The 65,787-nt window shown below is 62.9% G+C and overlaps 7 protein-coding genes across 17 annotated transcripts in view; 5 read left to right on the top strand and 2 right to left on the bottom strand.

Annotated features, from left to right (window-relative positions):
- Window positions 1–5,282, top strand: part of SFPQ (splicing factor proline and glutamine rich) — a 15,075-nt gene extending 9,793 nt beyond the window's left edge. Inside the window, exons 10-12 of one of the 4 annotated variants that reach the window (XR_008573978.1) lie at window positions 3,887–3,931; window positions 4,223–4,297; window positions 5,212–5,282. Coding sequence is in view for 1 of the 4 variants with exons in the window: in XM_054802433.1 (XP_054658408.1) it covers window positions 3,887–3,907 (21 nt within the window). In the remaining 3 variants the exon portion in view is untranslated. Of the gene's footprint in view, window positions 6–3,886; window positions 3,932–4,222 lie in introns of those variants that run through there. The other 3 variants (XR_008573979.1, XM_054802433.1, XM_054802432.1) reach the window with 3 other exon arrangements.
- A 3,002-nt stretch (window positions 5,283–8,284) lies between these two features.
- On the top strand, window positions 8,285–9,472 carry TMEM35B (transmembrane protein 35B). The gene is made up of 3 exons (XM_054802436.1): window positions 8,285–8,505; window positions 8,736–8,916; window positions 9,008–9,472. Exons 1-3 carry the CDS (start codon window positions 8,398–8,400, stop codon window positions 9,136–9,138), a joined length of 420 nt encoding a protein of 139 aa, XP_054658411.1. The 5' UTR covers window positions 8,285–8,397; the 3' UTR covers window positions 9,139–9,472.
- Window positions 9,473–11,605: 2,133 nt separating this feature from the next.
- LOC129195987 (platelet-activating factor receptor-like) lies at window positions 11,606–12,610 on the top strand. The gene has a single exon (XM_054802749.1). It carries the CDS (start codon window positions 11,606–11,608, stop codon window positions 12,608–12,610), a length of 1,005 nt encoding a protein of 334 aa, XP_054658724.1.
- Window positions 12,611–15,245: 2,635 nt separating this feature from the next.
- Window positions 15,246–43,074, top strand: DLGAP3 (DLG associated protein 3). 4 transcript variants are annotated; one of them, XM_054802731.1, is made up of 12 exons: window positions 15,246–15,563; window positions 31,789–31,871; window positions 34,371–35,445; window positions 36,439–36,644; window positions 37,132–37,198; window positions 37,336–37,570; window positions 38,136–38,476; window positions 38,603–38,688; window positions 39,363–39,787; window positions 40,115–40,206; window positions 40,411–40,554; window positions 40,999–43,074. In XM_054802731.1, the coding sequence occupies exons 3-12, from the start codon at window positions 34,429–34,431 to the stop codon at window positions 41,215–41,217; spliced, it is 2,832 nt and encodes a 943-aa protein (XP_054658706.1). In that variant the 5' UTR covers window positions 15,246–15,563; window positions 31,789–31,871; window positions 34,371–34,428; the 3' UTR covers window positions 41,218–43,074. The 4 variants fall into 4 exon arrangements, with proteins under 4 accessions (XP_054658706.1, XP_054658704.1, XP_054658707.1 ...); XM_054802729.1 differs by having other exon boundaries at window positions 37,084–37,198; XM_054802732.1 differs by lacking the exon at window positions 15,246–15,563 and adding an exon at window positions 20,544–20,831.
- Window positions 43,075–43,867: 793 nt separating this feature from the next.
- Window positions 43,868–45,193, top strand: SMIM12 (small integral membrane protein 12). Its single transcript, XM_054802740.1, has 2 exons — window positions 43,868–43,896; window positions 44,148–45,193. Exon 2 carries the CDS (start codon window positions 44,165–44,167, stop codon window positions 44,441–44,443), a length of 279 nt encoding a protein of 92 aa, XP_054658715.1. The 5' UTR covers window positions 43,868–43,896; window positions 44,148–44,164; the 3' UTR covers window positions 44,444–45,193.
- A 5,897-nt stretch (window positions 45,194–51,090) lies between these two features.
- Window positions 51,091–54,526, bottom strand: GJA4 (gap junction protein alpha 4). The gene is made up of 2 exons (XM_054802381.1): window positions 54,359–54,526; window positions 51,091–53,357 (listed from the first exon to the last, which is right to left on the bottom strand). The coding sequence occupies exon 2, from the start codon at window positions 53,334–53,336 to the stop codon at window positions 52,305–52,307; it is 1,032 nt and encodes a 343-aa protein (XP_054658356.1). The 5' UTR covers window positions 53,337–53,357; window positions 54,359–54,526; the 3' UTR covers window positions 51,091–52,304.
- Window positions 54,527–56,356: 1,830 nt separating this feature from the next.
- On the bottom strand, window positions 56,357–62,586 carry GJB3 (gap junction protein beta 3). 5 transcript variants are annotated; one of them, XM_054802448.1, is made up of 4 exons: window positions 61,849–62,586; window positions 60,516–60,666; window positions 57,680–58,464; window positions 56,357–57,374 (listed from the first exon to the last, which is right to left on the bottom strand). In XM_054802448.1, exons 3-4 carry the CDS (start codon window positions 58,432–58,434, stop codon window positions 57,359–57,361), a joined length of 771 nt encoding a protein of 256 aa, XP_054658423.1. In that variant the 5' UTR covers window positions 58,435–58,464; window positions 60,516–60,666; window positions 61,849–62,586; the 3' UTR covers window positions 56,357–57,358. The 5 variants fall into 5 exon arrangements, with proteins under 5 accessions (XP_054658423.1, XP_054658419.1, XP_054658420.1 ...); XM_054802444.1 differs by having other exon boundaries at window positions 56,357–58,464; XM_054802445.1 differs by lacking the exon at window positions 61,849–62,586 and adding an exon at window positions 61,174–61,830 and having other exon boundaries at window positions 56,357–58,464.
- Window positions 62,587–65,787: the final 3,201 nt, after the last annotated feature.

Here is a 65,787-nt window from a genome sequence, read left to right as displayed (position 1 = left end):
TAGAATTAACTAGCCAACTTCTTTTCAAGACCTTTTAAAGGTGGTGTCTTAAAGGCTGGCAAACATGTCAACTTTAAAATCTGATAAAGTTGCTAAATGTGGGAGGCGAGAAAGTTATGTTCCTTTGATCTGTTCCTATGAGGTTTTGGACTTTTTTTCATAAAATCAGATTTACATAATTGAATCTTTTAAAACCTTTTAGAAAAGTGCTTTGTTGGTCAGACCTGTTTTTGGATGGTCTGGATCACATAACACATTTTTGTACTGGACTTGGAGGACATTGGCTGTTGCAATTTAGCTTGCTTTATCAAAATTGAGCCCATTTTGACACTTAGATCTCTAAAAACCTGCAGCATGTAGAAACTGGTATCGTTATACATGAATCTTCACGCTTTCTCAGAAATGGATGCAGAATAATCTTATCTTCTGGTGTAGACACATTACACTAATCATTTATACAGCTGATGAGAAACTGAAACTGCTTCTGAGATTTTGTGGTATTTTTGTGGTAGAAAAATTCTTGGCTTCTCCTTGGCAACCATTTACTGTGGCAGCAAGTTTTTGCTGGAGTTTGAGACTGCAATTTACACTTAAAACTAGTGGCCTGCTACATAACTGCACTTAGCCAGCATTTCTGCAGTTCATAACTGTGAGGAACGTAGTACCACAAATGGCAATGGACATTAGGACCCGGATGTAGTATTCCTGCTTGCTCCAAGATTCTCATTGCCGACTGCATACAGGTAGGTAACAAGCAATATAATATAACTTGGTGACTTTCTATGTAATCTTATACTGTGGGTATTCTGACATCACACTTCTGACTGTGGAATTACAGTGCAGCACTCTTCATACCTGTATGTTAAGCTTGCATCAAAGCTGCGCGGTTTTCGGTTTTAAGCTTGGTCTTGTTCAGAGTCAATAAGCAACTTACTGTGATTCTTAGATAAGTATTTTCAGACCCGATTCCTTTGTACATATGACTCGGCTCGTGTGGATTTTTCTTAGTTCCGATGTAATGAAGATACTCTTAGATGAGCTCTGTGGGGAAGAGGGAATGTGATCTTAAACTCACTTAACTAGTCGGCTAGGTGCTATCAGTGCCTAGAAAAGGACTGTTTAAACTTTCTGTAGTGACAAAATGGCCCATCTGCAGCACATCCCTTTATAGAGTCTTGGCTCACTAGGAAATGCGTTAATAATCGCTGCTCTAGCCTTGTGTTTACTATGTGATAGCCTCTTTAAAGCTTGCTAATACAGTCAGCTTTGAGACTGATTTGGAATATTTTTAAGGACATACAAATGACTGCTTGAATGAATATCCCTGTGAGTAGTTTCATAGAGCTTATTGGACATTTCAGTTGTCTTTATTTTAATCTTTGATTGACAAGCATAATACATTCCTCTGCCTTTAATTGACAGTGATGAGATTCTGTATTTCTGCCTCGTAGAGTCATCTTGGTAGTGTAATGCTCAATTTCATTTTTCATCAGTCTTGCGGATGTAATTCTAAACTCTTCATGACCGGAAATACCAAATATAGTGTTTCAGGATTAATGTGCTTGCATTTCCAGACATGCTGATCTCCAGCTCTTTTGCATTAGCTCTTGAACCTGAATTTCAAGGTCCCTTGTTTCAGCACATGACCTAGCTCTTGTCTGATGTTCACTTTATTTCAGAGGTGTTGTAATGTCTTTTCCCGCTTGTTCTGCAAAGTTCTGCTTTGCATACTTGTTTCTGGTATTACTGTCACATTTGGACCCTTCTGTGTTATCTTCCAGGCAAGACTTGCTGGTGAACGGGGGATCTGCTGGACAGCCTTGCCCTTTGCTGTAGCTATATCTCTTCATGTTCCAGTGAAAGCTTGAAGGAGCAGCTGCACCTTAAGATCATAACAACAGGTCTTTGGTTACACCACAGTGAGTGTAGCCGAACTCTAGTTAGTCAAGCAGTGACACAACTTGTCATGAAGTCAGTTTGGCTTTTTGTGATTATTCTTACCTGTGACTAGAATTCAGCAGCAAAACTGATGGCAGTATGTGGGCTGTCATGTAGCAAAACTGAATTATTAATCTTTAAACCAGTGCTCAGATCTGACTAGTTTTTCCAATGTGCTCTGGATACTTGACCTGAACTGCAGGAATGTCATGGAGGGGTTATTGGCACATCTGCCTTGTTCTACGTACTTGAACTAGCAGGTTTTTGACACTCTTGGAGCAAGCAATTTGTGACAACCATGGGTCTCATACCAGCTCTGACTGTCTGCAGTAATGAAACTTGGTGTAGTAGCTAACTTAAAAGCAAATAGTCATGTCTGCTCTAAGTCAGTCTGTAACAAGTGGGTACAAGAAATGACTAAAGTGCTTGCATTGTGTTTCATCTTGGTTTTATCTATGTGTGAAATACAGTTTTTCTCAAAAGCTTATCGGAAGCTCAGAAGTGTGGTGTCAGAATACATATGCGTACCTGCTAGGCCCTCAGATCCAGATACTGGTGCTGTCAGGAGAGAGCACAGCATTGTGTGTATGGGGGCTTTACTGTAACATTAAGCATACAAAGTGTTGATTTGCTTGCAGTTTTCCCCATAGCTAAACACTGAGGCCTGTGAGTAGTTTTAGGACTCGAGCAGTAATGGGGTTGCATGTCTCTGTTAATCATTGCCAGCTGCAGTGACATGATCAGGAAGGCCAGTGTTTTGTTCCATTATGTTAAATGAGGCTAAGCATGTTGGAAAGGATGCATAAAAAGTATGCTGTTCTGGGTAATTACTTGGCTTCTTCCACTACTAGCAAGTTTGGAATCAGCTAATTAGCTTCAGATTTTTTTCTCTCCATACCAGCTAGTGGGGCTGTTAAATAGCTGCTTACTGGAAAAGGAAAAAAGGGAGGATTGGCCTTCTCCCACCTCTGTCATTGCTGCTAGATAATGATTGACACGTTAGGACTTGGCTGTGCAATCCCGCAGTGGTCTGTGAATACCCCATCTCTATAAATGTTGCTTCTGAACACCAGTACTGAAGAGCTAACTGGGGAGGGTTGGGAAGAGTGTGGCTATAAGCGAATCTGGAGTGTTAAAAGGATGCACAAAGATATAGTATCCCTTATGCATGGTGTTTGTTGCTATGGCATAGAAAACAAAACGTGCATACTATACTTCTGTTCCTGAGGGCCATGATAAAACCCAGGTGGTGGGTTTGAGACTAAACTTGAACTTTGCCCTGCCTGGTCAGATCACATTGTGACCATGGTGTGATTTGCCTCCCAACTAGAGGTGTGCACAGAACCTTGTACTACATCCCTAGCTGCTGACCATTGCAGTTTGCCCTCAACTTAGCTATACAGTAAAAGGGTGGGTCTTCAGAAGGGTCTGTTGCCGAGAATAAAAGCAGTAGACTGACAATGCTAACCTCTAGTGTCTTCCTCTTGGCTTTTGAAGCACTCGTAGGACTATTGAACCTGAGGGCTGCTAGGAGTCAGAGACATTACACTCCTTCATGAAGGGGGAAGAAAGAGGGCATGACTACAGGAGACAAACTAGGGTAAAATAGTTGAAGTAGCTTGACAAAATTGTTAATGCCTTCACATAAGGGATAGTATACCTCTGGCTGCAATCAAACTTCATTGTACTCAGACTGGTGATTTACGGTTTGTGCTCAGACAAGGTGCAGTTCTTCAGTCAACTACCTGCATATTCCTTCATCTCTTTACAAGTGTTTAGGCTAGCCTATTTCTGCCCCTTATTCTTCCACTTAATATTTTGGAATAATTTGTAAATTCCCCCTCATAACTAATCAGTCCATGTATCTTAAAACCTTATTTTTAAGTTAGTTTTGAAATGTCAGCCTTTTCTGTGTATTACTCTAGTAACTTCAGTTGTTATCCTTTAGGTGAAGATGAAAGCTGAGTGAAACCGGAGTGCTCATCCATGGGAAGTAAGCATAACTTCTAGTCTTGTTCTGAATGGGTGAAATAATAAAGGCTTCTGGACACTTGGTGTTCAGGCTCTGAGTAACTTCGGTGAATATTGAGAAATCGGTACGAGTGAATACATGAAATGTGTAGGGTAGAACATACTACCAGCTGTCAAGCTGTGGGGTTAAGCGCTCAGACTCCATCTGGGCTTGGTGTCTTGACAGCAGTGGTTAAAAATACCTTTCTAGGCCTGGGTTTGTACAAAAGATTTTAAAAATTACCATGAGTATAACTTCTGAATATTTTTGCAGTTCAGGAGCTGAGCATGAGCACATCCAGCACGATGGCCAGTGATATGTGGAGGGACCAAGATAACAAGTGAGCAAGTAAGTAGCTGGTGCTTTTACACTGCTGCAGGAGCTCAGTAGCCCATCACCTGGTGGTGTATTAGGTAGTTCCTGCCCGAAACTTGCCCTTGGTTAATCTCCACTTTATATAAAATTTCTGAATCTTTCCTTTGTAGGGCCAAGATATAACCATTGTTTGAGGCTTTTCAGCCCTGCGGCACCAAATAAACTCTGTCCTGTGAATGCTATACGTGATGAAACAAGAAATAACCATTTCTACGTTCAGACTGCAGTGAATGGGGTGGTGATCTCAGCAGGGAAAAAGGGGAACAATAGAGCAGCTGCTTCTCGAATGTTAATCCAACTAAGAGTTGTTAAAAAGCTACTTTTCTGAAATATTTTAATGATCATTGAACTTGCAAAATAACCTGGAATATAAATTAGCACATGCAAGAGCAGGAGCAGATGGTGATTTAGGAAAATAAACTAACTTGCAGAGCTGGAACTAATGACATTTTCCCTCTTAATTTACCACAAAAACTACAAGGGGGAACTTCAGATATTTAAAATCTTGTGCAAGGAGCAACATGCAAAGTACCTTAACTCGCAAGTCATGGGTAAGTGACAGCTTAGATGTGCCACGCCTGAACCTGTAAGACGTGAAGCTGGTGAGATTCAATTGGTGATCTCCTATTGAATCATGTGTGATTTGTCACTGCTGCTCTTGTTTCTAGGGTAGTAAAACACAAAGCCGTTTCAGGTGAAGTTTATAAAGTAGATGAAAATGTGAATGCTGCTCATTTAATATCAAGTATGACATGAGAACTTAGGATCCTGGAGAACATCTGACAGGTGCATGGCCTGTTGTGGTGCACTGGTTCCCTTTCCATGTCGTGTGTGATTTCTGATGGCTTTTTGGATGCTCTTGCTGATGGTGTGCTTTGCACTTGCAGAAGAAGTCACCTGAATGCAGTGAAGAGGAGCCAGGAACGTACAAATTTTTAAAATAAAATATTGAATTTTTTTTACGATCGACTTCTGTTTTATTCCAGAGTGTATTCAGCGAGTAAGCAATCTGTTCCGCTTGATGTGGTGTGGGTAAATTTGAGAAACACTGCCACAAACGAGGCTGTGGAAGGGGATGCGATGTGCTTGGGAGCACTGGAGTGAGAAGGGTTTGGGTGGTTGGATCCTGCTCCGTACTGTGACAGGCACATCTCATCACTCACAAACTGACAAATACCTGATGCAGTGGATTTTCCTGCTGGGATTGTGCCTCGGGCTTCCTCTTGCAGTTCAAATGCTCCAGTTTTCAGGCTAGCTGTATCCTTGACCAGTGTTACGGCCACAGGGGCTTTTCCTAAAGGACTAGCTCAATTTTTTTGTATAAATTACACTTGCACCTGAGGCACTTCAAGTATTTCTGGAAGTTTCACCCATTCCTTCCCCCATCTCAACTGCTGTGTACAGCTGTATTTTTAGATCATGGAATTCTAAATGTTTACATTGCCTGGCTGGTTTTTAATAGTGGTTTTTTTGGTGATGACTGTAGTAATTAAGCCTGAAATGGCAAAGTTCTTTGGAAACCAGAAAAGTGCTGGGTTTAGTTCTTGCAGCACAAATTACTGTGGTTCATATTATTTCATTTGATTCTTTGGACAGCTGTACTGTGCGCATACGTAGTTCATGCTGTCATTTATTAAATATCATTCTTTGTTTAAATACCAAGTAGTTTAATGTGTTAAAATACACCAGCTCTGTTTATACAGCTGTATTGTAACAAGGTTTTCCCCCTGTGAACAGTTTGGCTGGGGACTGCCTTGGATTTAATGTGGTGAAGCCAGTATCAAATACTTGATGTGTCTGGTGGTACAGGATTAGCGCCTGGGTGGGGTTGCTCACCTGTGTATTAATACTACCCAGGAGAAGGTTTTGCATTGCCTTAAATGCTGTTTAGTTTCCTCTAGGAAAGTTTCATCAGCTATGCTCAGAACTGCTGTGGCTGTGTTTCTGATGTTGACTCAAGGTTATTTTCTAGCAGTAAGTGTAGATGAGCAGCCTGGGTGCCCACCCGCTCCCCCCCCCCCCGGGGCTTGGGCAGAGCAGAAGGAGCCCAACAGCAGCAGGGGTGCTTCACCCGCTGAGCACGTTCATGGTAGAGAAAGGTTGGTGCTGCATTAAAAGCTTCTGACAGCTGCTTTTTGCTTTTTCATGCAATCAAGGGCAATCTGAGGTATTTCACTCTTTGATTTGACTTCTTTATGGTATTGTGCAGATTCTGAAAAGGTTTCAGTGAGGAGAGGTTCTGTGGTTCCTCAATAGCTGCACTGCAAGGGGCTGGGTTTCAGTGTTTGTCTCCACAGCTACTGCAGGCTTACGCAGCCTTTTTTTCCTCAAATTCTGTTATTTTCCAGTAACTTGTCCTAATTTCCACTATTGCAGCATCGGCTGCTTCCTCTGTGAAACTGTTCCAGCCTGAACGCGATTCCAGCGTTGAGCGTGCTGAACTTCACCTCCTACACCTCCCTCGATAACAAACCATGTTTGTTTTCTGTATTGAAACAGGATTTGTTTTGGAGTATGGCAAAAAGCCCCCATTTCTGTGTTGAGTTCTGTCACAGCCAGGCAGTAGCACTTACCTGCCATCATGTCCTCCTGCCACAGGGCCTTGCTGAGCCCGTGGTGCTGTGCTGGGGTGCGGGCGGCGTGTCCCCCTGAGGCAGGAGAGTAACCAGGTGCCCCTTAGCGGTGCTGGGGCCCACTGGGAAAGGCAAACATGGTGAAATGCTTTTGCAATGTTTGCACAAAAAACCACCTCTGTCCTGGCCCTGAGCTGGCTTGGCTCTGCGGTGAGGGCAAAACCCTGCTGTGAGAAAGGAGCCACAAGGAAGCTGCAGGAAGACAATGCCTGTGGGTGGGTGTCTTTCCCCCCCCCTCGCTTGAGCAACAAGCCTGGGCGCGGTGACAAGGTTTCTCTGTAACACCCGTGCTCTGAAGTGATGCTGAGCTGCTGCAATCTGACATTCAGGGTGGGTTTGGTCTTTTTTTTTTTTTTTTTTTACCCTTTTTTTTTTTCCCCAAAGGAGCTTCCCAAGACAAGGGCTGGTGCCTGCCCTGGCATCTCACTGTTTATCATCCCTCAACCTGTGAGCTGGAGCAGGGAGAAGCTCCAGACCACCACGAGCAGCTCCCTGCCTGTGCTGGCTGCAGCTCTCCCAGCAGAGCTGGGGCAGGGTGTGCTGCCAGGAGTAAAAGCAGTGATGCTGCACCCCTGTGAAGCCCAGCAGCTGCAGCAGCCCCTGCCAGGCGGTAACGTGGGGCTGTGGCTGTGCTGGGGTCGGTGCTGGCCCAGGCTGACGGTGCTTCCTGCTGTCCATGAACCAGTTCCTAATCTTCCATTATTTATTGGCATAAAAAAATATTTCCACTCAAATTGTGCTGGTGTCAGTGCCCCTGCGGCTCCCCTGGGCCCTGGCTCTCTCCAGTTCAGGGCTGCCTTTCCTGGGAGCCTCGGTGCGTGCTGGCGGCTGAGACGCGCTGTGAGCAGCGCTGGCGCAGGCGGTGACGCAGGCCAGGGCAGCGTGCGGAGGGCGGCAGCTGCTTCCTGCACCCCAACCGGGCCTCCCTGGTGCCAGAAGAAAACCCTTGCTGCAGCTGCCTCGTTAACCAGCTCACTGCCTGACCCCGCAGGGCTGCTGGTGTCCCTGCCTGTGCTGCTGCCTGTACCCCTGCCTGCCCTGGGGCCTCCGCAGCCCCTCGCACTGCGGCCCTGGCCCCCCTAGAGCCAGCAGCCCTTCGCAGGTGCTAGCATGGATCCTGTGGTGCCCACAAAGCCCCAGCTGTGGGGGTTTGGGTTTTTTTCCACTTTTTCACATTTTATTTACCCTGCCCTGGTTTGGTGGGAGAATGGTGCTGGGTGGGGGGGAGGATCACAGCTCCGGGGGGTCAAGCTGCAGGTGGAAGCACCCCCTGCCCCTGCAACACCCCACGGCTGGGGGGGGGGGGTGTCCCCCTGCCCCCGCCAGGATGGGGCTGCGGGGGCCGGGCCAGGGGCCGCAGCAGACCGGAGCCGTTCCGGGCCGTGCCGCGCTGATCCGCCGCTGGCCCCGCCCGTCCGTCCCCGCCCGCCCGTCCCCGCCATGGCGGCGGCGTTCACCGCCCTCCGCGTCCTGCTCGGGCTCTTCTTCCTGCTGACGGGCGCCGTGAAGCTCTCGGACCAGCTCTCGGCCGACCTGCACCGGCACATGGTGAGCGCGGCCACGGCTGCGGGGGTGGCTGGCGAGCCGGGGAGGGTGGGCTGGGGCCGGGCTGGTTCGGGGGGTGCAGGGCTGAGCCCTTGGGGGGGAATGAGCAGGTTGGGGTGCTGGGATGCAGGGCTGAGCCTTTCCGGGGAAGGGGCTGAGCAGAGCCCGCCGGAGGGGCTGTGCCCCCCAGCCCCGGGCTCAGGGCTGCTCCGCTCCCCTCCCGCCCTCCCCAGAAGTCGGAGTTCGTGCGGTTCGCCGAGGTCTTTCCCCTGAAGGAGTTTGGGTTCGCGCCTGAGCCGGGCCGGTACCTGGAGGTGGTGGGCTGGGTGGAGGTGGTGGCCGGGCTGCTGCTGGCGTTCGGGCCCCAGCTCCTGCAGGAGATCAGCAACTTCATCCTCAGCGTCATCATGATCGGTGAGAGCGAGCGGGCGCACGCCGCCTCGCATGGGGTCTCGGGGGACCCTCGGGCAGGGACCCCAGTTCCCATGCTCTGCTCCTCGCCCAGGTGCCATCTACACGCTGCTGGTGCTGCGGGAGCCCCTGGCCATGTGCGCCCCTGCCACCCTTTGCCTCGGCCTCCTCCTGCTGCTCAACATCCGCGGGCACGCGGCCCCCACCAAGCCCAAGTTCGAGTGATCGGAGGCCGGAAGGACGGATGGCTCAGCTGGCGGGAAGCATTGCCTTTATGGTATTTTCAGGAACGGCATCGCTTCCCACGGGGTAACTTGCCACTGAGGCACGGCGTGTCCTCTCCTGCCGCTGCCGGGGACCCTGGCGCCGGTTGTCCCCATGGTGCGGGTCCCAGACTGGTGCTTTGGGATGGTGGCCGTGGCACTGCCGCCACTCCGGCAGCTCTGTTGCTAAACTCGCACAAGGTGTCTGGCTCTTCCCAGTGTTCGACACGCTGGCTGGGGCTGGCTCTGTTCTCCTGGGGGCTTTTGTATTTTGGAATAAAGCCTCTTGTTTTTCATGTTTTGCCTCCCCTGTTTATTTCTGCCTCCCCCCACGCTGAGCTGCAGGGGCTGTGGGGACGTCCTGGGGCTGGAGGCCCCAGTTCCCTGGAGCAGCGTCTGGGGACAAGGACTGGGGACAGGCGGGAGCCGGTGGCAGCTGGAGCGGACGCAGCCAGCCAGCGGGGAGCAGCCACGTGGTGGCGGGAGGTCCCCGGCCACCCGGAGCCACCCAGCAATGTGCCAGGCCACTTGCTGCATGTCCAGGGGGGCGACAGCGGCAGCGTGACCCTGCAAACCCTGTGCCCGGGCAGGCACGTACTTTTTGGGGATCTTGCTGCAGTGGGGCCCCGTACCCACAGGGACCCCTCCGCCACCCCGGATGGGCATGGCCAACGCAGTCCACTCGGGATGAACCCTGAGATCATGTTTGAACCCGGTGCATCTCCCAGCAAAGCAGCTGGGATAGCTGTGGGGGGAGACTGGCCATCTTGGGATGAGCAGGGGGGGTACAACACCCCTGTACCCCCAGCGGGACCTGAACCACCTTGGGGAGGCACCTTTGATGTCCGAAAGGAGCATCCACAAATTGCAGGGCCATGCAAAGCAGCGAGTCGGATGCTCATAGAGCTTGGGGGAGACTGGGGTGCTGCTCCCCCTAAATCCAGCTTTGAAGCCAACAGACAAGCTAAGAGCTGGGAGGCGGCAGATTCCTGCTTTGATCCCTTTCGGGACATCCCCCTTTTCCCCCAGCTGCCGGGTGTGGAAACTTGACCCTCTGCTGCTTTCATCCCAGCGTGGGTGGGAAAAGGGCCCTGGGAAATGGTCCTAGCTGGGGCTGGGGGTGCACGGGGGGGGGCTGGCCATGCCGCTACTGGTGTGGCTCCCCCCGCCCCCCCTGCTTATCCCCAGCCCTGTCAGCTGGCGCAGGGGGTCTTAGCATGGCTCCGGCGGGGAATCCCCCATTATATACACACGCAGGTGCTTTCCCTGCTCCAGCTGCCGTCCTGCAGGCGCTAACCCCCATGGGGGCTTGGGACGGGGAGGGGGGGATCAGGCAGCCCCTGCCTCCCCCCAGCACTTAAAGCCTCTCCCATCCCCACTGGACCAGACCTGAGGAGCAGCCAGAGGGGACGTGGCTGGACCAGCCCAACCCGGTGGGGTAAGTAACCGGCTCAGCATGGGTGAGGTGGAGCATCCCCTGTGCAAGTGGCTGGGGAAAGGAAAGGGGGATTGTTAAAGGAGCTGGGGGCTCCCCGGGGGTCTGCGCTGGCTCCGCAGACCAACTGAAGCCCACCAGGATGAGTCCTGAATCCCCCCCAGTGCAGCAGCTTGTGCCCTCCATGCCTCAGCCTGGTGTTGGGTGCTGCATGTGCCAAATTGGGCCCTGCCGTGCTGGAAAACACCCGCTGGGTGACTCAGTGCCGTCGGCGAGGTGTGGGCAGGCGGTGATGGGAGGTGAAATAGCTGCAGCCCTGCGATACAGCCATTGCGGCACAATGTGGTTTTCCATGGCCAGGACCGGAAAACGGTGGGGTGACAAACTGCCTCAGGCAGGGCTGGGGGGCGCGGGGGGCTGCCAGCACCATGCTCATGCCCCCTCCCCACACTGGGGTCTCTCCACTCCGGTGCATGCTGAGCCAGTGGGTGACTACCCCATGGGTGGGTTCCATGGGGGGATTTGGGGTGCTGGGAGTGGGACGTGGCCGGGTGGCCCCAGCGAGCACAGGGCTCTGTGGGAAGTGTTAAGCCCCGCAGCTGCCAGCTGGAGCCAGCACAGCACCTCCGGGTGCTGCCGGTCACAGCTCTGCCGCTCGGCCACGGCGCAGCTGCGCCTGCCGCTCCCCAGGGAGCCCTGGCTGGGCGGCTGGCGGTGGCCTCCGGGCTCCCTGGCTGTGTGGGGGGACGTGGCTGGGGTTGGGCTGAGAGGGGGTCCTGGAGCCCCTTGGCTCCTGTGAGGAGCCGTTGGAGGCTGAGCCCCTCTGGCAGACGATGGCATCCCTGTGGTGGGGCTCTGCCTCCGGTGTCCAGCCAGTACCGCAGGCGCCAACCAGAGACGTCATCCTGTCCGGGTCAATGTCCCTTCCTGTCCCCTGAGGGCTGCGTTCAGGGCCGTGCCACTGACTGTCCACCCATCTTTGCAGGACCCCGGGATGAACGGCTCGGTGCCGGGGCTGCTGCCGGTGGGGCACCCTGATGAGTGTGTGCCCAGCGACCCGGTGCAGTTCGTGCTGGTACCCGCTGTCTACTGCCTGGTGCTGTGCGTGGGGCTGCCGGGCAACCTGGTGGCCTTGCTGGTCTTCCTGCAGAGCGGCAAGGTGAGGAAGGCCATCCGCATCTACCTCATCAACCTCACGCTGGCCGACATCCTCTTCAACCTCACCCTGCCCCTCTGGATCCCCTACTACCTGGCCGGGGGGGACTGGCTGCTCTCGGAGGCCGCCTGCCGCCTGGCCGGGGCCGCCTACTACCTGGCGACCTACAGCGCCGTCACCTTCATGGCGCTCATCAGCTTCAACCGGTACTGCGCGGTGCGGGTGGCGCGGCGGGAGCTGCCGCTGACGGGGTGCCGGGGGGCCGTGCTGGCCTGCGCCCTGGCCTGGCTGCTGGGGCTGGGCTGTGCCGTGCCCACCCTGGCTGCCCGGCAGACCTTCCCCGCTCGTGCCGGGGCCACCGCCTGCTTCGAGCAGCATGGCCGGCAGCGAGCTTACGCCTACGCCATGGTGGGCTTCTTCGCCGCCGCCTTCCTGGTGGTGCTGGGCACCTACGCATCCATCGTCCGGGTGCTCTCGGCGCCTGCCACCACCTCGCCGGGCTCCCACCGGCAGCAGGCACGTGCCATGGTGCTGGGGATGCTGCTGGTCTTTGTGGTCTGCGTGGCCCCCTACCACCTCACGCTGGCCCCCTGGGTGGGCAGCCAGCCCCCTGTGCCACTCTGCAAGCCCCCCGCCACCCTGGACGTGCTGCACGCGCTGAGCGTGGCCTTGCTCAGCCTCAACAGCTGCCTCGACCCCCTCGTCTACTGCTTCTCCATCCGGCGCTTCCGCGCCGACCTGGGACGGACCCTGCGCAAGATCGGCCGGTGCCTCCCGCTCTCCCCGCCAGCCCCCGCCAGGCCGGTACCCGGCGTCCACGCATCCTCCTTTGCTTCCTCATAGCTGGGCAGGTGCCAGGGTCCTGCCCCCCGGCTGTCCCGGTGCCACGGTCCCGGTGGGATGAGGTCCCTGGTGCCACGCTAGGGATGGGGAGCAGCGTGGCGGGGAGATCTGGCTTCGTGCATCCCCCTCCTCCTCCCACCCTCGCTCCACTCTGCGCGTTCCCACGTGTTCATGGGCCCACGGTTTCCATCCACGCACGGATCCTGCCCTCCGCATTCGCAAACACCGGGAGGGCGGCTCGCCTGGCGACGGCGGGGAGCTGAGCCGCTGCAGGGGAGGCTGAGCTGCGGTGGGATGTGGTGAGACAGGATGGGGGGATGCCCCAGGGCAGCTGCCCCTCCCGGGGGTCTCCATCCCATGGGGACATGCATGATCAAAGACACCTGTGGCGTGAGCCAAACTGCCCGGGGGGGCCATTTGGGGCCCCGCAGCTGGTCCTGTCCTGCAGCGTCCCCAAGCCTCACACCCACATCCCGCTCGCTCTCGGCCGGGATTAAAAATGAATGAGCCGAAGGCTTCCCCAGTCTCTTTGCTGGCAGGCGCCTGTGCCGCACACCGAGCAGCGCCAGCCGCTCCTGCACCCCGGGGCAGGGCTGGGTGTGCAGGGCAGCCCCCGGCCCCCCCAGCCCCGGCCCCCCCAGCCCCAGCCCTGGCTCAGCCCTGCTCCTGCAGCAGGACCCTGCGCTGGGGCGGCTCCTGCACCGGGGGCTGCTGGGCGCTGCTCCCCCCTGCCCCGTTCCCTGCCCTGCCCACGGGTGGGTGGCCGTGGTGGGTGCAGCGCAGCCCCCAGCCCCGCGCCTGCCTCCCACGTTCCCGGCAAGCCCTGGCGCGCGGCGGGGGCGGCAGAGCCGGTGCAGGGCCGTGGGCGGCTGCGTGGGCGGAAGATGGTGTTTTCCCAGCCCTGGCTCATTCCTGCTGCCACCGCAGCCCCGCTCCCCGGCACTGCGCGGATGGGAGCAGCGGGTGCTGTGCAGCCACGCGGGTTCTGGGGTGCGCAGGGGCAGGGGGCCGGTGGTGGGGACTGGGTGCCTCCGCTGCCCCCGAGCAGGGGTCTCACCCCCTGGCACAGGGCTGTTCTCTGGCACACTCCAACCCAGCGGTGCCAGGGAGGGAAGCGGGAGGCAGGGGGAGACGGGCTGCCCCGGGGACAGCCAGCATGGCAAGGGCAGGGTGGCAGCTGGGCGCCGGGACGGCTGGGTGATGCCGGCGGTGGTTACTACAGGCTGCTCGGCTGCCAGCAGGGAGGCAAAGCTGAGGAGCAAGCCCAGGTCCGGGGGGATGGGGTCTCCATGTGCCATGGGAATCCTGCACCGTTGTGACTCTGGGACGCCATGGCACGGTTAACCCGGCGCAGGCTCACAGGATGCCGGGTTGCCCGTGGTGCCCAGGCGCTTTGCTCTGGCTCCATGCAGTCGTGCCCATGGGCCGGGCAGGATGGAGCTGGTCTCTGTGTGCTGCATCTCGGCAGAGTCGGGACGTGGCCAAGGGTGCCTCTGCTCAGCACCTGGCCCTGGCCCAGCCATCCTCGACCACTCAGTTGTTCCCCTTTTGAAGTTCATATTAAATTTTAATCCTTTTATATAACTGCTCAAGGAGGTGGGCAGAGCTCCGACGCTGCAGGGCCTGGTGAGGGCGGGGGCTCCCCTCCCTTGGGGGCAGCAGGACTTTTGCGGGGCGCTCTGCACACCAGGGCAGGGGGCAGCCCCAGCTCCAGCTCTGCCTCTGGCGGGGTGTCCCGGGAAAGGGACTGTTCAGTGGGGGGGCACAGCGACAGGGGCCACGGGGGTGCTGAGCAGAGCGCTCTGAGATGAGGGTCGCTCTGCAGAGCCGCAGCGCTGGGAGCAGGGCCTGGATCCGGCCTCGCCCTCCCCACAGCACGCTGCTCCCCTGCTGCCCCATGCCACCCCGGGGAAACACTCGTATCCTCCAGCCCCGGCTGTCCGCTGGGTGACCGATGGTGTGACCGCTGGTGACAGCCCTGCCTGGTGACACAGCCATCCTGGCTAGGGACCACAGCGCTGGGACGTGGACACAAATTGCCAGGACAAGGCTACTTAAAAACCCACTCCAGGTGCTTGCCTGGCCCGTGTTCCCCCACGCGGTGGGCGGCTTCGGGGCCGGCACAGCGCCAGGGCCGGGCACGTGCTGCGGCATGGCTCCCGCCACCACGCACAGCGAGGCGTTAGCCAGGTTATTGTTCTGCTGCACTTGTAACCCATGCGTGCCGTAATTATTATTATTAGCAAATTACACGGTGCGGTGCGAGGGGCTCGGCAGGTGGGCGGCAGCTGGTGGCCCCCGGTCTGCCGGGGGGACCCTGGGCCCCCCGCGGGCTGCACCCATCCTGGGTGCCCTGGCAGGCAGCGTGGCCACGGGCTGGGGTGGGTGACGGGTCCCAGGGTGCCCCCGCCGCCCCGGGGAGCCCCAGGGGGATGCCCGCGCGTGGGTACCACCAGTCCCGGTGCCAGCCCGGCACCGCGGGGCAGAGCTCCCCGGCCCGGTCCCCGCGGCGCCCCCCCGCTCCCCCCCTCCCCTTCCCGGCTGCGCCCCGCTGCGCTCGGGGCCGGGGGTCCCGGAGCGCCGGGAGGCGGCGGCAGAGCCGCACCGGAGCCATTTTGCGCCGCCGCCGCCCGCTCTGACTCCCGGGGAAAATCCACCGCCGTGTCTTGGCTGCGCCGCGGCGGCGGCCCCGCTCCGCTCCGCACCGATCCGCACCGATCCGCGCCGCTCCGCGCCCATCCGCGCTGCACTGCGGGGCCGCCGCCACTCGCATGCTGCCGCCCGCCGCGCTCCCACGCGCGGGGCGCCGGCCCGGGCCGCGCCGGGACCAGCCGAGCCGGGACCAGCCGAGCCCAACCGAGCCGCTCCGGTACCAACCGGGCCGGGAGCAGCCGGGCCGGGCCGTCGGGGAGCCGCCCGACAGCGGCCGGAGGATGTAGGCGGCGGGAGCGGGGTAAGAGCGGCGGGGGCGGCGAGCTGGGGGCGCGGGGGCCGGTGTCCGGTGTCCCGGCGCTGCCCGGGCCGGCCGGTGCCGCGGTGCTGCCGCCCGGGACTGGTGCCGCCGCGGGGCATCGCCGGGCGGGCGGGCGGGGGTCCCCGGGGGTCCCCGGTCCCGGGGGATCCGCGGTGCCCAGGCCGGGGGGGGGGGGGGGGGACTTTCCCCGACGGGGCATCGCCGGGGCCGTGCGGGACAGGCCCCAGGGGACGGGATGTGTCCGGGGACCCATCCATCGCCGCCGAGCGGGTGCTGGGGGGGAGCCGGGGGGGAGATGGCAAGATGGCTGGGGGGTACCTCACCGGCACCGCGGTGCTCAGCTCAGCCAGCGCGGCTGGGTCGGGATCCCCGGCGGGTGCGGGAGAAGGGGTGCGGGCATCCCCCATCTCCTGGTGCGTGAGGCGTTGGGGAGGGGGCTGAAGCTCTCAGCCCCTCCAGCTTCCCCCCAGAAGGTGATGCCGGCCATCCTGGTCCTCTCTCGCTGCAGAGGGCTCGGGCCAGGGTTGGGCAGGCCCAGGACCCCTCCCCAGCCCAGCGGTGTCCCCTCTCGCCGGGCTGTGAGGCAGGGAGGGTTGGCATTGGGTGCAGGAGCCATGTCCCCGCCGGGCCGGGGGACTGGGGCTGCCAGTGGGTGCTGGGAGCTGGCACAGAGCACAAGCTGAGCGGTGACTCTCACCACGCATTCAGGCTCCGTGGTACAACCCAGCCTGGCAGGCAAGGAGAGCTTCTTGGGGGCCCAGGTCTGGGTGTCTCTCTCCTCTCGTTGCCTTCCTTCCCCCGGACGGTTGGATTTTGTTGGAGGAGCCAGCCTGGTCCCTCCAGCCTGTGCCAAACCTGCAGAGCAAGTTGGCGCTGGGACCGCTCGTCTCTCTCCATCCTGTGACATCCAGCCCTGCACATCGTCTCCCTCGCGGGGCACAGGGCCGTGCTGCCCGCTGCGGGTCCCTGCCTGCTCCCTGGGCCAGGCACGAAGCCCTGAGCAGGCAGGAGGGGACAGAGCCAGGCTGCTGGGTGCCGGCTGCCCCCGCGGGAGTCCAGGCTGGGAACAGAAGACCTCCCTTGGTGTAAATCAGGACAGGATCTGGACAGCAGTGCAGGTTCTCCCTTAGGAAATGGATGTAATTTCCCGTCTATCTCAGTTCCTCGCCTCCTTGCTCTCAGTGTTCTCCTGCACACATCCGTGGCTCCCAGCCCCCGAGGACCCCGTGTGCTGGGGGATGGAGCAGGAGGATGGCCACCGGGAGATGGGCATGGCCACGCTCCAGAGGCTGGAAGGAGGCGCGTCAGCCCTTTCAAAGCGTTTATTCAAATACCCGCAGGGCCGAATGGGAAAAAATAGCCATCAAAGTGAGCGTGATCTGAGCTGGAGGGGCTCGTCCTGGCTGTGGGGGTGGCGAGAGCACCGGCGTGGGGCGGCGCAGGCAGGAGCCGTGTTTGGGGCTGCCTTGAGTGTTGTTACCCCCCAAGCCTGGGCACCAGGACGGACTCCGGGCATCCCTGCTGCAGGGAGCAGGGTGACACAACCATGGCGTCCCCAGCCAGTCTGGGCGAGTTGGTGCCGAGCCCTCGGTGCCCAAATCTCCCTCCCAGGTGTCAGGGCTTGTGCCGTGTGTGCTGCAGACGGCAGCGCAGGCTGGAGGAGCAGCACCCAGCCCTCTTGCCGAGCCTGGCCCCTGGCAGCCTGGGCAGGGTGTGGGAAGGGGATGGAGGGTGGTGGGGAGCCCGGGCTGGGGCTCCCTGGGGGGGCCCTTCCTTCACCCTCCCCATCAGGAGCCTAGGGCAGAGCTGTGCTGCGACCTGCGGGACATGGTGCCCGTGCAGGAGGCACAAGGCTGGTGGCTGCACTGGTGCGTAGGTCTCCATGGGCCTGCCCACCCGCGAGGGCAGGATCCGACCCGCGCTGGGGTCTCCTGCCCAGGTGGTGCTGCTGGGGCCGGGGCTCCAGATCCAGGTTTTGCAGATGCTCGTGTCTCTCCAACAAGCTGATCCGAAACCCTGGATCCCACCCAGTCAGAAATTTGGATCTGGAGCCAAAGGTGACTCTTGGCCCTTATTGCCATCACGGACGAAGCTAAAATCTGGATCTGAGCGGCGACGCGAGGAGCCTGGATTCGTCTCAGGAGCTGAACGTGTGGCTTGTGCTCCTTCTGCCCATCAAATTGGATTTCCCGAAATAGCCTGTTGAAGACCAGAGCCCGGCAGGGACCGAATGACAGGTCACCAGGAGTGTGGAAGCCCCACCACGATCCTGGCTGCCTGCTTCAAGACGTTGGCAGCCAGCAATAACAGTAATATACGGTGCCATTGCCGGGAGAGCGCAGTGGCAGAGAGCTAAGAATAGCAGGCGAGACGTGCCGGCGGCCGGGGGACTCGCGGGGAGGGCCGGGGGCCGGAGGCGCGTGGCTGGATGTGTCCCACGGTACGTCCCGGTGATGGGGTGGATGGAGGTGGCCTTCCTCACAGGGGGGAGGACATCCCCGCGGTGCGGGTGGCACGGGGCACGGCGAGTGCCAGCAGAAGGCCAAGGGACAGGGATGTGCAGAGCAGTGCCCGGTGCTGCCGGCCCTGCATAGTGCCCTTCAGCGTGGCCTTGGGGCTCTGCCGTCCCCAAGAGCTGGGGGTGAAGCCTGCCCTGCCAAAGTGCTCCATGGCCTCAGGATCGTGGCCGTCTTGATGGCCCCGTGACACCCCGTCCCCAGTGAGCAGCAGCGCAGGGGGGGCCACCCTGGGATGAAGGAGGGAGCCAGACTCCGAGGACAGCACCCCATGCTCGTCTCCCCTCCACCTGGCAGGATCAAGCCCCTTCTGCTCCCACTGCCCTGCCCAGCGCCCTGGGGCCATACGATGTCGGCCACGGGGGGACAGAGGGGCATGGCCACCGTGGGCACACGAGCCAAGCCACGGAGAGGCTGGGCTGCTCTCTGCCAGCCGCGGGCAGCGGCACGTGGCAGCAAAGCAAGTGCCCATCAGATTAAGGAGAATTAATTTGTACTTTCCCTGTTTCCGCAGGGCTGTGGGTGCTGTGGGTGCCCGGTGTCCCCCTCCCGTGAGCAGCTGTGCTCCTGCAGCTCCTGTGTCAGCGCCTCTACAACCTGCCCTCAATCCTAATTAGATTTTCTGCGTCCCCCCCCCAGCTAACTCCTGCCCAAATGCTGGAGCGGGAAGGAGCCATGACATGGTTTCTAATCAGCTTCTGAATTCATTTTTCTCTTGGCTGTCGTTGGAGGAGGCTTTTCACAGCCTTTGTCTGGTGCTGCCGCAGCAGGGCGCTGCTCCGTGGTTCCCCTTGACGCCATGGCGGCCGGCGATGCCGGTGCCCCGGGGAGCGAGCGGCTCAGCGCCGTGTGTGGAGGCAGCCGGGAGACCCTACAGAAACACAGCGCTGTTGGGAGCCGGGACCTTGCAAGAGCATCACCAGCACCCACAGACCCTGCCACGTGCGGCCAGGTGGGAGCCAAAGCAGGCGGCCTCCCCACCACAACCCGGGGACGGCGGGCGCTGGGGCTGCCGCGCAGTGCAGCGGTGCTGTGCCGGTGGCGCCGGCTGCTCCTGGCAAACACGGAGTGCCGCTGCTGCTGTTTTCACAGGGCTTGTTCCGCGTTGCTCCCGTGGGGCCGGGCGGCTGGTGCGGGAGCTGGGCACCGTGCCCCACGTGCCTGTCCTGGCACAGCTCCGCTGTGGTCGGTGCATTGCTGGGTTTGGCTCCTTCCCCGGCACCCGGACCTTGTCGGCAGCGAGTTGTGGCTCTGAGCGAAGCCAGGGGATGCAAACCCTTCGCAGCGCTGCCAAGCCCCAATTAATAGCCTGTGAATCACGATGCCGTTGGAAGAGCAGCTGTTTGTGGCCTCGTTGCCAGCGCTCGGCATTTCACCGAGGGTCTGTTTGGCCTTAAACCCGCAGCTTCGGACGGCAGGCGGTGGTAGGAGCCTCGCTGCCTGCCTGGCCCTCTCCCCTGGCGGGCCCAGGAGCTGTTTGGGCTGGGAATTAGCTGAAGTTTTTGGTGGGCAGAGCAGAGCGGGAGAACAGCCTGTCTGTGGGCGTGTGGGGGTGCCGCTTCAGAGCGAGAAGACTGTGAAAGCTGAAGGTGCCGTATCCCGGTGTGACGCCTGGCGGGGGATCTGCTGGTGTCCCATCCCCGGCGCTGCAGCCTTGGCCCGGGGCACCCCCTGTCTCCCCAAGGGGCTGGAGGGACTGTGGTGGGAGTGGGGGCCCTGAACTCTTCCGTTTAGGGGTGGTGAACTGGTTGTTACTGGGGAAACGCTGCACGTCTTGGATGTGGCTGTCCCTTCCGTGGTGGTGCAGCTTGGCTGGGTCGGTGTCCCCAGCCAGCGAGTCGGGGCAAGACCCTGTGGTGGGGGCGATGCACCCCGGGTCGGTGCTGTCGGTGCCATCGGTGCAGCCGAGCTGAGGGATGGTCTCGGTGTTCCGTGTGATGACATGCGTCTGCTCCGGGCTCCCCCGGGCCCTCTCTTGGTGGGGGGGAGTTGGGGACAGACCCGTGCCGGGGCACCCGCAGTGGGTGCCAGTGGGTGTTGGGGGTGTGAGTGTGTGGGGCGGCTGGCGGGGGCGAGGGCTGCGTGCAGGTGCCTGCGGGGTGCAGAGGAATGCGTGGGCGGGGGGGTGTGGGGACGCTGCAGGTGGGAGCAGTGGGGGTGCGGGGTGCACAGCGCTGCAGCGGTGCGGGAGCAGCCGGGTGCGCGTGGCCGCGCGGCCGTCCAGGTGCACAGGGATGCAGCGGTGCGGAGCGGCCGTGTGTCCGTCCGGGCGTGCGTGGCTGCGTGTCCGTCTGTCCGCGCGTGCGGCGAGGCAGAGGGGCGGTGCGTGCGGGGAGGTGCGTGGGCGTGCGGGTGCTGCTGGCGTGGGCAGCCCCTTTCCCGGGGGTGCGTGGCTGTGCGCGGGGGTGGCTGGAGCGCGCCGGGGAGCGTGCGTGGGTGTGTCCCAAGCGCACGGAGGCGCCGGCTCCGCCACCGCCTCTCGCCGGCTGGAAGGTGCCGGTGTTGGCCCAGGCACCAGGAGCGTGGCCGCCACTGCGCTGCCGTGGGTGGCCGTGACCCTGGGGACACCTCCAGCCGGGCCGGTGGCCACTGGCTGCGTGGCTTGGTGGCAGCATGGGCAGCCTGCAGGGATTTTGCAGGAAGAGAGTGAATTGAGCCGCCGCGCCGCTTCCGTCCTCCAGCTCCTGCTGAGCCCGGACGGGCAACTTCATGGCTTAGCGGCAGCAGCAGGGTGAGTGGCGTGGCGGAGGCAGGGGAAGGGGCTGCCGGGTGCGAGAGGAGCGGGCCTGGGGGAAGGGGGGGGTGTCTGTGCCTCGCAGCACCCCTCTCCCAGGAGAGCCCTGCTTTGTGCCCCGCGGTGCTGGTGCAGAGGATGTGCTGGGGGAGAGCCAAATCCTCCCAGCCCCAGCAGAGCGGGAGCCCCCCAGGCAGCCTGCACCCCCACGGAGCAGCTCCTAACCCTTTCCTGGCCGAGTCCTCCTCCCTGGCAGCCACCTCCTTGTCTCGGTGTGCAGCGTATGGCTACTGGCCAGCCCTCGCCCAGACAAGCCTCGGGGCAGCCTTGAAGCTCTCCTGGCCGGGATGGGGAGCTCCCAGCCCAGAGGTCTCTCCTCCCTTTCCCTGCAGCCCTGCGCTGGACTGGAGGTTCTGTCTGCTGGAGCCAGGGGCTGTGCACGTTGCGGGGGCGTGCTGGGGCTGGGGGCCAGGGGCTGCATGTGCTGGGGCTGTGCACGCTGTGGGTCGCAGCCTGGGTTGTGCCTGAGCTGAGCTCACCCTTGGAGACATGGTGTCCTCAGCCCTGGGGACGTGGTGGTCTCAGCGTGGGTGTTTGCTGAGGATGAGGGAGATGAGACCCCATTGTTCCAGGCCCAGCTCTGCACGGGGCCACTCTGCGCTGGCTGTCCCCGAGCCGTGCAGCACTGGAGTCCATGGCTGGCTGCGGGGGCAAGGAAGGAGTGGGCTGTGTGTGTGGGAGGCTTTGCTGCGTGCTCAGAGCTGGGGGGATGTGCTGGCCTTGCCTGAGCGCCCCCCGTGGGGTGGGTGTTTGTTTCCCTGCCTGTTGTGTTCCAGAGATCAGAGCAGGGAGCAGAGTCTCAGGGCAGCCGGGCCGAGCGTGTCCCAGCAGCATGGGGAGCAGGGCCGGGCTGCACCTCTGTGTGCATGAGGGACAGGGTCCCCTCTGTGGTGTCTGTGTGCTGGTCCATGGATGGAGCCGGGGAGCCCCGGGTCTGCCTGCCTGCCAGACGGCCCCGCTGCCGGGGAGCGGCACAGCCGGTGCTGACATCTGTGCTTCAAGCCCTGCCTGTCTTCAGTTTGCTCCTTGGCACAGTCACGGTGGCAGTCGGGTCCCTCTGTGCCTCTCCGTGGTTTACCCCCACCACCTTGCCTCTCCATGAGACTAACCTGTATTCTCCGGTGTGTTTCCTTGGAGGGGAAACTGAGGCAGAAGAGAGGGAAGTAGCAGAGCCCTCTCCTGATCCCCGTCATCCTCAGGCTCGATCCCACGCCTCACCCTGGAAGGTTTTTTCCTGCCAAGTGGTGCCCAGAGCCCGGGGGAAGCAAGGGCGTCCCGGGACACAGCTCCCAGCCGTGTCTGCCCCGGGCCCTGGAGCCGCCCGGCTCCTCCTGCCGCCGCCTGGCGCATCCCTGGGCTGCAAGAGGGGCTGGTGGCGGGGCCGCGGGGCGGCTGTCTGCTGTGTGTGCTGCCGGGCAGCGCGGTGGCCCTGGTGGCCCTGGTGGCCCTGGTGGCCCTGGTGGCCCTGGTGGCCGTGGCGGCCGTGGCAGTGGCCGCGTACTGGCCGTGGCGGCGGGCGCTGTCCGCGGTGCTGACCACCCCGGCGCTGCCCGCCAGGCCCCGTGGCCGGACGGGAGAACCCGCCCCGCGTCCCGACCCCCCGGTCCCCCCGAGGCGTGTGGGGGGGGGTTCTGTGGGTGCTCTGGGACTCGGGGTCCCCCCGCTCCCCTGGGGACGTCCCGGCCTGCCCCGGCCTTTGATGTGCGGCAGCTTCAGCCAGGGCTGGCGGGACGGGCAGGGCCCCCCCCCTCCCCGGCCATGCCCGCCACCCCCACGCCCTGCCCGCCGCCGGGCGCTGCTAATGGCCCCGCTGCGCAGGTCGGACGGGGACGGGGAGGTGCGAGTCGGGCTGGAGAGCTGGGCAGGGCAGAGCAGGGCACCTGGGGACATGGGCCACCCAGGCTCCATCACGCCCTGCCGGGTTTGGGGCAGGCTGGAGAGGCGCTGCCGGCTCTGCTCGGTGCACCCGGGTGGGCGCGGGGTGGCCGGTGTGGCGTGCCCGGGGCAGCGCTGCTGGCTGGGGACACTGCGCCCACCTCCTCCCCCTGGAGCCGTGTCCCCAACCACGGTGCTGGTGTCGGTGCTCTCAGAACAAAATGTCAAACCATGCAAATAAGGCTGCGGGAGCGGCTGATTGAAGGGCCCTGCCCCGCCTCGGAGTTGCAATCAAATATGCAAATGGCTTCCGAGGAGGCTAGTGAAGGCTATTAATAACGGGGGATGAGGCTGTGAGAAAGCATGGCGTTCCTTGAGAGGGTGAGTCTGGGGGCTGAGCTGGCTCTGCTTGTCCCTCTGTCCTGTGTGTGACACCCGGGCAGGCACCCACCTCCCTGCTGATGCCCGGGATGGGGTGGTGGGTGGTCCCTGTGGGGAGCCCACGGACACTGGGTATTGCTTTGGCTGCCACGACCCTTTGCAGGGCAGGTGCTGCCCGTGTGCCTGCGCTCCTGCCCGACGTCCTGTGTGAACGGTGTGTGTCTCCATGCCAAACAGCCGGGAAACCCCACAGGGAAATCATGTTTGTTGAAAACACTGGGCTGAGATTTTCCCCTTGGGGAGTCTGTCCTCAAACAAGGAGGAATTAAGTGCCTGGGGGGGACCTGGGCACTGCTGGGTGGGGGTTTACTGTGGCTGGGTCTGGCGGAGGAGTTTGGCCTCAAGCAGGTGTCATCATTTTGGTGTAGGGAGGGAGGAGGGGGCTGGGGAGGGCTCCTTCTGACCCCCATCCTTCACCCTCCACTTTCATCTCCTCTTCTCTCTCCTGGTTTCCTCCTGTTGCTGTCGAGGCAGAGGACGTCCCTTTCCTGCCAGCTCCAGTGTGAGCATGAGGTGGGTTCCCACCGTGGTGCTGGTGGGGACCGTGCTGTCCCCAGTGTCCCCAGTCAGCGGGGGGCGCGGGGGGGCTCAGTGTGCTTGGGCCCCCACCGCAGCCCCTCTGCCCCATCTCATGAGTTTCAGGAGCCAGGAACCACCTGACCTTTTGAGAAAATTGTGGAAGGCTGGAGACAACAGTAACTAATTATTTAAAATCTGAAACTGGAATAATTAGCCCAATTAACAGTCTCAGGTGACGTCTTATTCCATCTGATAACGGCCTGAGGAAGAGGGAAATTAATTAACCTGTCAGCCTGATGTTTGTAGGTCACCACTGGCTCCTCACGCCCATCCGGGCCCGAGCAGGGGTGCCTGGGGGTTCCCGTCCTGCTTGGCGCAAGGGGTCTGTGTCTGTTGGGGGTCTCGGTGCAGGGAGGGGGCTGCAGGTGAGCCCAGGTGCCAGCCGGTGGAGATGGACTGGGGGCTGGTGGGTGGGGGGAGAGGGTGCCGTGGACAGAGGCCCGGGTGATGGGCAGGGGGACGGGGCTCGTCGTCCCCCGGGAACGCTGCCAGCGCAGGTTCGTTAGCGAGGCGGCAGCTGTAGGCCTTTAAGGTTGCTGTGGAAACGGTGGTGCTCGTTACAGGGAGGAGCCTCCTGCTTTCCAGGCAGGGCCCCCCCCCCCCATGACTGCGGGAGGGGGACCCCCACCCCGGACACCTGGGACCGCACAGACCCCTGTGCCTGGGGAGGGACATGGCGGGGGCACGGCCGTGCACACGCAGGTGGGTGCCGTTGGGTGTGCAACTCCCCGCGGGCCAGGCCCGCTCCCTGCCCCCAGCTTGTCCTTGGCGTGGCCGGTGGTGCCAGGCAGGGCTGCACACGCGTGGACACACGTGCATCCCTGCACAGCGCAGGGTGCTAGCGTGCACACCCCCCCGGGCAGCGCAGCCGTGCCCCCGCGCCCCCTCGGGACCCTGTCCTCGCACCTCCGCCAGCACGCGGCCGTGCACGGGAGGTGCCCGTCTGCACAGGTACTTGCCTGCGCCCCAGCCTGGCACCAGGGCCACGACGCCACGCTGCCCGTCCTCCCCGGCATGGCGTGGCACGGGTACCACGGTGTGCGGAGTGTGCCGAGGCAGAGCCCCCGGCCGCAGCCCTGCGGGCGACTCGGTGAGGCCTCGGTGCTGCTCTCAGCTCTTGGAGTTTTAATGAGGTAAATTGTATAAAAAGCTCCGTTTGCCCTAAATGCCCATCCCTGCGTGAAACCGCTGCGGCGCAGCCTGGGCCCATCCTGGGAGCTGGGCAGGGGGCTGCGGGGCTGGGCACACGCTCCCGGGCTGGGCACGTGGCAGCGGCAGGAGGAGGAGGACGAAGGCGTTTTAGCACACTTGCAATCGTTTCCCTCCTCCCCCCGCCAAGTTTACAGCTTACCTCAGCGGCTTATCAGCCTCCAATCTCATTAAATCAGGCAAATTGTAGCATCTGATATTTTATGGAGATTAAGGTGTGCACCCAGACTCTATAATTATCGGCAAAGATGTATTTACAATACCTTGTTGCTAGTAAACAAAAAATAACTTCAGATCAAAGCACTTTTACAGGGAAATAAATCTGCCGACAGAGCCCCGCTGCGGAGGGGAGATGTCGGCGCTACCTGGGGCGGGTGGGCATTGTCGGGGGATGTGCGAGGGCAGTTTGGGGATGTCCCTGGTCCCGCGTGGCTGCTGCGGGTCCCCTGTGCTGGGGCCATCCCCAGGTTGGTGCCTTGTGCCCAAGCGTCCCTTGCCGGCACCTCCCATGGGTGCCCAGTGGCACCCACCCCTCCGGCCGTGGCTCCACCAGGGTGGGGGATTTCCACCCCAGAGACCTTCCCTCACTTGTGCTGACACACGACTGGGATTTATCGGCACAAGTGTGTGAGCGGCCGCGGTAGTGCCTTGCCCCTTGATTTTTTTTTTTTACCGTGGTGGGAGCGCTGCGGATTACCGATGCGGTGACACTGGTTTATTGCTGCCTGAAGTGGATTTATCCGTGCGGTGGGGCCCGGGCTCACCGCTGGTATAAATCACCGCGGTGTGGCCGGCACGAGCCCGAGCGCGGTGGCTGTCTCCCGCTGGGCCAGGGCTTTCCAGCCTCCCTGGGGGGTTTTGTGGCCAGGTGTCCCGCGGGGCTCTACATTACGCACCCCGGCTCGGCTGCCTGGCTGCGGGCAAGGCCGTCCCTTCTCCATCTCACTCTCGTGCCCACTGAAACGAGAATAAAATGGTGATAATGCTGCAGACGTCCTCTGGAAAGGGCTCTGAGGCAGATGAAAAGCCCTACTTAAGAGTGAGGCCATTATTATTAATAACTCGGAGCGAGGCTGTAAATCCAGTCGACACAGCTATTACGGGAAATGAACCTGTTCCCGTGCTGGATCCAAGGCTGCCCGGGCACAGGATGGGGACAGGGATGGGGACAGGAGAGCAAGGCTGGACGGCCACACAGCTGCTGGCTGGGTCGTGCCCGCAGCCGTTGGGGCAGGATGGTCAGAGGGGGCAAAACCTCTTGGCAGACACTGGCTCTGTCTGGGCTCACTGGACAATTTCTTGGCTTTTCTGGGAAGGTCAGAGGTGTGAGGGAGGGGACCTGGAGCACGGGTCTCCCCTCAGCAGGAAAGGAGGTGGTCGAGGTTTGCAACAAGGCTGAGACTTGGCTGAAGCTCAGGACAGGGGTGACGCAGGCTGCAAGGAGCGTGGCTGGGGCTGGGCATGGGGAGAGGGGCTGCAGTGCTGCAGCCAGCACGGGGCTGAGCTGGGCAGGACCCACCGCGACCGTCCTGGTGCAGGCTGGCTGTGCAGCAGTAGTACACCTCGGCAAAGGTTACATTAAAATAAAAATGACCCAGTGCCATTCGTTGCCCGGCTCCTGCAGCCAGGTCAGCAAAAGGCGAAGAGCTGCTGTGGCTCCCACTCCATTGGGATAACTTCATCTCCGGCATTGCCCCACGAGCGGTGCAGCCAGGGCACCCGCTGGTGCCACCCAGGATGGCAGAGCTGGGTGCGGGGCTGGGCAGGAGGTCCTGCGGGGACATGGGGTGCTGCAGGGTGCTGTGGCCGTGGCCACGGGCTTGTGGTGCTGCCTGCGCCTGGCTCAGGAGCTTCTGCGGGGGAACAAGCTTTGATATAAATATCTTTTTGCTCAGCACACGACCTACTTTCCAGACAATGCCATTAGCCTCCCGACTCCCTCATTCATCTTCCGCCGTCCTCCCCCAGCCCGCCCCACGGCGGTACCCACGCTGGTGCTGCACGCCCGGCCATGGTGTGGCGAGGCAGGATGGGCGCCCAGCTCGGTAGCACCACGGGGACCCCCACGCTGGGGCTCGGGGCCAGCTGGCAGCCCCGTCCCTGTGGCTGACGGAGGGGCTCTTGCTGCCTGACCCTGCCCTTGCTCTGGCCTTGCAAGGGGTGGCCGGGTCCCCTTTGGGGTTTCTCTACCCCATCCTGGAGAATGCTCAGCTCTGTCATCCCGTCCCGCTGCCCCTAGCCCCGTTCCCCGGCACAGTCTGTACCCTGGCTGGCAAACAGCCCTGTCCAGGGACAGCCTTGTTGGGGACATCCTCGTCGGGCTGAGGGGGGGCACGGTGGGTCCAGCAGCTCTGGGCTGGCCCATGGGCAGCGTGTGGGGACCAGGACCCCTCCTGAGCCCCCCTGGAGCATCCCTGGCACTGGAGCCGCACATGCGGTTCATCTTGGGACGATGCTGCGGGACCTCCCCCGTGGCAGCAGAGGCTGTGCTGCACAGTTGGCAGCCAGTGAGCGGCTGGTGGGATTAGGGGCAGGTTGGGCAGAGGGTGCTTGGTCCCAGTGGCATGGGGCTGCCCAGCCCCCCGACCCCGATGAGAGCCCTGGCATCAGTTAGAGCTGGAAATGCTTCCCCAGGAGGCAGGGCAGCCCCTGGCCCACCACCCGCACACCTCCACGTGCCCCCGGGCCCAAGCCCCCGCTCCTCCCCTGCAGCTAAAATTAAATATTCAATTTCTATTGCTGATAAATCCTGTAAATCTCTTTTATCTCTAAGCTCTTGTAGCAAGAATATCGGTGGTGTAATCTCTGCAGGGGCCTGTCCTGCCACCCTTCGCAGCTCCCTGGCTCAGACCACGGTCCCCTTTCCCCACATCTCCCGTGTTATGCTTTGGAGGCTGGTGGCAGAGTGGGACCCCGGTGCCCACAGCAGAGTGTCCCACGGCAGAGCATCCCATGGCACCCACCCTGCCTGCCCGCTGTGGGGGCGAGGGCGTGTGCCATCCCCATGCTGGGTGACCGACGTGGTCCTGCCAGAGTGCCCCCCATCCCCACCGTGCTCGTGCCTGCCAGTCATGAACCCCCTCCCTCATTCTACCCTCATGCCATGCCCACGCTAAGAGCATTGTGCAGAATTATGTATTTAAATATTTAGGTTTTCATCAGCTTTGCAAATTAAGCCCATCCATTAAAGCAGCAGTTTGGGTCCTCTGCCGGTGAGCTGGGCTGCGCCGTGCCCTGGGCTCACTGCGTCTGTCCCGGCCCTGGCCCCGGGGGTGGGATGCAGCCTGGGAACGGGGCACGGTAGCCTGGAGCATCCCTGCCAGCACAGGGACCAAGGGCTCTGCTTCCTCGCTATTCCCAAGTCCTGCTTGCTGGAAACCCTGGCTCCTGCGGCCCTGCTGCGGGAGGAGCCGTGGGATGGGACGGTGTTTTGAAGGGAACTGGTTGGGATGGGTGTTATTTGACGTCGGAGCCGAGGGTGCTGTGTGCCAGGGAAAGTGGGGCACGGAGAAATGCCGGTGGCAGGTGAGAGCCTGGGCACAGCCGAGCGCCTGGCAGGAGCGGAGCCGGGGATGGAGGGGCCAGCCCGCCCGGGGGCTCGGCGGGGACGGGCAGGGGATGGCCAGAGATTGTCGCCGCTGCTGTTCTCAACTCTAACACGGTGCTGCCCTGCGCTCGCCAAAGCAGCTTTGGAGTGATCCCCGGCTTAAGTCATTACACCGTGTGACCAGGGACATAAGTGGCTTTTTAAGCCCAGGCGGCACGGCCCGTCCTGCCAACAGAGTGGGCAGCGTGCGGATGGGGAAGGCGAGATGGCACAGCCCAGGGGGTGGGGGGGGAAGTGGGGCTCAGCCGGCACTGCTGCCAGCCAGGGGCCCTGGCACAGCTGGCAGCGCCTGGGGGGGCTGCCATGGCCCCCAGATGCCTGGAAAGGGTCTAACTCCTGGGGGATGCCCGGAGCCCGCTGCCCACCCAGAGCTCTGCTGGCACTGGAGCAAGGTGCCCAGTGGGGAGGTGGGCAGAGCCCCAGGGCGAGTGCGACACGCGGGGATGCCCCTGCTCGTCCCTTCCCTTTGCTGTGGGTGAACATCAGGTGCGTCGGTCTTGCGTCGGCTCTCCGAGGTCACCTGCGCGTCCCCCCTTTCCGCCGAGCTCTGGAGGGGCACCGGGGAGCGTGCCGGCAGCTGCCAGCCCTGGGCAGCGCGGGCAGATGTTGAGCGTGTCCGTGGGAGGGAAGCTGTCTGTGGGCATAACCGGTGATGGGTGCTCACCGGTGCGGTGCAGTGCCCACGAACCCTGCGCCAGCTGGTGTCCGTTGGGGTCCCCTGGGCCCTGCCTGGCCTGGGGGTCCCTCCAGGGTGGTCTCCCAGCTTGGCTGGCTGCACTCCCGCTGCTCTGATGGTGAGGTCCCAGCTCCAGCAGTCGGCTCCCCCGGTGCTGTGTCCTGGCTCCTGCGGGCAGCCTGTGCCTTGGGGCAGCTCACCCTGCCAGCCCTGCCTCTGCCCGTGCCCACCTGGGGACGCTGGCACAGCCGCTTCTCCGTGCCACCTTTTCCTTCCCAGCCAACTTCTTTGCAGGCGCTGGCTGCTGCCCCGGCTGCTCCCCGCTTGCACGGGGCTTTTGAAGAAGTAGCTCTTCCGTGAAGATCTGGTTTTGGGCTTTGCAGGGATGGAGCGCCGGGCTCCCTTCTCCGCTGGCTTTGCCCCGGCAGCCGTGCGATGCTCCGGCCCCCTTGCACACCCTGGCACAGGAGCATGGCTCTTGCCCCACGGGACTCGGCCCTGGGGACCGCGGTGTCTGGGTGGGCGGTGCTGAGCTGCACGTGCTGTGCAGGGCAGGGGGTCCCGCTCCCCCCGCAGCGGCAGCAGCCGGAGGCACCTGCGTTGCGGCAGTGAGCCCCGGTGCTGGCGGCCGTGCCGGGATCCCTGGCAGCTGGGGCGTGTCGTGGCCGTATTTCCTCGCTCTGCTCCAGGAGTAATTGCTCAGATGGGGACTTGGGGCAACTCCCATCCCTCTCCCGGCATGGTAATGAGTCAAGAAGACTCAAAGACAAATGGCTCATTAAGAAGCAGTGCTGCATTGCAGGATTTTTCATCCCACCAACCGCTGCATCAGCAGAGGCAGCACCTCTCACACTCGCTCTCCCCAGCCCTGGAGAAGGAGCTGTCAGGCAGCTGGGGCCGGCGCCAAAATTAATCATGTGCTTAATAACCAGCCCCTCCTGTCGAACGGCCTGTCCTCAGCCTCCCCGCACGCGGAGTGGGGCGGCAGCGCTGGGCTTCAGCCCTGGGGCACTGTGGCTTCGGTGCCCGGGAAGTGCCTGCGCTCGGTGCAGAGGGACAGGGCTGAGCCAGGGGAGGTGCCCCCCCAGAATCGGGGTGCCAGCCCCCCCCAGCCTGGCTCCGTCAGGGTGCCAGCCAGCTGTGCTGGGCAGCGCGATGCCGCCGGCCCCTCTCGGCGGCCTCAGTAAACGCTTCTTGCTCCGCTCACATTTGCAATTCTTCAGCTGGTATTTGTCCTTCATGACTTTTTAAAAACCTCGCCTCATCCCTTATTTACAGCGGTGCCCGGTCGGTTCCTGCCCCTCGCAACCTTCTCTGGGCAGCACCCGCCTGCAGCCCGCTTGGTTTTCTTTCGTTAACAGTAATTGGCTTTGATTTCCTGATTGCGTCGAGCGCATTTGCTGTGATCTTTGCATCCTGCTCGCTCCCCTTCCCCTTCCCCTTCCCCTTCCCCTTCCTTTTCCCCTTCCCCTTCCCCTTCCCCTTCCCCTTCCCCTTCCCCTTCCCCTTCCCCTTCCCCTTCCCCTTCCCCTTCCCCTGGCCAGCCCTTACCTGCTGGGGTGACAAACCTCTCCCTAATGACACTCTCTTCCCTGCCTGACACAACTAATGAACCATCCGTGAGCTGCTTCCAGCTAATTCAGCTTTTAAGAAAATAATGACTCGGTGCAGAATTATGTACTAAATTAGACGATCTCTTACTAAGCCCCTCTTTTTTTTCCAGGCTGAGTAAATTTTACTAATACAGCCTACTAAAATAACAGAGCAATTAGTAATAAAATAAAATGTTTGCTTTCTACAATCCTTGCTTACAACAAGTTGGGAAAAAGTAAGTAGATTAAAAGCACGGTGGAAACGACCTGGCGGTATTCCATATTTATTTTCTTCTGACGACCATAGATCAAATTTGCTCATCTCCTAAGTGGGAAGACCACTTTATTTTATTTTTTTTTTCCCAAGCTCCAGCTTGTGCGTGGCGCCGGGCGCTCACGCTGCGTGTTTGTTCTCTCCTGCTTTCATCCCCAGCCATAAAGATCCCCAGCAGGACCCGTGCTGGCAAAACCTCGCGCTAATTTGCAAAGCAGAACGGGCCGAGCTCGCGCCTCTGCCGGGCCAGCGGCTGGAAAAAAAATCCCTTTGGTCGTGCTGGAAAGCCGGGGTGGCGGGAGGAGGCTTTGTGGAGTGTATGGCCGGATCCGGAGCAAATCAAAGTCAATGGCAAGGCGGCCGCTGGGCCGGCTCTGGTGCCCGCTGGCAGGGAATTGCATAAGAGGATGGGGCTGGGGATGGTTTTGGGGCTAAGCTGGGCAAAACACGTGTCCTCGGCCGTGCGGAGCCGTCCCTGTCGCCGCCGGTGCAGGCAGCGCTGCCTACGGGGCAGCCTCGAGGGAGCAGGGAAGGCTGGGCTGCAGAAAAAATACACAGGGAGTTGGGTCAGGCTGGTTCTGGGGAGGAACACCCCTGCTCTTCCTCCCTGGGCTTCATCCCCCTCGTGTCACTCCCCGCAGAGCCTGCTGCCCCCGGAGACCCAGCGTGGAGGAGCCGCTGCCAGCCGGGGCCATGAGGACAGCATCCCCCTGAGCGCTGGGTGGTAAGTGCCACCGACGGGCTTCGCTGGGACCCTGGCATGCGGCGGGGGCTGCTTGGGAAGGGTGGGGAGCCAGGACCCCCCCGGGCAGGGCTGCTGACCCCAGCTCTTGGGGCTTGACCTGAAAATCTTGGAAATCTCAGCTTTGCTCTGCGCCAGGGTGGTTTGCCGGGAAGCAGAACTGCCTCTGCCAAGTGCCCCTATGGGAAATTAACGGGGGGGGCTGAATTTCAGCACAGCCTGCAGTGCCAGGGGCTACGGGCCCCGCTCCTTCCTGCACTGACCCTCACGGCAGGGAGAGACGCGGTGGGAGCAGACGCCAGAGGGAAGGTGGCGGTGGGGGAATCGCCGGTGGGAGTTTCTCCAGGCTATGGATGCAATAAAAGCAAGAAGTGAGTTATTTGTAATTGTAATTACGCTCTTCCAGTTTATCCTAGCACATAATTGTGTGGGCGGTAGGTTCTCACTGGTGGTAATTACCCTGGTGTTAAATGGCACAGAATTCAGCCAGGCTGGGTTTTTCCCCCTCTTTTTGAGTCTGTGGTTCGGTGGCACAAATCCCTCCTTCCCCAGGGCTGCGCAGCGCGAGCGGCCTTCAGCGGGACACGGCTCCGGCTCCCGTCCTCTGCATGTGGCCATCCCCGCCAGGACATGGGGACGGGGACCCTCGGCCACGCTGCCTGCGCTGCGACCCACAGGATCACTCCCGACCCCTTCCCCGTCCCCAGGGTGCCCGCGATGGGACCGGCTGCTCCCTGGCCAGGGCGCAGGCACCTGCGCGGCTTGCGGAGCTGGTACTGGCTCCTTCACCGCGGCACGTCCCCATCCTCTGCCGCGGCGTGTCCCCGTCCTCTGCCCCATCCCGCTGTCCCGCCACTGCTGTGGGAGAGCTGCGGTGCTGCCTCGCCGGTGCGGCAGCAGGGCCCGGCTTTGTTCAATTCCTCCGCCTGCCAAGCACAAAAGCTCGCCGGGCTCGTGGTGACGGGCTGCTCAGCTATTTTGACTCCTTCTTCCCGCCGCAGTGGCAATATTTGGATCAGCTGAGAGCTTCCCTCCCCGAGCAGGAGATGATAGCTCAGCCCGTGGAGGCAGAGCCAGGGCTGGGAGCCTGTCTGTCCGTCCGTCTGTCCGTCCTGCTGCCGCTTGCCGGCTCGATCCCACGCTGCTGTGCCTGCTCCTCAGAGCAGCTCTCCCGGGAGGGGAGAGGCATTTCTTTTTGTAACAGGCTGCAGCATTCTTCGGTTAAGATGCAGCAATTAGGGAGCCTCGTTAGAGCAGGAGCGAGACTGTCAGGGCTGGGGGGAGAGGCGCAGGATGGAGCCATCCAGCCTTGAAGCCGGGAAGGAAGGCGGCAGCGGCTTATTAGGGCAGACGCGTTCCCCGGGTGCTGCCGTGGCTCCGTCTGCTGCTCGCCGCCAACGCTCGCATCGCTGCCCCCGCGCCCCTCGGGGGCCTCCAGTCCCTCTCCCCTCCCAGGGCTCCTCGGGCACACACACCCTCCGTCCCGGCACGTCCTCAGCCCTCCCGGCATCCTTCGTTTCCAATCCCCACTTGTTTGACGGAGCCCATGTCCCGCAGGGACCGTCCCACGGTCACCTTTCCCTGCAGCTGGTCTCAGAGACGGTCTGCCCACAGCACCCTGCCCAGATATGATAACAAGAGCATTAACAATGCCTGTTAATTAGCTGAGCTACAGTGGAGAATAAGTAATTTCCTCATTTACAATCATGCCAAAGACAGAGCCTTTGAGGGACTGGAGGGAAGACAAATCTCCGTGAGTGCGCGTGGCCCCACTGCTCCGGCGTCCCGGCCGCTGGTGCAGGGCTCAGCCCGGCTTGATGCCGTCCATCCTCCTCCTGCTGCTGCGTGGGGATGCTCCGTACGGAGCGTAGCTGCCTCTGCTGCCTGGCTCTCCATCCGCGGGAGCCGGCGGGGCTGTGGGGGCCAGCGGGGTGGCTGGTTGTGGGTCCCCATCCACGGCCAGGGCTGTGTGAGGAGGATGGGCTGGATGGAGACTTCCGAGCGCGGCCCCTCTGCGCCCCGCGGCAGCTCATTAGCGGCTCTGTGAATTGCAACGGCTGAAAAACTCAGCCAGAACCGTTTTCCTAATGGAGAAACACTTCATAATATTTGGTGTTGGAGAAGAAAACAAGTTTCTGATGATGGCAGCGTGTCCTCCCTCGCCGTCTGCAGGCCCCGCGCTGCCTGCGTTGCTGCCGGCGGCGCCTTCTCCTTCCCGCTCCCCCCTTAGCGCTGCTCCCTCCAAGCAGCTGAGCCGGGGGTGACCCCGGGTGCCCAGACCCGGCACCGTGCCCCCCTCGCCCCATGGAGAGCCAGGTTTCTGGCACTCCACACCGGCTTCACAGGGGCTCAGACAGGGCCGGATCCTGCCCTGGGAGCTTCCCTGCCCCCTCGGTTGGTTCCCACGGGACAGCCCCAACGTTTTGCTGGTGGTGAGGCGCAGAGGGGAGCATGATGCCGTGCCTGTCCCTGTCCCCGCAGATGAGCCCGCAGGGACTACCCTGCAGGATGCCGAGGCTATGGGGCGGGTGCTGACACCATGAAGGGCTACCATGGGGAGCGTAGCCAGGCACAGCCCTCCTCCGGCCACCGCTGCCGCTGCATCCCAGAGGACTGCGAGCATCCCGCCGACTACGTCCAGCACGGCCCCGAGGGCCGGCCGCCATACCTCCTCAGCCCCAGTGAGCCGTGTTCCCTGGAGCATCCCTACTGCCCGGTGCGGAGCCCCGGCGCGGCCAGCGAGTGCCCGGGTGGGCCCCTGAGCGAGCCGCCCTCCGCCAGCGCCAGCAGCACCTTCCCGAGGATGCACCACGCGCAGCAGCCCTACGACTCCTGCGACGAATGCATGGCGACCGCCCACCCCGCCAGCAAGATCAACCGCCTGCCCCCCACGCTGCTGGACCAGTTTGAGAAGCAGCTGCCACTGCACCACGACGGCTTCCACACGCTGCAGTACCCACGGGCCGGCGGCGCCGAGCCCCGCAGCGAGAGCCCCAGCCGCATCCGCCACCTCGTCCACTCCGTCCAGAAGCTCTTCGCCAAGTCCCACTCCCTGGAGGCGCCGGCCAAGCGGGACTACAACGGTGCCAAGATGGACGGCCGCGGGGACGGCTACCACCACCACCACCACCACCACCATCACCACCACCAGTCCCGCCACGGCAAGCGCAGCAAGAGCAAGGATCGCAAGGTGGACTCCCGGCACCGGTCCAAGATGATGGGCTGGTGGAGCTCCGATGACAACCTGGACAGCGACAGCAGCTACATGGTGTCCGGGCGACACGCCACCGACCAGGGCACTCAGTACTGTGTGGACGCTCCCGAAAGTGCCTTCAGAGACTTGACCTTGAAGAGTCTAAAGGGTGGCGGGGAAGGAAAATGCCTGGCCTGCGCCGGTATGTCCATGTCTCTGGACGGCCAGACGCTCAAGAGGAGCGCCTGGCATACCATGACTGTCAGCCAGGCCCGCGAAGCCTACCCCAGCACCGGAGGCACCGAGAAGACCTTGATGCTTCAGGAGGCAAAGGCCAAAGACCGAGCGTACCAGTACCTGCAGGTGAGGGGCCGGCAGGGCGGGGGGCTACCACCCCAGGGACCGCAGCCGGCGATGCCATGGGACGAGCCAGGGCTGGGACTCCCCATCCCAGCGGCTCGGGGTGACGCAGGGATGCTCCAGCTCTGCTTCCCAGCTCCTGCGCCCTGTCCCCCCGGGGTCCCACGCCGGTCCCCGCTGTCCCTTTGCCAGCGGCGCGAAGCCCCGTCTGCCGCCTCCTGCCCCGTGCCCACTGGATTTGGGGTCAGACCGGCTCTGTCAGCTCAGGGCTGCTGGTGGCCCCGTGCCCCCTCCCTCCTCGTGGTTTTTATCCCGCTGGTGCCTGGCTGGGTGCCACCGCCTGCCTCGTCACCGGGCTCCCTTCTAGGTCATCCCCCTTCCAATTAAAAACTAATTAACTCTTCTCTCCCTTTCCTGGGGGAAGGAGACAGCAGCAATGCTGTGCTGGCTGGGAGAGGGGGGATGGCCAGGGCTCCTCTCTGCCGGCAGCGGGGGGCATTGGGGCAGTGGAATGGCTCTGCAGGGTCAGGGGGACGCTGTCCTGCCACCGCAGCCCGGTAAGGACCCCGTGGTGCCGGCGTCAGCGGCGTGTGGCAGGACCGGCGGCTGCTACGTCAGCCGGGTGGCCATGCTGGCATGGGTGGGATTTGGCCCGGCCGTGCCTGCCGGGGGGGCTGCGAGGTGAGAGCGGCTGTGCTGCCCCGTGCCAGGGCAGGGGGCCGGGGTGGGAGCAGCCTTTTGGGAACAGCTGTGGCTGTGAGCGGGGATCAGCTGTCCTGCATTTCGGGGCTTTCCCAGGGGGGTCAGAGCCCCCAGGGTCTGTTCCTGCAGCTCTGGGGTGCCACGGGGAGGGCAGGGGAGCACACCAGGCTCGGGCTGTGTACGTGCGCTGGGCTCGGGCTGGCACGTGCCACGTGGCACGCAGAGGGCTTAGCTCTGCGTCCTGGCCACGGGACTCTGGCCTCCGTGTCCTCCCACGCTTACCTCCTGCTCCAGGTGCCGCAGGACGAGTGGAGCGGGTACCCAGCGGTGGGCAAGGATGGGGAGATCCCCTGCCGGCGGATGCGCAGCGGCAGCTACATCAAGGCTATGGGTGATGAGGACAGCGCCGACTCGGACGCCAGCGCCAAAGTATCACCCAGGGCGGCCACGCGGCGAGACAGCTACCGCCGCTCCTCCAGCGCTGACCAGGCCAGGACCAAGTAAGGGCTGTCGGCTCCCAGCCCTGTCTCAGCACTGCGGGCGGCAGCAGGGCCATGGGCTGGGTCTCCCTGGGAGCTGAGGTTGCCCTTGGTGGGTGCTGGGGGGGGCACAGAGCTGCGCTGGGCTTCAGGGTGGGACCCGCTGCTGCGGCCACGCGCAGAAGTGGGGGAGAAGGGGCACGTTCCAACGGAGACGACTGGGATGTCATTTGGTGGGTGACAAGCTGGCTCCTTGTCCCCAGTCCTGCTGCGTACACCTCTGGCAGCCCCGCACAGCTGGGGGACAGGTCTGTACCCTCAGGACAGTGTTTTGGGGCGGCAAGGAGCAGGGACGGCAGCGGGAGCCAGCGGGAGCATCGCTGCGGCTGCGTTTCCGAATGCTCTGCTTGAACGTATTGCTTTTGGTGCGATCCCTTCTATTCCCACTGTCTCTCATTAGGTTTGCAAGTAGGCACTATTCTGATTCATATATCTGTAACTGTCCCAGCTGCTGCACGCCACCGCGAATGCTCCCGCGGGGACAGGGCTACGGGCGCTCCTTCACCACCGGCCAGGTAGGGCCCTGTGTCGTGGGTGCCGTGGGGCAGGTTGGGGCGCAGGGGGGGCGGCGGATGTTCCTCTGAGCATCTCCTGCCCCGCTCTGCCCCGGCCCCCGGCTCGCCGCCCCAGCCTGACCCGCTGCTCTCCGCAGATCAACGACGAGCTCAACCACCAGTTCGAGGCCGTCTGCGAGTCGGTTTTCGGCGAGGTGGAGTCGCAGGCTGTGGAGGCGCTGGACCTGCCCGGCTGCTTCCGCATGCGGAGCCACAGCTACCTGCGGGCCATCCAGGCGGGCTGCTCCCAGGACGACGACTGCCTCTCGCTCTTCTCCATGTCGGCCCCTGCCGGGCCGCCCATCACCAGCAGCATCCTGAAGCCCAACACTTGTGAGTCCTGGGCAAGTGGCGGGGGCTCGGCCGCGCGAGGGACCCCCCACGTCTCCCCGCCTGCTCACCCGGGCACCTGCCGAGGCCTGCTGCTGCCCCCCCTCCTGCCCCCAGCCCTGCGCAGCCCCCCCATGGGACGTGAGCGTCCTGCTCAGGGCACGAGCATCCCACTCGCAGGTCGGCCCCGGCACAGGGCACGAGCATCCTGCTCGTGACTCAGTCCCGGTCAGGGGGCTGCTCTGTGCTCCCAGCACCCATCTGTCTGTCGTTCCCTCCTTCCCTCCACTTCTGTCCCCAACTCTGCCCATTGCTGGGTGCTGCAGTGGCGTGGCCAGCGTGGGTCTGGGGTGGTTTCTGATCCCTTTCTGGGGATAAACTGGCCAAACAGCCCCTCTGAGCTCCAGCCCTGATCTCAGCCAGCTGAGGTGCAAACCCTGCGTGGCCGTGAGCCCTAGGCTGTGGGAGGAGGTGGGCACTGTTCCCCTGGGGCCCCTGTTCGTGGCGGGAAATGAGCAAGTGTCTGTGTTTTCACGTGCCTTTTCATCCTGCGCCTCTCCCACAACAGCCTTCAGTTACAGAAAAGCTCCACCTCCCATCCCTCCAGGAACCAAAGCCAAACCCCTCATCTCCGTCACGGCGCAGAGCAGCACCGAGTCCACCCATGAGAGCTACCTGCCTGGCGAGGTTGCCCGCAGCCCCACCTGGTCCAAAGACGCCGCGACCCGCTGCAACTCGGCCGAGAGCCTGGAGAGCTCCAAGGTGACGGCCGTGGCCCTCGACCTGCCTCCTGTCCAGCCCCGCGCCGCTCCCAAGCCCTCCACGCTCATCATCAAGGCCATCCCCGGCCGGGAGGAGCTGAGGAGCTTGGCTCGGCAGCGGAAGTGGCGCCCCTCCATTGGCATCCAGGTGGGCTTCGCTCCTCCCTGTGGTCTGGAGTCGGCTCCGAGCCTGCCTGAGTGGCGTGGGCGATGCTGAGCCACCACGCTGCATCTCGGGGCCACCCTCCAGCGCTCTCCTTCTGCCCCTCGGCAGGTCGAGGCCATCTCTGACTCGGACACGGAGAGCCGGAGCCAGAGGGAGTTCCACTCCATCGGGGTGCAGGTGGAAGAGGACAAAAGGTACCGCGCGGCTGGGCTGGGCTGAGACCTGCCACACTCGCTGCGCAGGGGGATTGGGTCCCCCTGGGGCTCCCTGAGCTGCCCCCTCTCCTCTGGCTGAGGCACCCAGAGCTCAGCACCATCCTCATCCCAGGCTGAGTGCCCTGCCCTGGGGCAGGATCTAGCTTTCCCTTTGCCCTTGCGCCTCGCTGCTGCAAACGGGCTGCCCGGGGAAGGGGCTCCCCTGGTCCCACCATGTGCTCAGGTCTCCCCCGCTGGGGCCCTTGGCTTTGAGCCCGGCCCAGGCCCAGATCAAACCTCTGGGCTTTTCTGCAGCTAAACATGACGTTTTGGCTGGGTGGGAGTGCTGTGTGCTGGGACCTGCATGGCCCACGGGAGGGGAGCTCCGGCAACGTGCCCACGCAGCCCCGGTGCATGCTCCTCTCCATCCTTGGTCCAGTGCCGGTAGCCATGGAAACGGGCTAAGAGCAGAGGAGATGATGGACCGGTGGGCTGCAGCTACTCAGGGCTGTCCCCGCGGCCCCAAACGCTCCAGGATCCAGACTGGCATCCCCATCCTGCCTGCGGGCATCCCTCACCCTGCTCCTGCCCGCCATGGTACCTGGCGAGGGGACAGGGCAACGGGGCTGTCCTTGCTGCCCGTGAGGGTCCCCACGCTCTCTTGCTCTCTGCAGGCGAGCACGCTTCAAGCGCTCCAACAGCGTGACGGCAGGCGTGCAGGCAGACCTGGAGCTGGAGGGCTTCGCTGGCCTGGCCGTGGCCACCGAGGACAAAGCCCTGCAGTTCGGGCGCCCCTTCCAGCGGCACTCCTCAGAGCCGGAGTCCGGCCGGCAGTACGCGGTGTACAAGACGGTGCACACGCAGGGGCAGTGGGCGTACCGGGAGGACTACCAGCTGCAGTACGACACGGTGGAGGTGCCCCGGCGGGATGCCTGGATGGAGCGGGGCTCCCGCAGCCTCCCCGACTCCGGCCGTGCCTCCCCCTGCCACCGCGACGGGGAATGGTTCATCAAACTGCTGCAGGCGGAGGTGGAGAAGATGGAGGGCTGGTGCCAGCAGATGGAGAGGGAGGCCGAGGACTATGACCTGCCGGAGGAGAGTGAGTTGGGGGGGTTTGTGGCGTTGGGAGGGACTGGGGCTCCCGTAGGGCTGGGGGGCACAGCCACAGTCCTGCAGCGCTCCCACCTTGGGACCACCTTGGAGCATCTCCCCTGACAAGGCTAAAGAGATTGGGTGGGGGCAAGAAACAGCAGGAAACCCTCTGGGACTAGTGGGGTCTGGAGGAGGGAGGAGACCCTGCGTGGGCTGGGGGAGTCTGAGCTGCCCGGGCTGTCCTGCTGCCCCCGAGGGGGTGCAGGTCCCAGCCACGCAGGGATGAGGCTCCGTGCCCCACGGGAGCGCTGACCGTCTGCTCTTCCCCCACCAGTCCTGGAGAAGATCCGGAGCGCCGTGGGCAGCGCCCAGCTCCTCATGTCCCAGAAGGTGCAGCAGTTTTACCGCCTCTGCCAGCAGAACATGGTGAGTGCCAGGCAGCGGTGCCACGGGGTCAGCCATGGCGGGTGGGGGGGTCTCGTACCCTTAGCTGGTGCAAAAGGGACTTTGTAACGCCCCTGGGGAGAGCTGGACAGAGAGCCACCTCCAGCAGCGTGGGGGTGGGATGACTGCGTGGCCAGCAGAGCCGATGTCCCATGGGTGGACGTGGCCAACACTCTGTCCTTGCAGGATCCCAACGCGTTCCCTGTGCCCACCTTCCAAGACCTGGCCGGCTTTTGGGACCTCCTGCAGCTCTCCATCGAGGACGTCAGCATGAAGTTCGCGGAGCTCCAGCAGCTCAAGGCCAACGGGTGGAAGATCGTGGAGCCTAAGGTAAGGGCAGGGCTCTGCCGCTGGCGCTTGTCCCCTGTCACCTCCCTCCCAAGCACATCTGTGCTCAAACCGCTGCTGCTGGGCTGTCACCGGTGACTGCTTTTAGCAAACACTTGAAAAACAAAGATCTGGGAAAAATGAGGCTAAAGAAGGGGCTGTTCACCCGCTGTGGTCTCGCACCCAGCTCGCCGGGCATTTCTGGGCAGCACCTTCATGCCCGTGCAGATGGACGAAGGGACGCTCAGCCCTGCCTCGCGACTCGGCGCGGTGCAGGAGGGCTGCGGGGCTGTCTTGCTGTGGCTTTGGCTTTGCCACCCGCGGCAGCACCGTGCACAGAGGTGCATGCGTCCGACACGCCCGCTGGCTGTGCAAAGCCCACCAGGACACCCAGTCCCTGGAGGTCCTGGCCCCACGCCTGCCCTGAAGCCCCCATTGTCTGTGCAGGAGGAGAAGAAGGTGCCTCCCCCGATACCAAAGAAGCCGCCGCGCTCCAAGGTGCACCCGGTGAAGGAGCGCTCCCTGGACTCAGTGGACCGGCAGCGGCAGGAGGCCCGCAAGCGGCTCCTGGCAGCCAAGCGAGCTGCCTCCTTCCGCCAGAGCTCTGCCACCGAGAGTGCGGACAGCATCGAGATCTACATCCCCGAGGCGCAGACCCGGCTGTGACCGCAGCCTCCGCTTTTCTACCCGGACTGGATGGCGCGGCCGTAGCTCACTGTGATGGGGGGCCGCGGGGACACCCTGGGGCAGCTCTTGGCCCCACTCACAGCTTCTCTCTTTTCTATCTTAGACCTTTCGTGGATCCGACGGCGGGTGAACACAAGCCCGGTTCTGCCCCGTCCCGTTGCCCCCCGCCCGCATGCCCCTGCCAGCCTCTCCCGGGGTCCGGGGCTCTCCCTCCCTCTGCCCTCCCTGGGGCTGTGTCCCAGCTCTCTGTCCTCTTCCCGCTCCCCCCAGCCCTTCTGCACCCCCCCCCCCCCCAGCCCACATCCCACCTGAAAGAGAGGTGTCCCTCAGCCCCCCGGCTCTGCCAGGCTGGAGGGGAGGGGGCTGCAGGCAGGCCCCCTGCCCCTCTGTACTCAGTGCAATCCCCCAGCGCGGGGCAGGGACGGGCCCCCCGGCCCCCACCCAGCCAGAGCCCCCCCAGCTCTGCTCCCCAGCCCTGCTGGCACGAGGCTTCGGGACATGGCGGGGACAAGGGGCTCCCCCACGCCCCACGCTGCCCCCGCCTGCCTCCTGCTTGGGTGCTGCGGGGGTCCCAGGGCTCCTTCCCCTATATACATATATAAATATAACCTGAGGAATAAACCAGAAACTACACGTGACCAGAGCTGTGTTCTGGCTGGTGGGGTGGACCAGAGCAGCAGAAACCCCCGGTCACGGCAAACCACCCCGCTTCCCTTGCACGGAGCATCGCGATGCGCTTCTCCCCTTCCCGCTCAGCCCTCTTCCCCCATCAGCCTGTCTGCCCGTCCGTCCGTCCGTCCATCCGTCCCTCCTGCCAGCCTGGAGTCCGGGAGCCCCTCTGCAGCATGGCACCAGCGGGGACGGGGGAGATGGTCCCCCCACGCCTCGCCGCCGGTGGGAGCCGCTTCCCTCATGTGCGAGCGAGGTGGCAGTGGCGGGGAGACCTGCCCGCAGCCTGTTTGCACCCACGGTGCTGGTGACTCTGCCCCAGGCCGGGCTCAGTGCCGGTGGGTGGGATGAGAGCGTGGACGTGGCTGGCGGCCACCCCTTGAGTGTGGGGCTGCTAGAGATCACCCGGGGGGGTCGCCCCTTCTCCCCGAGCTCCCGGTGCCCCGCAGGAATGGGACACCCCGGGATGGGGCTGTCGTGTGCCTGGTGCCCCGCGGGGCCAAGGGACACCCCGGGATGCTGCTGCTCCCAGCTCCCCCATCGCTGCGCACAGACCCGGGAGCGGGGCAGGGGGGTCCCCAAAGATCCCCTCTGGGGCAGAGCAGCGTGGTAGGGCAGGAGGCTGCATCTGCCCCATCCCTGTCCCCATCACTGTCCCCACCCCTGGTCCCTCTCCGAGCATCCTGTCTCCCCCAGTGTCCCTTTCGGTGGCAGAAAGGGGGAGGACCCCCTCCCCGTCCCCCACCCCGTCACGCCAGCAGCCCCACGCAGCATCACCAGCCGCCCCCAGGCAGAGCCAGTGGGTGCCGGGCAGCTCCTGAAATCCAGGGCCAAGCCTTGCCTGGGGCAGCGGGATCGGAGGCAGCTGGGGGGGCCCAGCTCGCGCCCCCCACGTAGCAGGAGAGCCAGGGCCTGGCGGTGGGATGCCTTGTCGGGGGTCCCTCGTCCCGGGGGTCTGTCGGTGCTAAACACCTCCGGGACGGCAGCGCCCGCTCAGCCACCTGAAGCCCTTTCCCACCCCACTCCCCCCCGCACCCCGGATTTAGGGATGTGCCTGGGAAGGGCCCCCCCGGCCCCCACCCCGGCCAGCGCCGTGCAGTGACCGTGACACGTGGCTCCCTTTTTATTGTAACGAACCGCCGCAATTAATAAAGACGACTTTGGTTACTCCGGGCCAGCGGCCACCTCCCTGCCGGGACGCGGCTGGCACCGGGCTCGCCTTTCCCCCGTCTACTGCCCCTTCGTGTCCGTGGGGTGGGAGAGGGGTGTCCGTGGGGTGGGAGAGGGGCTCTTGCTGGGGTAGGAGGAGGTCTCCCTGTGGGGTAGCTTGGGGGTATCTGCGGGTCTCCCCGTGTGTATCCCTGTGGGTGTCCCCCCGTGGCTCTCCCCCGTAGCTCTCCCCCGTAGCTCTTCCCCCGTGGGTGTCCCCCTGTGGCTCTCCCCCGTAGCTCTCCCCCCGTAGCTCTCCCCCCGTGGCTCTCCCCCCGTGGCTCTCCCCCCGTAGCTCTCCCCCCGTAGCTCTCCCCCCGTAGCTCTCCCCCCGTGGCTCTCCCCCGTAGCTCTCCCCCCGTGGGTGTCCCCGTAGCTCTCCCCCCGTAGCTCTCCCCCCGTAGCTCTCCCCCCGTAGCTCTCCCCCCGTGGCTCTCCCCGTGGCTCTCCCCCGTGGCTCTCCCCCCGTGGGTGTCCCCCCGTGGCTCTTCCCCGTAGCTCTCCCCCCGTAGCTCTCCCCCGTACCTCTCCCCCCGTGGCTCTCCCCCCGTGGGTGTCCCCCCGTACCTCTCCCCCGTGGGTGTCCCCCCGTGGGTGTCCCCCCGAGGCGGGGCGGCCTCAGCCCGGGCCACTCCTCCAGCGCCGCCGATCCCGCGCCGTCCGCCAGGGGGCAGCACCGCCCCGCCAGCCGCGGGGACGCCTCTCTTGGCCGCGCTCCCGCCCGACGCCGCTGACCGGAAGGGGCGGGGCGGCGGCGGCGGCGGCGGCGGCCGGGCCCAGGTGAGCGGGGGCCGCCCGGGGCTCGGTCCGGCTCCGGCTCCGGCTGCGGGGGAGCCCCGCGGGGGTCCGGGGGTCCCGGCGCGGCCCAGACGAGTCCCGGTTCCCCGTAGATCAGTACTGAGGCCCCGGTGCGGCCCGATCGGTGCGGCCTTGCCCGCCGGGGCCTTTCCCGGGCGCTGCCAGCCCGCAGGCCTCGGGCGTCGCGGGAGGCCGGGCCCGGCTTGTGACCGCCGCGTTTCGTCCCCTGCCAGGCGCAGCCCCCGGCGCCATGTGGTCCGTGCTCTGGGCGGCCGTGCGCTCCAAGGCCCCGTACGTCACCTTCCCGGTGGCCTTCGTGGTGGGGCTGGTGGGCTACCACCTCGAGTGGTTCCTCCGCGGCGACCCCCCGCCCACGGCCGAGGAGGAGAAGAGCATCTCGGAGCAGCGGGAGGACCGCAAGCTGCAGGAGATCGCGGGCAAGGACCTGACCAAGGTGGTGAGCCTGAAGGACAAGCTCGAGTTCGCCCCTCGGGCCGTGCTGAACAGGAACCGCCCGGAAAAGAGTTAATCAAATGGTTTGGGCAAACGCGGTGCCCTGGAGCGACTGGCCCCGGGGCTGGGGCCGGCCACTGGAGGGCTGTGACCTGCAGCACCGTGCTGGGGACTCCCCTGTCACCTGCACATCTTCCACCAGCCTCCCTCCTGCACCGGGCTGTACCTGGGCAACATACTGTGCCTGCTGCTGCTCTTCCCCCTCCCGGGATCCTGTGGAGGGTCGGGCTTTGCCCACCCCACCGATGCACTGGAGACACAGCAGCCAGACCTCCTTTGTGGCAGAGCGGGCAGGGAGCCATGCTTTGGAGGTGGAGTGTGTCTGAAACTCATCAGCTCGCAGCCTGTCCTGGCCCCTGAACCACAAATCTCTCTCGGCCTGGTTCCACCGACATCTCTTTAGGTTTGCTTTCTTCCACGGTGTGAAGATAGAAGAAGCTTGGACCCGAGTGACGTGGGGTTGGGGTCAGGCTGCCATCCTGCTTACAGCTCTCCTGTGGCTCTTTGCGAACCCCAACCACAGCACCACGCTACCGCATTACACCCACGGGAGCCTGAGCAGTAGGGGAGATCTCTGGGGAGCCCCTCTCTGCATCGTCCCCGAGCTTCACAGTGAGGAAGGAGGACGGGGGGGAAGTGGAAGTCCTGGCCTTGCTTCCGCCATGGAGCTCTGAGCGTGGCGGTGGCTTTGGGCTGTCATGTAGAGAATGGGGAGATCTCTGCCCTGTACGGGAACAGCCAGAATAAACTTATGTCAGTCCTTGGGCCACTGTGTCTTCTGCATCAGCACCTGGCCCCAACCCTCAGAGGGTTCAGAGTGTGTTTCCGCTCCTCATATTTTTAAGAAGCATCCCCTTCTACAGTGGGAGAACTGCTGTCGTTGTCCCTGGCCAGGCACTGACCTAGGGGCCTGGCACGGCTGGTACAGGGTGGCAGGCAGGAAGGGGGGGGGGCACTGAAATCCCAGCCCATGCTGTGGTTGTACCTCCCTCCTGGTTCCCCCAGCCACGTCATCTGCTTCCCTTAGACCTCCTTATCTGCACAAGAAGGGCTGTGGCCGTGCTGGGTGGGGGCCCAGGGGATGGACGGGTCCGGCTGGGCTGCCGAGCGGAGAGAGGCTGGCAGCGAGCGCTGGGGACTGGTGGCCAGCGTCCCCATCAGCCTCGGGTGTCACCTGCATGGCAGGACCAAACCCCGGTGAGAGCTGCCCAAGCAGGGCCAGCCGGTAACTGCCACTGCTCTGTGCCGGCAGCGTGCCAGGGCCGAGTGGCTGTAGCTGGGGTTATCGCTGCCGGGCGGCTTGTTTTTTCCCGTGGTGCCTGAGCGAGGCCTCACTGCTGCCCCAGCCCAGCCTTCCCCTCCCGGCGACAATAAATCTGTCGTGTCTGGTGCGAAGCCCTGAGGTCAGCAGCCAGTTCAGCGTTTTGCTTCGCTCTGTCCCTCTTCCTCGGGGCCAGCTCCTGCCTTGCTGACAGCTTTACTGCTGGCGCTGCCCGGCTCTGTTTACTTCCCGACCTGCTGTCCTCGGGCTGAATCGCTGCCCTCCGGCGGGGCTCGCGGCCCGGCACTGCCGGGAACTCACAAGCCTTTGCTGTCGCAGCGTGCGAGGGCAGCTGAGGCTGGGTTAGAAGGTGCAGGAGGAGTCTCGGAGCGATGTAAGGGCCCTGCCCCACTGCCGCCTCCTGCACAGGGCTCACAGCACCTCTCATGCCACCACCCTGGCCCCCCGGCAGACTGGCACTGTTCCCTGGGCTCTCCCCTGCCCTTGGCCTTTTGCTTTCCCAGCCTGGCTGCAGGGTGACGCTGGGTGATGGCTCTCCTCTATTGTGCGCCGGGGTGGGAACGGTCCCGTCCCTTCCCCCAGCCAGGACCAGCCAGACCCTGCTCGGAAACGTCTTCTGAAATGCCTTTGTTCACCCCGCGACGGAGCGGCTCCCTCGGCTGTTTATAGCCCATTGATCCGCCTGTTCCCAGGGCCGGCGGGGCACAATCGGGCTTTGTTGGGGCCTTGCTGCCCCGTTTCCTCCCCTGGGCCTTACGCGGTGGCGGTTGGGGGGGGCTGCTCCAGCGCGGTGCTGGAGCAATGCCCTCGGGAAGGACTGAGCCCTGACGGCACCTGGCCGGCAGCCCCTGCCCTGCTCTCACCGCAGCTGCCTTGCTGGTCCCGATGCATGTCCAGCTGGTTTCCTTGTGTTTGGGGACTCCCAGCCATCGCCACCGCAGAAGCCGGCATTGCTGGGGGGTCCGTGGTCCCCTGCAGGCGCTGGGGCAGGGGTGAAGTCGCTTCCCAGAGACCGGTCGCCTTTCTCCTAAACCCTCAGTGCCATAAACCCACCCTTCCTCCCATTGAATCCCAACAATGTGCTGCCTGGGAAGCACCGGCTGGACAAGAATAGGAGCCGGCAAGCACTCAGGGCTGGGGCGAGCAGCCGCGGTGGCTCATGAAGAGTGAGAGGAAGCTTTGTTGAATAAACCATTATGGCAAAAAAAAAAAAAAAACCAAAAAAAACCAGCTTCCCAAGCCTGCACACAACCGCTTAAACACAAGTCCTTGGTGTGGTCCAGTGTGTTTTTATCCAGCTGCTCCCAGCATGACACAGCTGGGTGCTGCAGCACAACCAGGGCTGTGCAAGGTGGGGGGGGGGGGGGGCATGTTCCCAGGCAGGGAGTTCCATGCCTGGCCTGGAGGCCGGCGTTTTGCAGGACAGCATCCTCCCAGGGCTTGTCCGGCTTTGGGGCTGTCCCGGCGGCGGGGGCTGGCTGCGGCTGCTCTGTGCCGCAGGGCAGGGATTGAATCCAGCAGCTGCAGAAGTGCTGCCTGCCCCTGCGCGGCACGGGGTGGCCGTGCTCCAGGCTCGGCGGGGGAGCAAGCTGGCTGCTGTGCTCTTGGCACGGCCCTGCTGCCTTGCTGCTTGCTTCCTCCCCGCCGGCTCCGAGGGCGGCTGCGGCTCCTGGGCTGACCCTCTGCCCTGCCCAGGCTGGGTTGTTCCCGGGGGTCCGTTACGAACAGCTTGCGAGAGGAGCAGGTGGCAGTTTCCGGAGGCAGGATGCAGGGAGCGAGCCAGGGCCGTGGCGGTGGGGGGGGATGAGCTGTGCCCCAGCTCAATGGGGGTCGGCCCGAGGGACTGGGACAGCTGCTGTGCAGGCAGGGGCAGTGAGAGCCCCCCCCGGCCGCTCGGCATGGCTCAGCACACCTGGGCGGCTGCAGCGGACGTCCGGTTAGCTCAGAGCAGGGATGCACCAGCTGCGCGGGGCCGGGGACACTGTGACCCTGCGCTGGCACAAGGGCTGCTCAGAGCCACCGGTCCCCTTCCTGCAAGGCCCAGAGCGATGTTGCTTTGGGGAGAAGAGGAGCAGAGTGGGGGGCTGGGGGGGGGGGGGGGGTGGCGCTGGGGCTCGCAGGACTCGCACTCCCGTGTCCTGTGCTGGAGCAGCACAGTCACCCCGGGGCACCCAGGACCTGCACGCAGCATGGTGTCCCTGCAGCCCCACGACACGGAGGGTGCTCGCCCCAGCTGCACTGGAGAGCAAACGGCACGTCCCCTTGGCCCAGCCCCTGCAGCCCTTGGGGTGCCCGCTCCCTGCCCGGCCAGCCAAGGCTGTTTCCCCAGGCACCCGTTTTGCCCTTTTCCCGAGCGCGGTCGAGCCCTTCCCCAGCCTCCCTGTCTCACCTCTTCCTGCCACGGTCCCACGGCACAGGTCTGCCATGCCATGTCCACGGCTCCTTTCTATGGCCGGCAAAAGCTCTGAAGTGCTGTGAGAGAGGAGCAGCTCTGCTGTACATCGAGGTGCTGTCCCCCGAGTCCTGCCCTGGGACAGGTACAGTGTGACATGTTCCCTTCCCACTTGTCATCGCCACGTCTCATGGCCACAGCCCAGGGCTGATTCCCCATCCCCAGAACCCCAGGGCCACCCCAGCTCCTTTTAAACCAAATTGACCTTCCTCACACCATGAAAAGCCCCTGAGCACGTGGGCAGCGGTTTCTGCCCTCCTGATGCTGTGCTGGGATGGTGCCCTGAGCTGCTGGCGGGGGCAGAACCCACCCTGGGGTGGGCATGGGGTGCTGGGCGCCATGGTCCCAGTGCTTCTGCATGAGGAAGCGGCCAGAGGGGAGCGACAATGTCAGGATGCGGGAAGTCGTTGGGGCTATTGAGCGCGTTTCCTCCCGCCCACGGTTCTCACGCATTGTCTGCTGTGCCCGCGTGCGTGGAGGGCTAAATATAACCCCGCGCCAGGGACGGGCCTGGGGGAGGAACGGAGCTGTTTGGGGTTTGCTTTTCCTTCGTTGTGCACTGTTGGCAGTGGCGCTGATAAGGGCAGGATTATGCCTGGTTTGGTGTTGCCTCAGTGGTGGGTGCTGCGGGCAGGGGTGCAGGGCTCAGGGTCCATGCCTGGCCCAGGAGGATGCTCCTGCCTGCGTCCTCTCTCCCAAGGAGCTGCAGAAAATGGGGTGCTGGGGGGGCTGTGGGCAGAGCCCTGGGCACAGATGAGGCCCCGGCAGGACACGGGGGGGGGGGGGGCCATGCTGTGGCCCTGGCTGGCATCCCCCTGCCCAGCCCTCTGCCCTTCCTCCCCTCTCAGCTGTGATTTTCCTCCCGCTGCAGCTCTTCCTGCAAGCGGGTCAGATTTAGACACTTGCTGTTTTCTGTATGCTGGGAAAATTTAAAAATAAACTCCTTGGTGCTCAGCCAGCGCCTCAGGCAGAGTCTTGCAGGCAGGACACACTGTGGCAGCCCTCATGGCTCCTCTCCCCCAGCCCTGGGGAGTGCAGGGGGTGTCCAGCATGGACTGGTCCTAACTGGGAGGAGGGCAGGAATCTCCTTGCAAACCTGTAGCTGTGGGGCAGTCACTGGCGCAGGCTCCCAGGAGCTGTGGCTGGCATTAGAGCAATGTCCCCAGCAGGAATTGGGGTCCTGGGGAGTGTGTGATCCCTCCAGGACTGGCAGAGCCACCCAAAAGCCTTTCCTGACACCCCCCCCCCCAAGCATCCTCCTGTGCCCTGCAGTGCTCCCACCCCACAGCCGTACCCAGGGTGCTGCTGCCATCCCAGCTGGGCGGCTGGCATGGCCGTGCACCACGGCCCGTACTCAGGGCTGTGCTCGCTGCCCGTTATCCCAGAACTGGACCCAGAGCTGGGTCTCTGGGTGCCCATGGGGAGCCCCTCACCACAGCCCCCAGGCTGCCTGTGCCACCGCAGGGCTCAGCATCGTGGTATGGGGCCGGGCACTGGGGCAGCGAGTGCCGTTCCCAGAAAGACACTGGAGAGGGCTGTTTACTCAGGAGGGAGCGCAGAGGTGTGAGAAAGGCAGTGCGTGTCCGGCCGGCCGCTATCTGTCCCCGCGCTGTGCCAGAGGGCTTCGCCGGGCCAGCCCGCACCCTTATCAGCTGCAAACTTTTATTTGCCTAAGGGCTGCCCGCCCGCCTTCTGGGGGGCTGCTGCCAGCACCCGTCTCTGCTGCCACCCCCTCCCCGGCCCCGCCGCGCAGGTGAGCCCCTCGCTGTTGTTGTTGGCGTGTGCTGCGGCCAGGTCCCGGCGGCGTGGGGTCACACCGGCCACCCCGAGCTGCCTTGTCACAACACGGGAACAATAGCAGGGCCGGAGCCATGTTTGCGCAGCGCCCGTGGCTGGGCACAGCATCCAGGCAAGGGGGCTCTCGGCTGTCTTGTTTTCCACCTTGCAGGGCCGTTCGGAAAAGCGTGATGCTCCCTCGGTGCCAACAAAAATATCAGCCCAGGAGAGGGGAGGTGAGCGGGGGAGCACTGCCAGCGGGTAAACACACGTCGCGGCTGCACCGTTACCTTTCACACGGGCATTTCCTCCCGGCTGAGCGTGCCGGGCTGCTTTCCCCAGAAAGCCACAGCGCTGCGGAGCTTTGCAGCTCTGCTGATGCCTGGTGAGCACTGGGCTGTGGTCCCCCATTGCACTGGGGTGCCCCAGGGGGTCCCCACTGGGCGCAAGGCAGGGTCCCTCCAGAGGTGGTAGGAGCAGGGCAGGGTCCTCCAGAGGGGATCTGCCCCAGCATCCTCACGGATGGCGCAGCTGAGAACCGGCAGTGTGCACCCCAGACCCCCACCCCAGGGGATTTCACAGCCCGGTCCCCAGCAGGGAGGGGAGCCAAGGCCAGCCCAGGCTCTGCACCAAGGGCAGCACAGAGGGGTGCCTCCCTCTCCGCTTCCTCCAGTGGCTGATGGCAGCGATATCACCCCATATCACCCATATTTCATTTTCTCCAGGGTATTTTTAGCCCGTCCCACCCTTGCTGAAGAGGCCCTCGGCAGAGAGCAGGCTCTGCCCGGGGCTGGCTTGGCCGGAGAAAATAAACAACAGCCCCAGCCGCATTGTGTGCCTTTATCTGCAGCTCATTTCCACCTATTATACAGCCATGAGCGGCTCCACGGCCTCCACTGGGTTTATCGGTGGTAGAGCTGGGGCAGAGAGGCTGGCTGCAGGGCTGAGCTCTGCTTTGAGCCGAGGGGACAGGACACTACAGCAGGGAGGGTTGAGCTGTCAGTGGGTGAGTGGCACCAGCAGCACAACTGGAACTCAGCGCCACTCTCACCCCACCACCCATGGGACAGGGGCTTCCCTCTCCCTTGGCCCCAAACCCTTTCCCCCCCTCCCCGAGGCAGCTGCGTGAAGCACAGTCACACCACACGTCACCTTTTTCATTCATCCAACTTTATTCAACTAGATGCAACACTGAGTCTGCCAGGGGGAAAGGAAACAGCACTGAGGGCAGTGCCCCCATCCCACGCTCGTGCCTCGGTCACGCAGGACCGACAGTCCCTCGGTCACAGCAGGACCTTCCCCTTTCACAGCATCAGTGGGCTGGGGAAGTTGGGGCAACTGTTCTCATGGCAGCCATTGGTTCTTTGGTCCCCCCCAGCACCTCAGCCCACAGCAGGAGATGACTAGTGCAAAGTAATAAAACCAATAACCCCCCAAACCAGCAGTTGCTAGGCTAATTCCTCCCCAAAAACCACAGGGCTCAAGAGCGTGTGGCCCAGGCTGGACACAGCTCCCCAAATCCCCTGCACAACTGCACCTTTAAGGCAGAAAGCTCCGTGCTCAGGCCAGCAGGTTAAAAATAACTTAGAGACACACATCACATGGGAAAGGGTCCAGGGCCAGCAGGCAAGGGGGGGTTCGTGCTCCCTGGGCGGCCGCGCAGTGACCCTGCAGCCATCAGGATCAGCCAGTCTTTGCAGAGCCCCAGCTGGGAGCTGCTGCTGGCTGAACCCCTCCCCGTGCCCCACGGAGAAGGGGCAGCTCCTGCAGCGAACCCCAGGCCGGAGCCGCTGGCCCTCTGGCCGCCTGCCGGGGTCACAGGAACAGGACGGGGCTGGTGGCCAGGACCCGTCAGGCAGCGCTGCCCCAGCCCAGCTCCCCCCAGGCCCTCCCGGGCTCAGCCCGCTCTGTGCGGAGGCTGGAGGCAAGCGGCTTCCCACGGCCGCACGCCCGGCTCTCACGCCGGCGGGGGCTGCGGCAAGCTCCGGGGTCCGGCTGAGCCATGGCTCCCAAGGGGCAGCAGCCTCCCGTGCAGCCTCGGGACAGCCTGTTCCCAGCTGCGTGGCCCCAGGGATTTCTGCCTTTCCCACGGCAAGACACGTGGGACGCGCTGTCCCGGGGAACTTTCTGCAGTTTCCTTCCTTGCAGGGTCTGTAGGGAAAACAGGAGAGAGCGGAGGCTCCGCTCCAGGGCAGCTGAGCATCAGGTCCCAGGGGCAGGCAGGTCTCCGCGGGCACAGCCTCCGGAGGGGAGCCCGTCTGTACAGCACAGCACCAGGCAGGAGGCAGCTGCCTGCCCGTGGCCAGCACCTTCGCAGGCACGAGGGACAAAGGAAGGTCCCCTCGGCCAGCCGGGGCCAGCCCGGCACTAGACGTACTGCTTTTTGGAGGCCGAGCTCCCGGGCCGGCTGCACAGCTTCTCCTCTGGGGCGGGGGCTTCGGCAGCCCTGGGGGCGTAGGGGTCTGACAGGGGCTTGCTGCCTCTGCCCAGCGCCAGGTTCTCCTCGTTGTGGAAGTTGGCCCAGTTCTGCTCGCTGGAGAGCTTGTTGTAGGCCTGGTAGGGCGGCATGTGGCTCTCGGCCATGGGCAGGAAGGGGTAGTGCTTGGGCGGGTAGGGACCTGAGACCATGTCGTCGGCAAAGGTGTCCCTGCTTGGGCTGGTCGGCACCGACACCTTCTTGATGTTGCTAAGCAGGTTCTTGCAGCAGAGGTGGAAAAGCTCCAGGAGGTTCAGGATTAAAGAGATCAGGCCCATCACCAGCATGAAGATGATGAAGATGCTCTTCTCGGTGGGGCGAGAGATGAAGCAGTCCACCTGATGGGGGCAGGGGTCCCTCTTGCACACGTAGCGGGGCACCATGGAGAAGCCGTACAGGTACCACTGGCCAACAAGGAAGCCAGCCTCAAAGATGCTCTTGCAGATCACGCTGATGATGTATGTCCACATCAGCGCCCCTCGGATCTTGAGCCGCCCGTCCTCCGTCACATAGATCTTGGACATCTTCTTCTCCACAGCTGCCAGGGCCTCCTCGATCTTCGGGTCCTTGCTGTGGATAGCCCGAAGCTCGCTCTCCTGTTGCTTTAGCTTCTCCTCCTTCCGGGAGAGATAGACAACGTGGCCAAGGTAAATCAGGGTTGGGGTGCTGACAAAGAGGAACTGGAGCACCCAGTAACGGATGTGGGAGATGGGGAAGGCTTTGTCATAGCAGACATTGGTGCAGCCCGGCTGCTTGGTGTTGCACACAAAATCCGACTGCTCGTCCCCCCAGACAGACTCCCCGGCCAAGCCCAGGATGAGGATGCGGAAGATGAAGAGCACAGTGAGCCAGATCTTCCCGATCACAGTCGAGTGCTCCTGGACTTGGTCCAGCAGTTTCTCCAGGAAACCCCAGTCGCCCATCTTCTAGGGAACCTTGTGCCTCTGCCAGCAGAGAGAGGAGGGGAGGGGAGCCAAGTCAATTCTCTGTTTCCACACTGGAGAGCACAGTGCAGACAGGGCTACCTAAACTCCAGGGTTTCTCAGGGGACAGCTGCTCTGCCGAGGGTCCCAGCAAACCCACCGAGGAGCGTCCCATACCTGGGGGAGGGAGCCAGGCAGGATTTCTAAGCCCAGGACTGCTCCTCCTGCACCCTTCTGCCCAGTGCAGAAACATGGGTGGGGGAAGAAGAGGCAGCACAGGGATTCACCTCCCCCAGCAGCACCCACGGCTCGTGGCTATACCGGCCTCCCGGGACACAGCCCGCAGCAAAGGGCTCACGGGCCAGGGGGTTTGGGGCTGCCGTGGGAGATCAGGGCCATGGCACCCAGAGAGGGGGCACAGCAGGGGCTCACAGGAGCCGCCCAGATTTGCCTCCTACAGACCGCCCCAATTTATTGGAGAACAGAGAGCAGCAGGGTCGCAGCAGAGGAAGCACAAACCCCTGGGGTACAGCAGCCACCCTGACACCCATTCACCCCAAACCAATGGGACAGTCCCCAGACAGCTCCCTTGCTGTGGGGCGATGGCACCCAGCCCCAGCACGCTCCCCCTCACCCAGGGACTCCTGAGACCACTCACCGCACACAGACCTGCTGCCGCTCCGGGGACCCCGGGCTGTCTCAGCCGGGGAGCACAGCCCGCATCCCCCCCCAGGAGCTCTGCCCTGCAGCCCGGCTGCGAGAGAGGAAACGGCCGCAGCCCTGACTCCTAATTAACCTCTGCCAATTAAGCAGGCAGAGGTGCCAGCTGGGCCGTTAAGGGGACACCCAGCCGCGGTGTGTCGAGAGGGGGTGCCCCGAAGCAGACAGCGGGTGCAAGCAGCGAAGGGTGCCCCGATGCAGACAGCGGGTGCCCCCTGCCCCCGAGCACGGTGTCCCCGAGCGGTGCCCGATGTCCCGGGGGAGCCGCAGCCGCCGGGGGGGCCCGGGCGCCGCTCACTCACCTCCGCCGCGCCGGGCACGTCCCGCCTGGCTCGGGCCGCGCTGGGTGTGAGCGGCCGGGCCGGGCCGGGCGGCTCTGGCCGTGCGGGGCCCGGGGGAGCCGGGGGAGGAGCGCGGGCAGGAAACCGGGGGGCCGGGGCTTAGCGGCGTGCCGCAGGTGTGCGGGGCCGCCCCGTCCCGCTGCCCCCGGCCGAGGGGGCGGCCCCGGCGGGGCGGGATGGGGGCGGTGGGTTCGCGGAGCACCGCCCTGCCGGGACCCCCGGGGACAGCCGGCGCCGTCGGGGCCGAAGCCGGTGGGGAGCCGGCGGGGGCTGCGTGGGCTGTGGGGAAGCCCGGGTGTCCCCGCCCGCTCGTGCCCGGCGGGCTGCGGGAACGAGCCGGTGGCCGGCACCGCCCGTGCCCGGCTGCCCCGCTGTGGCTGCGGCTCCGCCACCGGGACGAACCCGCTGAGCGGGGGAGGGAGGGACCCACCCGTGATGTACGGACCCTGCCCACGAGTGGGACCCTGAGCAAGTCACCCCACTGCGCGCCCCTAAAGCCGCCGCGCTTTTGGTGCCCGCATCGCGGGCAGGGGCACCAGGGGAGGCAGGGCCGGGAAGATGCCCCGGGGCGTGCGGCGGGGTGGCCCCGGCGATGCTCCGTCCCCTGCCCGCTCCGGCCGTGGCGCTGCGGCGGCGCTCGGCGGGTCCCCGCGCGGGTCCGTGCGACGGGCGCTGGGTGGTGCTGGAGCCACACGGAGCCCGGCGCTGCCCCAGCCCCGCGTCCGCGGCTCCGGGGCTGAGCTGAGCTGCGGATCCAGGGGCTGCGACCCGCCACCGGGTTTTAAGCGGGGCTTTGCTGGCGGGGGGCTCAGGCGGGGCGCTGCGGGGGGTGCGGAGGCACCGCAGTAAGGAGGGGGGGACAGCGGCTGGGCAGATGCTGGTGTTTTATGTACAGGGTTAACTCCTGCTGACTTCGGGGCGGGGGGGGCAAAACCCCTGTGTGTGCACCCCCTCACTGTCCTGCAGTGGCTGCAAAGGGCTGGCACACGGCATGGGCTGCGTGGGGCCGGCCGAGGGCAATGGGCTTGGGCTTGGGCTCTAAACTAGAAACTAGGCCAGTCCGCACACACAACTGGGAGCTGACACCTCTCCAGCACCGAGACGTGGCATTTCCTTGTCACAGACAGTGCTGGGGCTGAGTGGAGGGCAGAGCCAGAACAGCATTGTTATGTTTAATATAAAATAATTGCTATGCTCCAGGTAATGCCCACGTGCCGCTCCATGCCGTGGCACCAGGGTGCTGCGGAGCCCAGCGCCCATCTCCCAGCCCGCACACTATGAACGCTGCTTCCCCCTCCCACCACCCCTGGGTTGTGGCTGCCCAAGCGGCATGGCCCCCTCCTGGTGCCTGTCCCCCGCATGCTCTGTGCCCCACCAGCCCTTGACGGGTGGAAACAATCGCCTCAGGGGAGCTGCTCCAAAACCACTAAGGAACCGGAGCTGCCCTCACCCTCGATGTGCCAGCTCCCACGTTGCTCTACGCACCAGGAGGACCGTGCCCAGCAGAGGCTTCAGCCACACCAGCCACAGCCCCCGGTGAGCCGTGCAGGTGTCCCAAAGCAGACCCCCACGCTGGTGCCAGAGCCACTTCCCGGCCGGACACCGTGTGCTGTTCAACCTCCTGGAGCACATTCCTCTGGGACAGGTCACCCAGGGCTGGTACCACAGGTGACACGGTGCTGGGGTGCCCACGTGAGCAGCCCGTGCTGGAACCACTTTTTCCGTGTCCTGGCACAGAGCCACATTACCCTCCCGGCAGCATGGGCATCGCTGTCACGGCCTCTCGCAGCGGCACAAGCCCCGCGTGTGTCAGTGCACCCCCCCCCCACGTGTGTCAGTGCACACCGTGACACGCTCATGGGTCTGGGGGAGCGTGGGTGGGTGGAGCAGAGCTGGAAACACGGCTGGCCAGAGCACCAGCAGACCCTCCGCGTAGCGCTGCTTAAGGAGAGATTAAATGGAAATAATTTCTATTTATTGTAATATTTATCGAGGTTTAGTAAATAATTGATGCTGATTTCTCCTTGATTTCCTTGGGGGCCAGTGTGCGGTTCTGGTGAATTAAAGTTTAATGACATGTGACAAGCCTGGAGAAGTCGGAGCAGGCAGACGCTGGGCACGCCGGCCGGGGGCTCGACCTGTGCTGCCCTGGCTCGGATGGGAGTGAAGAACCTCTGGCTGTGGGCTCCTGGGGAACCTCTGCACATCCAGTTCTGCCTTCACCAGTCCCCTCGATTTACAGTGTGCAGAGCAGATCCCAGTGTCTACAAACAGCACAGTGTTCATTGTCCCTTTGGATCCATCGCTGATACTGTGTGTGACGCGTCTGTCTGAGGTGGGGGGGACACAAAGGCACCGAGGGAAGCAGCAGAGCCAGCAAAGCCCTTTGGGCAGGACATCAGCACGGCGCTTGCATGAGCAAAGGGGGAAAAGCTGCTTGTGCCCCGTTTGGCAAACTGGGGACTGTCACCGCACTGGGTGACACCAGCCCTGACCAGGCACCGAGTGATGCGTTCGTACCCAGCGTGGGAGCAGCAGAGCTGGAGGACCCAAGAGAAGCTGTTGGGACATGGGAGCCCTCGTGCTCCCTCCTGCCAGCCCCAGTCCCGTGTGCCCTCCAAGCTGAACAGCTTCATCCCTGCAGCTTTTGGCTGGGCTCTCTGCCGGGTCAGACAGCGCTGGTTGCCGCGGCGGGGCCGGCTGCTCGGCAGAGTCGTGCATGGTGTCTGTGCGTCGGTGTGATGTCCAAGCCCTATGGCACCACCACGTGCAGCTGACCGAGCTGGGGCTGCCCTCGCCTTACCTGTGTCTGCTTGGGCACCCATGGGCCTCTCTTGGGGAACTTTAGTTTTTTGGGTTTAGTCGTTATTCACACGGGTCGACTCGCGAAGGTTCGGGGACTTGGCAGGCTTGAAAAGCTGCTGGGTCAAGGAGAAGGTGAACCAGCTGGAACGAGTGAGCTCACAGCTCCTCTCCTCTGTGGAAAGAACAGACACTCTCAGGCATGCCCATGGGCAGCTGGCACCCACCTGCCACCGAGCATGCCCGTGCCACTGGGACAGCCAGGGATGTGCCCATGGACCCAAGCAGGAGAGTTCCTGTGGATGTGTCCTCCTCCCCTTTAGAACCATCAAGGTCCTGGCTGAAGAGTCTGGTGGTGGCATCACTGGTGGCCACCTCTGGGGCCAGCCATCCCTGGACATGCCTCCCTCCCTCCCTCTCCCACTCCCCTCTCAGACAGCAGTCAGGTTGGGAGCTGAGGCCCGCAGGGCTGCCACACACCTAGTCTGGGACTTGTCCTTCTCCTCCGTCTTGAGGTGGCACTGGCAGGTGGAGGCCTTGCTGTAGCTGACAGAGCGCTTGGTGGACTTCTTCCACTTCCGCACATTCCGCACAACTCGCTTGAAGATGAGGTAGAAGATCTCACAGACGGTGAGGACAATGCAGATGGAGGAGGCTCCAACCATGAAATAGGTGAAGACTCTTTTCTCAGTTGGCCGAGCAATATAGCAGTCCACAGTGTTGGGGCAGGGCTCCACGTTGGAGCACTTCACCAGCCGTGGCAAGTCGAAGCTGTCCCACATCTTGTGGAGGAGGTAGAGAAACAGGATCTCTATGATAAGCTTGAAGAAGAGGCTGAGCAGGTAAGTCCACCACAGCCCGCCGTGCTTCTTGCCTGTGTTGCTGTAGAGCTTGGGGCAATTCTCCCCATTCTTCTCCCGGTTCTTCTTCTCGCGGTCCTCCCGGTAGGCCACATGCATAATGACCAGGAGGGAAGGGCAAGTGACAAAGATGAGCTGCAGGGCCCAGAGGCGGATGTGGGAGATGGGGAAGAAGTGGTCATAGCAGACGTTGGTGCAGCCCGGCTGCCGCGTGTTGCAGTCAAAGTCCTTCTGCTCATCTCCCCACACGCGCTCAGCTGCCACCACGTAGACCAGCACACGGAAGACAAAGACCACGGAGAGCCAGATGCGGCCGAAGGCTGTGGAGTATTTGTTGACCCCGCTGAGCAGTGCCTGCAGCGTTTTCCAATCCATGGCAGTCGGTGGAGACCGGAATCACCCAACCTGGAGAAACAGCACCAGAAGCAGCAGGTGAAGAGATGCGATGGGAGACAGCAATGGGGCAGCTCATCTCTTGCTGCACTTCATCTCATTGACCTCCCAGAGTCTGTCCCCCACCAGGTTACACTCGTTTGGGGTGGGAGGACCATCCCACTTGTGGACAGTAAAGCCCAGCCCCACACTCTCCTGGTGAGTCAGCGGTGACTCAACCTCTCTGTACTTCCTTCTGATGGAGGCTTTGCCGTAAGGGATGAGCCACCCGGCCAAGTCCCTGCCACCAAGTCCCTGGCCTGATTGCGCACGTTGGTGTAAATTGGCAGCGCAATCCCCTGGAGCGGGCCAGGATCAACAAGGGGAGGCCGTGCCTGGGCGGCAGGTGGGGATGGCTGTGCGGGGCGCTCGGCATGTCAGCAAAGCAAAGGTTTGTGTGGACACCAGCCCCACGAGCTGGCAGGTCTCTTGCGGGCAGGAGGGGACTTTGCAGCGCATTTCCATCCGTGAATACATCTACCTTCTCCCCTGCTGCCCACAGGCGCACGTGCTGATGGACGCCAGGATGGATGCCCAGCACCCTGCCAGCTCCCTCTCGGCTGCAGAGGCGCTGGCTCCCCGTGGGGTGCAGCACCGGACCAGCATGGCTCCCAGTCTGTGCTCCCCAGGCTCATCCTCTTTCCTCCCCAGGGCTTTGTGTGGCTCAGCCACGTTCCGCTGCATGACCGCCACTGGCGTGTTTTGGGGATGGATGGGGAAGATCCCAGGGGATCTCAGGCTTGGTCCCAGCTGGTCCCAGCCTTCCCTGAGCCTCAGCTTCTACATTGGTAAAATGGGATAAACTGGCCACTGTGCTTTTCTAATGCAAAGAGCCGAAGGGGAAGCAGCTGCTGCAGAACCGGGATGCCGGGACACGCCAGGGACCGGTTTTCTCTCGTGCAGGTGACGCCCCAGGCAGCCCAAGCGTGGGTCAGAGTGGGGCTGCTGAAAGCGAGAGTCCCTGCGCAGCTGCCAGCGAGTTGTCCTGGCTGGCACCCCACTGCCGGCAGCCCCGAGGCCCGGCGCCGGCCAAACCGGCTCCGCAGCTCAGCCTGGGGCTGCCCCGGTGCAAGGAGGACGATGTGCTAAGCCTGACCCGGAGCTTTACTGCCGCCTGAATTTACAAACCCCGGGTGATTTTTACCCAGAGGTGAGCTGGCAGCTGTTGACTCCGTGCCATAAAGGTGTCTCCCGTGACACTGCGCTTCACGGGCTGGGTCCGTCCCTGCACCGTTGGCTTTTGAGGAGTTGCTCTGCATAATGCACGCCGCCGCTGCTGGGAGCACGGGGGGGCTGCGGTGTGGGGGTGAAGACCAGAGCGAAGCACCCCGCGATCCCAGGGTAAGCAGGGAGGGCTGAGCCCCCGAAAGGACAGAGCCGAGCACCGGCGATGCTCAGAGAAGACTTTTTGCAGCCTCTTTACCTTTGCGAGAATCACTCCAGTTTTGTGAGGAACTGCCAAGTTTTGCGGGTCTGTGCCCGACAGCAGGACACGCTGCAGGCCAGCTCCTCACACACCCCAGGAATGGTCCAGCTGCGCCCGCGGAGCTGCTGCGGGTCTGCAGCGATGGGCTGCTGCGGGTCTGCAGCGCCGGGTGCCTGCGCGGCTCTGGCAGAAGGAATGTGCCGAAGCTCCGCGGGAGCCGCGACTGGCCCAGCAGGTTGGGGCCGGGGCCGGGGAGGCGACATCGCAGCTAGCAAATGCTTCCAGGGGAAACACGTCCCAGATATCACTAGCCCCAACATTTTATTTCTGCATTTTCCAAAAGAGATGTTTTGTGTAAGAAAAATATGGGGGTTTTCCAGACAAATTTTTTGTTTCTGGCTATTGAAGAGCCCACCCGGGGAGTACAGGACAGCCCAGGAGCCAACGGGCAACTCCCGGGCCAGTTGGAAAGCGTCGTTCAAGCCCAAGCATTAATTCCTTCCTTCCCAGCTCCTCGGGTCAGTCCGCGCTGCACGCTCCCACTCCCACTCCCAAGGAGCCGCTGCCGGCTGCCAACCCGGCGCCCTCCGAGACGTACCTGGAGGAGGCTCGAGCTCCTTCCACGCTCACCGGGGGCTGTGGGGTGGGAAGTGCCCAGCACGGGGCATGGCTGGGGGCACGATGGCACACGGGCGATCAGGGTCCCCTCATCCGGGGAGGGCTGTGCGGCACGATGAGGTGTCCTGGGGCTGCAGGGAAGGAACAGAGCCTGGAGCACTGCCCAGAGCCTGGAGCACTGCCCAGAGCCCATGGGGCTGCCCGGAGCCTGTCCCTGGCCAGGGCCAAACTGCAGCAAGCCCCGAACCTGCTGCCACGCTCCCACGCTGCTGGCCCGGGGGTGCACCAAGAAGCACGGCTGAGCTGAGCAGGGCTGAGCTGGGGTCCCATGCCAGCACGTGCTGAGTGCCAGGGCAGCACCCCTGCCCTGCACACCTCTGCTTGCCGCCTCGTCTGACACTGGGAAATCCTCCTCCCCGGCAAACCCACGGCAGCTAGCCAGGGTGCTCCCGCCCAGCCCTTCGCTTTAAAATCGGGAGAGGGGAGCTGCTGTTTTCCCCTTGTCAGCCGAAACCTGGTGTCAATGGCAGAGCCCATATCCCCCGCTTGCCCCCAGGGCCCGTGCCCCCTCGCCAGCCTGCCAATTCACCCGTGTCCCCATCTCCAGGGCCCCACGGGCAATGCCGCCCAGCACCCACCTGCCCGGCTCAGCCCAGCACCGACTCTGGCCATGGACCCGTGGTGAGGTGGGAAGGGGAGCGCGAGCTCCGTGCTGAGCCCTGTGCCGCGGTGTGGTGTGCGGCGCTGAGGGACCCCCGCAGCCCGGCCGGCGCTGGCTGGCAGCCAGGCAGAGCAAGAGCAATGTTCCAGGTGTGCTCGGCTCTGCCTGCAGCGCCGGTTTGCCTCCCGTGAAGCCCAGCACCCTCATCAGCCCCCAGCATGCCAGTCCGCTGCGTCACCGCTGGGTCCTGCCCCGCGTGGGTGCAGGGTGTTGGGCCCGAAAGCACCCAGCTCCTGCCTGGGGTGCACAGCAGAGCGGGGCCGTGCACTTTCTCTGGGGGGGGCTCAGCCTCTTGTGGTCCCCGGGGAGGGTGGTGGCACAGAGGAGCAGGGCCTGAGGTGACCGTTCCTGCTCCTCGGGGTGCCACGCTGTGCCATCCCCCGGGGACCCCGGCACTGCCTGTGGGGTCCCGACGTGGCACTATGCAATGTTGGGGTCCCTACCTTCAGCCACCACAGGCACGGCAGCCCCAGCCATAACACAGCTCCCATCTGCACCCCATTAACACCACGGGGTCCGTCCCCTCACAACCTGCAGGTCCCCAGCAGCCCTGTGAGCACCCCACGCCTCTGCCCCAGCGCGCTGGAGGTACCTGCCCGGCCGGTAAAGAGCCAGAGGGAGGTGGCTGGATCCAGGCAGCTTTCGGAGTAGGGAAGCTCTTTCCCAGCTGTGCTGTCTGCAGCCCTCCTGCGTGCCCAGGTTTTGTCCACGGCGCTGAGTGTGTGTGGGGAGGGGAAGGGTAGTTTGTTCCGTTCCCAGTATCTGGGTGAGTCTGGCAAACAGCTCCTGTAGAGGTTCTTGTCTGTGCACATGCACACACACGCTTGGGTTGAACAATAAAGGCGGGTCAAATCCAGCAGTGCGATCACCGGAGCCAGATTCCTCTGCAAGTGACGCCAGCAGCTCCTGCCAGGTGATGCTCCGTCCCCGGCACGGGTGGCTATGGGCACTGCAAACCCGGCAGCAAACCCCAGGCAAGACCAGGGCAGCCGGGGTCCGGCACCGGGCTCACCACCATCCCCCAGGTACGGGGCAGCCAGCAACCATTGCTAAGAATCACAAATTACGCAATTATAGCCCACTTTTTAAATTATTTTGCCTTAGTAATAGTTTTGCAACAGCACATCGGTATCTCCAACCTACAGCAACCTGCAGCCACCGCCCTGCCGGCGCCAGGGCATCCTGGACGAGACCTTTCCCAAAGAGTGTCACAGACTGGGTGGCAGAGCACGGCGCGATGGGACCCTGCCCTGCCGGCTACCTCCAGTCCTGTCCTCCTGGGACCGGGGTTGTGTCCCTAAGGGGACCATCCCTCTCCCAGAGCGCCGGTGGCTCCTAGGAGGCTGAGTCCTGCCCCAGCAGCCGGGTGCCCCGCTCAGCCTCTCCCCCTGGCACAGCCCCATTTCGTGGCTCTGCAGATGTGGCCCAGGCAGAAATGTGTTTCCACTCGCCCTCGGTTTACCCGGCCTCTCGGCTGCCCCGAGGCTTTCCTAGCATCGCTCCGGCACGCCCCGGGGCCGAGCGCACCGAGACAAGACGTTTTTCCCAGGCGCTCCCTGGCCCCCGCAGCCCCATGCGGCGCCTCGCCGGGGTCACCCCTCCCATGGGGACACGTTTGAAGAGCCCGGCCGGGTGCTTGATGCTGTGAGAGGTTTTCTCCGCACACTTGTGGCAGACAAGGAGCCGCTCACCCAGCAGCTTTTTAGCTCCAGGAAGTCAAATAAAGTGTGGGGGGGTTTGCTGGGCTGGGGACGTGGCAGGGAGAGATCACGGGGGGGGGGGCCAGGAAAACCCTTGTGGGGGCCTGGGGGTGCGGAGCGGGGTGAGCCCAGAGGAGGGGGCAGACCCAGGCACCCTCATCCCGGACAAGAGCGAAGGGAGGTCTGCGGAGAAGCCAGGAGCCTCCCTTCACCCAGGAGCTGCCTTTGCACAGTCCTATCAGCAGTATCAGGAATTTGAGCTATGTTCTAGAGAGTCGGCATTGCAGGAGATCCGGCAAGAATCTGGGGGCTGTGGCCTTTGAGATAAAACACCCAGGAGAGAAGGAAGATGGCAAGAACCATCGGCAGTTCTGATTTCTTGCTAAGGCAGCAGCTCCCTGCCCCACGGTAAAACCCTGTAAGGGCCAGGTGAAGAGGGGGGCCAGACCCCCAGTAGCCTCTTGCCTACAATTTTGGCATTTCAGGAGGAGCCACGTGGCCACGGCGAGAGAGTTCAGGTGCCTTTTGGCACAGGCAGAAGGTTTCCCCTAAGGCGGTTGGGTGGGGAATGGAAACACCTCATGTTTCGCAGCGCTAAGCTGGGTATTTGGACGTCCCAGCAAAGGGCAAGTCCCTGCACCCCCTCTGCCATCCCTCTGCCGACCGATCCGGTGTGGGCACAGGGACAAGGTGCCAATGCGGTTCGGCAGCTCTCAGCACCGGGGAGCCCTTGGAGGAGCTTCGGGTATGTGCATGGGGCATGTCACCCTGCTGTCACCCCGCTCTGGCTTGGTGGGGTGCCAGATGTGAACACTAAAAACACCCAGTGACTTCCAGTGGCCCGACCTCGGGTCCTCCATAAAGGAAAAAACTGAGCAGTGGAGCAGGCAGCCGCCAAACCAGCAGGAAAACCTCAAAGCCTCTTTAAAAGGGTCTTAATCGGGGCATCGCAGGAGGCAGCACTTGGCCGCCCGCCGGGGCTGGGACCCAGCCCTGCCTTTGATCTCCAGCTCCCTGCCTGTCAACAGCATCCCGGCCATCCCAGCCATCCTGCTCCGGGGCCGTGTCCCCAGGGAGGAGACCTCCCCTGCAAGCGCTGGGGCGCAGGAGTCACGGGGGCCTGGGAGCCGGCAGCCGGGGCAGCCACTCTCTCCGGCACGCTGGACAAAAATCAGAGTTTCTCTTTAATTCCCAGCAAACATGCAGTTTTCGGGCATGGAAGAAACAACCCCTCGCTGGGAAGTCGAGTCTGTCCCAGACCTGCACCACCGCGCACGTGAGCCCCTCCACCTCCCCGGCTGGGCTGGAGTTAGTGATGGTTTTGTTTTAAATCCCCTCTCCCCAAATTTCAGGGGGCCTTCTGGACACCCCCACAAGCAAATGCAATCCCCTGTATGATGATGCAAAGTCTGGCACATATTCAGCTTTTATTGTGACATCCCCCAGTGTATTTGCTTTCCCACTGACGCCGGTCCTGCCTCTCAACCCAGCGCTCTGCGTCCCAGGAGGCGGTGAGGTCTCCAGCACCCCGGTTTCTGCAGCACCGACTGGGGCAACCTCAGCTCACCTTGGTGCAGAGCACAAAAACACATCAGAAAGAAGACGACAAACGCTCCCATTTGTCCAGCCAGCCACCTCTGATCCCGAGCCCAGATGGTGCAAGACACCCAGAGCTTTGTGGAACGGCTGCAACGATTGCTCGCAGCAAGACAAAGCAGCACGACAACAAATGGCAACTGGATCGTCCGGTCTCTCGCAAGGGGCAGCGGCTCCGGCTGCTGCTTTGATGTGTGGAAGCGGGGCGGGCAGGCAGGGTGGTTGCTCTGGGTCTCGTCTCTGCAGCGATTAGCGCTTGCAGCTGGGGAACACCTCTGGATTTTGCTAATCGAGGACAACCTTGATCAACAGCGGCCAACCTTGCTTGAAAACAAACAGCCCAGCCCTAGCTCTTTAAATCAGAGGCAATGGCTTGCACACAAAGAACTACTTGTATCCTCTGATGTTAAAGGCTTCAGTAAAGAAAACATTCAGGTGGATAATTCAGCAAGCACAGCAACGAGAGCGGACAGAAGGAGGGCAGAGATCAGAACGGCTTCACTTAAAGGCGATGGAAGAAATCCACCTGTATTTCACCATCTGCCTCTCTCACCCCAAAGGTCTCCGAACTCACCAGTGTCTTTCACAAGGAGCCACCATGTCCCCAGAGGGTCCTGGGCTGGTGACAGGGATCCCCCAGGGCTCCTCCACCATCCTCACCCTCGTGGGGCAGCCGGTCCGGTCTCTGCCCTCCCGTCCGGCAGCGCTGCAGCCCTGCCTGCCCCCGGGATCCCCCCTCTGCCCCCTCCTTCAGCGTGTCCAGGCTGGTCCCTTTCCCAGGCTGGGCTGCGGGCACGAGCCCAGCTTTGCCCAAGGAGGCTCTCAGGTGGGAGCTGGTTCATCGGGTCAGGCGTGCTGCAAAGCGGCAGTAGCTGCAGTGACCTGACGCGGAGAACGGCCCCGATGCGAAAGGACACAGCGACGGCGTCCGTGTCCCCCCCCCGCCCCGCCGCAGAGCCAGCGAGTGCTGGGGCTGCTGGTGCTCAAGGAAAAAAACAATAATCGCACCCTCTAAATAAAGCAAAACCAGTAACAGATCGAGCTGCATGTTCAATGTTAATGTTACTTATGAGTGCATTTGCCATGAAATTATTGTTAATTATTCATCCCGGCTAATGCTCAGTTACCGTTGATGGCCTTAGAAATTGCAGTGCCGCCTGAGTCACGGCAGAACACGACATATTACAGCAATAAACGAGATCATATTCTGCCATTTAATGTTATTGTTTAATCAA

Source organism: Grus americana, chromosome 23, assembly GCF_028858705.1.
Source record: "Grus americana isolate bGruAme1 chromosome 23, bGruAme1.mat, whole genome shotgun sequence".
Classification (NCBI taxonomy): domain Eukaryota; kingdom Metazoa; phylum Chordata; class Aves; order Gruiformes; family Gruidae; genus Grus; species Grus americana.
The sequence above is the reverse complement of the archived record's forward strand: the minus strand, read 5'-3'. Positions and strand labels throughout refer to the sequence as shown.

Bases quoted from the DNA above. Each gene is read 5' to 3' on its own strand.
- DLGAP3 (XM_054802729.1), top strand. From the start codon at position 34,429: ATGAAGGGCTACCATGGGGAGCGTAGCCAGGCACAGCCCTCCTCCGGC. The intron at 38,477-38,602 runs GTGGGCTTCGCT...GCCCCTCGGCAG, and splicing joins GCCCCTCCATTGGCATCCAG to GTCGAGGCCATCTCTGACTC. The intron at 38,689-39,362 runs GTACCGCGCGGC...TGCTCTCTGCAG, and splicing joins CAGGTGGAAGAGGACAAAAG to GCGAGCACGCTTCAAGCGCT.
- GJA4 (XM_054802381.1), bottom strand. From the start codon at position 53,336: ATGGGCGACTGGGGTTTCCTGGAGAAACTGCTGGACCAAGTCCAGGAG.
- TMEM35B (XM_054802436.1), top strand. From the start codon at position 8,398: ATGGCGGCGGCGTTCACCGCCCTCCGCGTCCTGCTCGGGCTCTTCTTC. The intron at 8,506-8,735 runs GTGAGCGCGGCC...CGCCCTCCCCAG, and splicing joins CCGACCTGCACCGGCACATG to AAGTCGGAGTTCGTGCGGTT. The intron at 8,917-9,007 runs GTGAGAGCGAGC...CTCCTCGCCCAG, and splicing joins CCTCAGCGTCATCATGATCG to GTGCCATCTACACGCTGCTG.
- SMIM12 (XM_054802740.1), top strand. From the start codon at position 44,165: ATGTGGTCCGTGCTCTGGGCGGCCGTGCGCTCCAAGGCCCCGTACGTC.
- GJB3 (XM_054802444.1), bottom strand. From the start codon at position 58,434: ATGGATTGGAAAACGCTGCAGGCACTGCTCAGCGGGGTCAACAAATAC.
- LOC129195987 (XM_054802749.1), top strand. From the start codon at position 11,606: ATGAACGGCTCGGTGCCGGGGCTGCTGCCGGTGGGGCACCCTGATGAG.